Source organism: Anoplopoma fimbria, chromosome 11 (assembly GCF_027596085.1).
Source record: "Anoplopoma fimbria isolate UVic2021 breed Golden Eagle Sablefish chromosome 11, Afim_UVic_2022, whole genome shotgun sequence".
NCBI lineage: Eukaryota > Metazoa > Chordata > Actinopteri > Perciformes > Anoplopomatidae > Anoplopoma > Anoplopoma fimbria.
In genome coordinates, this window is record NC_072459.1 from 15,931,584 (window position 1) to 16,003,672 (window position 72,089).

Sequence of the window (72,089 nt, forward strand, 5' to 3'; positions counted from 1 at the left end):
TTTTTTCGCCCTTCTCGCGACTTAAGAATTTGATTGACAGATGGTTTCTTCAATTACCTGCTTAGTATTTTTTGAAAGTGGCTGCCCTTTTTTTCAAACAATTTCCAGTGAAGGCATCTCAGATGGTTCTATGTGACAAACCACCAGGCAGGTCAGGTTTCCACCTATTTTTCAGAGAATGCAAAAAAATCTTGGCCCCTTTTTGGTTTAACAAACGCCAGACTCGCCTCGTCAAGAGTTTAAAGCAACTTTTCCATAAGTTATACATCGCACACTGTTCCTCTCAGACGTAAAAAGACAAACAATTAGCTGGCAGCATAACTTGATTTACAGGCTGTCAATTAGGCGTCTCCGTGGCAGAAGCTTCTCCTCACCCAGTAGGACTGCGTACACGCAGTGAGTTTCCGCACTCGACATGATCACAGACCTCTTTGTGATATCACGGGGCACAATGGGTGACATCCTTAGTAATCAGCACCTGCTGCCTGTGACAACAGAGGTATATCACGCCCATGACATCCCTTGTGGTCACACACTGTGTCATGATGTGTGGGTTTGATAGGAGAGAGAATGAAGGTGTGAGTCTAGACACGATGAAGGAGGAGATCTCGGTGGGGGACGGAGAAGCAGGGGCTCACATGCGGAGCCGGTGGTTTTTGTAAATGGCTAATGACGAACAAAGTCATCCACAATTCTCATATGGGGTAGGAAGTCATGGGCGTTAGCTAGCACCCTTCCAGATGCACCGAAGCGTGAATGTCTCCTGTTGGCAAACTGTTACAGCACCTCCCACAGTTTGTGCGGATTTGGCTTTTCTATGTGTGTCGTGTGTGTGTGTGTAATATAGGAAGCTAAATAATGTTGCCCACTCAGAAGGGTTCGTCTTGCTATTTAGACAATAAAAGTCCACATAGACCAAGTGTATTAATTATAAAAAGATAATGTTCCACACTTTGATTTCAGCACTCCGCTCCACACAGCATTGTTTCCCATACTTCTTATCTATTTCCTCTCCCGTGCACGGGGTTCAATTAAATCCTTCATTAACATTTTCTGCTTACCTCCTAGTTGTCAGATGCAGATTGATCCTCTCTCTTTCTACACTTTTTAATCAACATCAGCCTGAAGAAAAAACAATGCCTCCCACAAGGTAACACTGTTTGTATTCGATACATAGAAATCAATCAGTCCTGCATTACTGCAGCATCCATTTAAGGTGGAGGAGCTGCAGTATCTGATCGCTTCGGAAGGCTTTGACCCTTTGTTATTGCATATCCCCAAGTGGGAATGAAGCTGTTGGCTCTGTTTGAGATCTAAAGGTATGCACACTATCGCATGCAGGCGCACACACACACACACACACACACATACACACTGTCCTTGAGCATTTAAAAGAGCGTCTAGTTGAGACGAGGAAATTTCGTATTCTTCTGCATTTGTTAAAAGTTGTCAACAGAGGCATAACGATTTTTTTCCTCCTGCTTATATATAATCTTTTTTTCTCAGTTTCTAAAAGGCTGTATACAGCCGGTAAAATAAACTCCTGACAGGTTTGTAATGTTATAGAGGAGCCTATATGTTAAAACCTTTATGTTGACCAATTGTTTGACTTGGTGTTATTCATTCATTGTCAATGTGTGTCATAAAGTATCCTTTTTTTTTACTGAGGATCCATGAATAACGGCAGTGTTTCTGAAACAGTTTTTTTCTGGGACCCACTTTTTAAAAGTTAGAAACCAACTTGACCCTATAAGTAGGCCTTATCTATAAATAGTGAGCAGAGTGAATTTGTGCGTAAATGAGCGTTCCTGGCCATTTTTACTGCCATTTCCCCATCACCTAACATGAAAAAAATTACAAATAAACACCAAATAAATGCATTTAAGATGACATAACAGGCTATCTCATTCTTTACATTTCTTCTCATCAGTAAAACAAACAGAATATACGCTAACCTTTTACATTTGATTCAGTGTTATAAGTAGAACATTACCAGAACAATAGAAATGTTCAGGCTCCATAATGTGGTTCAAAGGTGAACTGCAGATATTAATGTTGATAAAAGACTGGAAGAAATTCTGCAAATTTGTTCACTGACCCTAATAAAATCTCATGTGACCCAATTGAGGGTCCCGACCCAGTCTATGGTATTGACTGTACTGCCCCATATTTTATTTTTTTCTGTAAACTGCATTCTGCTTTACCTCTATCCCGATTAGACTGAGCAGTGTTTACTAGAGGCCCGTGTGCATGAATGTGCTTTGCTTTTTGGCTCACTGAGTTCTCTGACATTCATTATATGTTCATACAGTATGTGTGTAAAGTGTGCACTGACAGACAGAGCTAAGCATCACATGTCGTGTTAGCGTTTGCAAAGGCTGTAGCTGCGACCAGAGCTAGTTTCACCCGCTCAGGCTCGGGTTGGTGGCTTGGTCATCAGGCATCTTGGTCTGTGACATTTGAGAATTTAATAGTAGACTCCAGTGTTTGAAAGCCCAAGGCAAATACAGTGTTCTCTGAGTGATGTGGACTATTAGCTTTTATTAAACAGAGAAAGTGATCTCCTACATCACCAACCTACTGCAATTCTCTCGTTTTAACAAAAAAAGCCTGTTGGAATCACTGGACACACACAAACAATCATTTGACACGAGTAAGAATAAGGCATAATACAAATGTAGCAGGTGAAACATGCCAATTCCAGATGTAGTCAGAAGGAGTTAAGTGGACGCACATTGTCTAATTGTACAAGTTTAAATCCTCACAACAAAACTCAGATTAACTCTGCACTGGTCCTGAACCAGCTATGTGGGTCCCAATACACATGGTGGTAGACTTACTGTATACAAAGACTCAAAGAATGATGCATTAAAAACTCACTATACAATCACTAGTGAACCCCCCTCACCTCCAGTTCTTTACTGCATCTCTACGGCACAACAAGTCCTCATAATGAAATGACAAGCTACGTCAATGTCCTGGAGCGACACACGGAAGGCTTTTCTGATCTGACGGCCTTATCTGCAGAACAGTACTATTTGTCTGAGCCTTCCAAAACTGTTACAAATCACTGTTGAAAAATAAATCCACTTCATGATGTGACAAAGCTTCAGATAAGGTTTGGTTAGGTTTAGGTTCAAAAACAACTTGGTTAAGCAGGGCTCGACAGTGACAGTTGCTTGGTTGCTATTGGCAACCATTTTGAGAAATTGGCAATTAAATCGTGGCAACCACCTTTTAACATGAAGAAGAGGAGGACAACAAACAGCAACAATTGCACCCTGAAATAAATGCATTCTTAGTGTTTGTTGCATTAGTTAAATACAAACAAATAATGTGTGTGTTGGTGTATTTACTCACATGCACACAGGCATCTCTTTTAGAGACAATGGCGAAGCAAAAAAATTCAACAAACCTGTCAACATCACAAATGAATGTGCAAATTGATTAAACTTAAAAAGAACAAGATGAACCTGAACAAAAGAAAAAAAGGAAATCTATTAAGTCTCGGGAGGTTAAGTATCCGGATATCTTTGAGCTTAAAGAAAAATGTTTACAGTTTTACCAAACAAACTACAAAGAATTTAGTTTAGCTACAGTAATATAGCCTTTATTATTTTTATAAAACGGGCAGCTCAAATCAAGCAATCTGATTGGTTCATAGCCATGTTATAATACTCACATACCGCTGCTATGAGAATAAAAGATTGGTGTCGCAGTTAGATGGGGGATCACTTCTGCCAACACTGCTCAGGTTACAGATGTAAAGTAAAGAAATTAGCTGCTAAAACACGCTATAAAATTCAAACATTTGAGGTAAACTTCTATTAAGGAGTGGATTAAACATGCCAATATCCAGAAAACAGTCCACCTGCTATAAAATATGCAGAGCTACGTAAAGAGGAGGTACAAACTAATCCCAGCCTCCAGCACCACAATTCAGAAACTATCTCATGCGGGCCTTCACATGAGGTAGATTATGGCAGTAAGTGGGCACAAGTGTAAAACCTCTTTTCAGAGATATTGTCAACCACGGGAACAAAGTGTACCAAACATCCTCCTAACCACGCGAAGCAACACAACTCCACTTAACAAATAAAGGCAAGCCCAGTACAAGCAGTTAACAAAGTCATCCTACTGACGCTAGATAGTTTGTCAATTAATGGCAACATAAGAGTAATGTAAATAAAGAGCCAAATAATGAAATCAATGCAACGCTAGCCATTGATAAAAAACGGCCATTGTGCATTCCATAGCAGCTGCCATTGCATAGCAACCCACTGTGAATGTGCAGGCATCCAGCCTCATTATTAAACTGACGCTGCATAGTATCTGAATTACTCAAAATATAAGGTGACCACAAATGGCAACCAAATTTTTAGTTTCGACAACTAAACGCCAATGGCAACCACCTCTAAAAGTCAGTGTTTAGCCCCGGGTTAAGTTTAGGGTAAGGTTATAGTTCGAGTTAGAAACAGTACTTTGTTAGGGTTAGGGTAGTATCGTAGCAGACTTTGTACTTTCTTGCTTCCTCCTTTGCATCCCTTCATAGTAACCAGCACTGTATTTTTGTATTTCATAATACTGTACCAATATACATTTTTGCCATATTAATGGAGGATAGTACATTTTGGCGCACTAAAATTTTGCATATTTTTTACCAGTTCAATTTTAGGTCTAAGTCACAGTATATTGTGAAGTGCGTCTTATCATCTCCTGAGAGACAAAAAAACCAGTTCAGTGCATTTTCTACACTTGTTTGGTTTATAAAGATTTTACAGGTTAGTAAAATATTTAGTGCTTTGCTACACCACCGCAGTGTGTGACACGCGCCATTCAACAGCAGCGCTGCTAATTCAAGTGAATAATTCTGCCACGTCTGGCTGTGAGAATTATCTTCCGAGCATAAGCAATCATTCTTTATGTGAGATGTGGTCTCGGTTGTTTGACCATTATCGTGATGCACATGTAAGAGATGCAGCTGTCAAGGGGCCAAATGGAGAAGCTAAGTTCAGTACTAGGTCAACTCAGAAACAATTCACGGTAACGTGACAGTGCTGTCGTCAATAGCTGCATTTCAGAGGCACATTAGAGAGAATCATTAGGGAGTCATGGTGAATGTCATATTAGGAACCCTTGAATTAAAAAACATGGCAGCGTTGTTGTTGTTATTGTTCTTGTAGATCCACAGTGTCACCTTGGGTATCTGTGCTTGGAAGACAATAAAATACACTGACACTGCCAGTTAAATCATGCATTAGTTAAAATTTATGAAATAAGACACTGAGTAATTTTCCGTCTCTGGTGAATGATTTTTGTCTAAAAAGCTGTTCCTCCCTTATGAATCACAGACTGTGGAGCCCAGAAACTAAAGCAGCCACATATTGTAGAGTGTTAATGAATACCCAGCTGCCCCATGTGTTTGCAGTTTGAATTATGGGAAATCAGGCCAGCTCTCTTTTCAATGGAGCTGTTCTCTTTTGGTTGTGATCGTTGAATAGGCAAGCATAAATTGAAATTGTCCATGATGGTCATTGTTGAACTATTTGAACAGCAGCTATGAGACCGTTGAGGGTAATGAATGGCTCACAATGGATTCTGGGTTGTGTTTTTTTATTCTTTATGCACAGCAGCCTCTCTGGTGAAGAAATATGAAAGCGACATTTAACTAAGCACACAACAATACATGCTTATTATGCTCTTCAATTACATTATGTTGCATTGCTGTATTGATAGATTTATTCATTTGAACCACAAGCCAGTGAACACACCGACCTTTTTTCACACATTTTTGTTTTTTAACGCTCAACATATGTTGCCACTATCACAATGAAACAAAGGTTTTTTTTCGAAGATAACCAGAAAGCAATCAACATTTGGCAGCACTTGTCAACCCGGCGAATGATTTATGTCCGATCGTGGCTCTGGGTTTGCCTCTCCTCCTGCCAGTCAGCGCCTGGTGTGTTGTTGTGAAGCAGAGGTGCTGCTCGACGTTTTTTTTTGATTGGAGTGGCATGGAGCTGCGGCGGCACATGAAAAAAAAAGAAAGAAAAAAAGAGCCAGTGTCACCTTGTCACTCTCGGGCACGCTGCCAAACTGCCGGTGGGGTGTTGGAGCGGGCATGTTGCCGAGGAGGGGTGTGTGTGTGTTGAGCGCTGTGGTGATGAATCATTGTGCTGCTCCACTCCCTCCCTTGCCCCTCCCCAGTCTGTCCCACACCCCCACCCTCCACCTCACCCCATCACTAACACTGTAATTATCCGCCTGTGGAGGGTGGGACATCTGCAATAACACTAGAGTTTGATCATTTGTGTGTGTGTGTGTGCTTAAGATGAGGTTGGGTGATTCACTGAGGAGAGGAGAACAGTATTGGAGAGGGTAATTTAGGGGTTGGATTGGTAATCCTGTTGTTCTGTGTCAGCTAGCGGCTCCATCCTTTTTATTATTGAGTCATTTTCAGAAACAATTCAGAGGTTCTCAATCCTTGCTTGTCAGAAAGTTGTCAGCAGGCCGACTATTCTTGCTTTTTATCACAGCGTTTGGTCAGAGGACTTGTGCGGTTGATCTCAAGCTCTGACCGACCAACTCCAACTCTTCTACCCACGTCTGCACTTCCTCAGGATCCTGCAGCTGATCAGGCCAGGTTTTTTTTGTTGTTCAGCACATCTGATCAGAGCCCGAGGGTTGAGCGTGAAGTCACCCACAGATCAAGGTCCACGCTGAAATAGACACTCCCATGGCAGCGGGGCTGTCACAACAGCCGAAGCTCTGCGGTGGAGAGGAGAGCTGGATGGAGGTGACCCTGAGGGACTCGGGTGGTGTTGTTGGTTGACAAACATGCTCAGTTGCAGCGGCGATGGCTGCTGGTGATCAGGAGTGAAAGTGATGGTTCCTGATGGTCGATCATCCAGCAGCTCTGGACTTAAACAGGAGCGCTGCTTACTCTATAGTGTAAAACACCTGCCCAGATTCATTAGGTAGCTGATTGACTGTAGACAAGTTTTCCAGCCAGTTAAAAGTCAATAAAACGCTTGGCATATTTCACAGGTGGTCTTATGTAAATATACATGTTAAGTTTTGTATATTTTCTGCCAGATGATGAATGATGCATGTGGCATCACATTCTCACTCTACAGACAAACTCAAATACACAAAAAGGATTTTACTGGGGTTATATGATTTGTTCTCTTTAGTGCTGTAATTATATGTCGATAAGTCTGAACAGACAGAAAATATAACTATTTATATTAACTTGATATCTATAACTCTAGAAATTGGCATTTATTTAGAAAATAATAAACATTCACTGGTTCCAGCTCCCAAATTTCTGCTTTTCTTTATGTTATATCATTGTAGACTGAATATTTGGGGACTTTGGTTTGAACAAAATACATCACTTTAGGGATCTGGTAAACCTGAGAGACTGAATAGTTCATCTCATTATGAAAATAACTATAATTTGTAATAATAATAAAATAAAAACAGTAGCCCCAATAATCCTGTCCTTCTGAACCACGAAATCTTAATTAAGACCACATGTACAATCAGAGTCCAATAGTCCAGCTGGAAGTCTTGCAGAACTAGTCCCCCACTGCCGAGCATTCTGTTGTTGGGTTTTAACTTTTTATATGACATGAAATGCTGTTTCCCCTCTGAGGCTCAAACTCTCTGTTGTCTGCTATAATCAACAACAAACCATAAACTCTACTTGTCCCGTTACTCTATCTGTCTTTAGATTGTGTGTGAGAAACAATATGTTGGGTCAGAAACTTTCAGAGCTCTTTCTCCTCGTGGTCGAGCCTCAGCAAGGTCACTGAACTTCAACGCTAATTATCACCCGAGGGTGCTGGCTCTCCCTCGGAGAAACTGGTATAGCAACACGAGGCGAGTTGCGTGTGTGCGTTAGCATGTGGGCCGGGTTGCATGTATGTGTTTGCTTACATTACATTTGTTCATAGGGAATGCATGTTCTGAGTGCATGTGATGTGAATGATCCCTTGCAGATCATCATGGTGCTGGGGTCTAGTTAAGACAGCTGCACTATCCGTCTTGTCTCGGTGGACTCCCCCCTCCTCACTCCCCCCTTATTTCTATGAAATGAGACAATATGAGAGACCAGCCGACATCTAATTTAAAGACTAATTAGGTTATTGGGAGGGCGGGCGAGGGCGTGCATTGCATTAATGGTTTAATATGTGCTCTTTGAGATGATGAATATTGAGTCCCATTTATTCTGCACGGGTGAGTGAAAATACATAGTCTTATTATTATGTGTGTGTGTGTGTGTGTGTGTGTGTGTGTGTGTGTGTGTGTGTGTGTGTGTGTGTGTGTGTGTGCGTGCGTGCGTGCGTGCGTGCGTGCGTGCGTGTGTGTAGGGTATATGTCCCATTCAGGTCCTGGAGGAGGCAATCTGAATATCTCAGCTTTGAAAATGCTTACAATATAATTGGCGGGGACTGTATTTTACACTGTGACATGTATGCTGACACACAGTTGATTTCTCAAAGACCAAAAAAGTAAGAAAACGACTGTAATATCTGTTTAGACAGCAGAGGCAGAAACATCTGTGAAGTCCGGAGTGTGAAGATGAGATGAAAAAATATCTGGTTGTTTCTCCTCTCTAACGCTCTCATGTACACATGACAAGGTTAAGCGAAGGTTATAAATTGAAGGAAGCTGTGATGTGACGGCTGACTTTAATTGCTGGGTAAATGCGTGGGGGGAGTTCAGTGAGCAGCGACATGAGGGGAAATGACACTTCATGCAATACATGTTATCCCCGCTCAAGTTGTGTGTGGACATATAGAGAAAGATGGAGAGAGCATGGAACAAACAGAGATAAAGACGGGTGAGGGAGAAACTCCCAAAGGGGCAGAAGGGTAGCAGGAGGGAGGGCAGATCCTTCACATGACCTCAATGATCACCCAGTGGTGCCACCTGGAGCACAAACAATTGGCATGGCATCCAGAGGAGATGGAAATCCACTCATGTCAGCCATTATCATTTATGGCAGCTCATGGATTCGATATTTCTAGTTAGCCGAGGTGGTCTTCTCATCCGTGAGCACCCTGCGGAGAAGCAGAAACGCCTGAAATAAAGACAAAAGGGGGGTGGAAAAAAGAGGGTGGGAATAAAGAAATAAGAGAGGGAGTCGGACAGTGATAACTTCATTTTATAACCTTCTCCGTTAAGCCATCAGTCTTTCTGACCCTTGTAATTAGCACACAAAGCACAGGGATGGAAAGAGCCAGCTTCAATTGGTCCCTGTGAGACTCCGTTCTCAGCCTACAAATAAGATATTGCCGCATAGACAGTATTTTACCGAAAGCAGAGAATAGATTGGTCTCCTGGCAGACACGCAGCAAATATTTCATCCAGGGTACGTCTGCGGCTTCAGAGCCCTTGTTGGTATTAGTACGCCTAAAAGTTGTTGCAGAGCGTGCGGTCCTCATGGGAATACTTTCACAATATCAAGTACTTCAAACACACAAAGGCTGTCGCAGGGGATTTCCACGTACATTCGCCGCGTGCCATCACAAGACAAAGAAAAAAACAACACAGGAAACAAGTTGGCGGCAGTGAAGAGAAATGACACGACGACTGATTCTTGTTTTATTTTGTAATCGGCTAAATCCTGAGCCAAATCTGTTCTATTAATGCGGGGAAATGAGCGTGATACTGCAGGAGAAGGCCTCCCCCTCCCACCGCGGGGAGCAGGCGGCTCCACACAGGACAGCACACCCACCTTCTCTGGTACCCCCCACCCTGAGCCCCGGGGTGTTTAGGGGGAGCCACCCGGGTGGAGTAATTGAATAACTAACAGCAGATCAGATGTTTGGCTGACTCCGGCTCATTGAATAGACAAGAATGCTTAGACAGCGCTGCCTGATATGCTGGCAGACAGAGGACTGTATAGAAGCTCGCTGGAGAAAAACCACAGCCGAAAACTGGAGCTGGCGGTGGGGTTGAGCTCGTAGACTAAGCTACACCACAGATAGTATAAGAGCAGAGGATAAGGAAAGAGGCGGCGAAGTCTCGCAAGGGGCTGAATTACCACCATTTCTGAGTTTTTCTTATCATGTAGCTTAATGACTTTAATGACTTGTAGAAAAATTCTGAAAGCAGTTTAAAGGCTTCGAGAATCAAAGGGAAGCTTTTTCGAGGTCAGGGAGAATTTTTTTCTTAAAGTAGGGGGGGAGGGTAGCCAGAGCCTGCACAGTCTGGTTTTATGTGGAGTCCACACAGTGCATTCCCAGCTCTTTGTCTTTGTTCCTGTGAAAAAAAAAGGACAGGAAGTGTGTGGCAGTGTGGAGGAACTAGTTTACTTATTCATCAGGTTTTCAAGTTCTAGCGGTCGCAAGGTTTCTCAGGGATGATAAATGGCATCCGAAGGCCCAGGTGGACGGGGAAGGGGAGGAGGTAAATAATGGAACAGCCTGACAAACAAAGGAGGCTCCGTGATGCATTGTCTGAATGCGAAACAAAGCCACAGGTGTGTGTGTGTGTGTGTGTGTGTGTGTGTGTGTGTGTGTGTGTGTGTGTGTGTGTGGTGCGTGTGCATGTGCGTGTGCGTGAGCAGGACTGATGGTTGCTCAAACCTCGTCTCTCCATCGCCGCCAAGCCCCTGCAGGACGGTTTAGGTGGCTTTTGAAGTGAGCCTTGCAGCAGCACCTCTGTGAAGTGGAGCCCGTGCATTTGGGCAGGGATAGAAAATAGAATAAATAAATATATAAAAAAGGGAACGTCCCCCCAGAGTGGAAATGTAACTCTAATGCAGCAGGAGGAGGTGGACAGGAAAGCTATTAAGGCTAGGCGAGGGCCTGGGGTCCACTCAAGTTTTACACCCCTATTCATGGCTGCACTGTGTGTTTTCCTGATACACTCTCTCTCTAACACACACACATACACACACACACACACACACACACACACACACACACACATCCTCTCAACCTCCTGTTCCAGCTCCGTTCCGTCTGAACTCTTTCTCAGCGCTGAGCTGAGCAGACTCAAGGAAACGGTTCATTTAAATGTACATAATTTGCTCTCGGAGGCTCACTCTTGGTCTCACTGTTCCCCCGTGGCGCCACAGAGAAACAGCCCAAGAGAGACAGACAGAGAGAAAAGATTTTTATCCTGGAAGAATCCAGTGGCCTGGACAGAAACACAGGCTGGTAAAAGCCAGGCAGAGTGAGAGCTTCAGGTACACTGGGCATTTATCCCCTGGAGGCTTTGATGCCAATACATGTTTTCATCTTGTCTCGCCACCAGATTCCTCATACTGGAAAAAAAAGCCTGAACACAACCCTGAGCATTTACCGCAGAAAGGTGTTAAGAAATGAAACAATCTTAGCATCTATTACATGTCTCCATTTTTAAATATACTTTTTTAGGTAAGTGGGATCAATAGAGAAGCGCAGCAACAATTAATCCATGAAGCAATTAGTCAACAGAAAAATAGTGAGCAACTATTTTGATAATGAATTAATTATCTAGTAAATACAAAAAAACTGCACTTCCCTAAATAGCCACTCGAGGCTAGCCCCAAAAGCGAGTCATTCCCCATGGAGCCCAATTTTGAAATGCCCAACCTCACTGCAGCCTGGTAAAAAATAATCGGTTCAGTTTTGGGGGTGAATGTTTGTAAACCTCACCCGTTCACATTATATTAAAGCTTAAATGTAGAATTGGGGCCGTGTTATGGCTTTGAGTACCAGGTCGCTAGCTGGCTCCTCTCCTGTGTCACCTGGCCTGCATGAGCTCCGCCAACAATCCAACTCTTTGCCCATTTTTAGAGTTAGGATTTGTCATCACTGCAAAGATGGTAACAGCAAGAGCCACCTACATTGAGCTTAACAACGGCCCTTTAGTAACCTATGGGTGACGTCATGGAGACAAGTTCCACATTTAATATTGTCTATGGTATCCTTGTGAATTTAAATTCTTGTTTTGGGAATTTTAGCTGGACACAACAAGGCATTTGGGATGTGACTGTGGACTCTATGAACCTGGGATGTACATTTTTCACAGTTTTCTAATGTTTTGTAAACTGAATGATAAATTGATTAGGTGGAAAATAATCTGAAACTGATCGCCAATCGATAGTTGCAGCCTTACAGCACACCATTGTCATTTTGCATATTCACACACACTCATACAAATGCTAAAAATAAAGGGAAAAAACAATAAGTAATACAGGTAAAGAGGTGAAAGGGGTGAAAGGAGGAACACAGGAAAGAGTGGAAGTGAAAAAGCGTTAGACAAGATTTGGCCTTTGTCAAAGTCAACATTTGGCCTTTTGCGGATCAGAAGGCGATTATGTTGACTGTGTTCCACAAGCCAGTGTGTGAGAAGCCCGCTGTGTCAGACTTGCTGCCAGACGTCAGAATATCAGTCATCTGTTTGTTTGCTTGTTTCTGCGTGTGAAGGTTTTCATAACCTCTGGATTTATACAGGCTCAGTCTCAACACTTACACTGTCTGTATTAGCTAGATGAGTGGCGGAGCCTCAAGCGTTTGTCTGTTCTTCAAGAACAAAGTAAACAAAGCATACAAATCCTCATAATTGATTCTATTTGGGCTGAGTCAACTCATATCAAATCACGAGTAAACAACGAGAGGGATTTGAGGGATTAAAGACGTGCTTTTTTTGTACGTCTTGTCAGCATAACTTTCTGTCATTGTGATGGGAGATGAATCATCCAACAATACAAGCAAAATCGTGGCCAACTAAACTTGATGAAATTGACCACACTACAAGTATTTTTTTGACATGAGCCAAGATCTCTCAACACGACTTTCAGAGACTTCAGATCGCTGTACTGTTCACAATACACAGCTTGTTGTCTTATGATTGGGAGTCTTGGATAGTTGTGGTTTTCACACTACGTGACTTACCGGTGTCAGCGGGTCTCACGATACAAGCTCGTGCTTGCCGATGTTGTCAGCCACACTTGTTCACATAACAGCCTGCTCAAGTGCCAATGTGCAACACCGAGCCAACATGGATTTTCCTCTGATCTGGCAATTTTGGTCTGGGAGATCCAAAACAATTCTAGAAGCCGAAAATGTTATATTTAGTGTGAAAATGGGCATTAAGGGGAGACACTACAGGTGATTAGGGTATTCAGATATCAGATAACAGATATTTCCTTGTAATTTACGCTAGTTGATTACTTTCTTTAAAGGTATGTTTAAATATGCAAATGTGGCATTATCTTATCAAATATGCTAATTTGAATACATTTACAGAACATCAGTCTGATCATTAGTTGAAGTCAGGTTGAAAATACTTGTCTTATTTTGTTGACATATTAGAGTCAAAGGTTTTTACAGAGGGAATTACCCTCAGAGTATGCAGAAAAACTAATTTGAGAAAGCGACCTTTCAAATTATCAATTGTAAATATCACTTCATTTTGCCAAACACTTCCGCTGAACTTCCCCAGTTGATTCCTTATATTACAAGTTTTATGTTTAAAGATTGAGGCATTATATTATGCCAACTTTTAGTGAATCAAGTATAAATCTACAGACACACATAGACAAAGTAGCAAAAATAAACACCTAAATGTCTCTTTTGGATGTTTTCTTTCCACTAGTCTAAAAGAAGAGATTATGGCAATCAAAATGGCCCAAACTCTCAAAATTGACCACGGCATGAAAAAAAACAAAACGATGTTTATGTCTGCAGTGTCTCGCCTTAAGACCCATGGAAGGCTGGGGGGAAAATAAATTTGTTGGTAAGTGAAAAGGTTCAAGAGTTAATGTGCTGGTTCACTGCTCACAACTTTGCAAGATGCAGCTGAAATAAAACATAAAGCTGGAGAGGAAAAATACCCTCCCATGTGCTGTCAAACATTCAGACTTCTCTCCCCTGAGCGGAAAGAAAAAAATATATAGCCCACTCGCCCTGTTTGGACAAGTGAGAGGGCGGTATTTAAAAAGAAAAAACCCATGATCAGTTTTCTATCGCTTTGTAGCTTCTATTTATTCCACTTCTATTTTCAGACAGGAGCCTCTCTGCTCTGCTTTGTTAGCTATAGCTGCGAGACAGTGTTAATGCGCTGTCTGTGCAAACTTGTCACCTCCTGAGGCAGCTTGATGATAATTGAGTGAATGAGACTTTTCAAATGAAGCACAGAAAAGGTAAATGTCGACTGAAACAAAGAGCTTCAACCAACGACTAATTAATACATAAAAACCGGTCTGTTCAATGTTTATGATCTGTTTAAGATACGTCAATGGAAAAATGCAAAAAAGATACCTATAACATGCCATATCTTAATTTTACACAACAGGAAAATAGAAATTATGAGGCTATTTACATACTTTTTTGCTAATGTTTAAGATTGGCTAGTGAAAGCTGCAGAACAAGGTTTATCCTCTCTGTATCATCACTGAAACTTTATGAAAACAAAGAGGACAGTGCAAAAGCAATGACCTTTTTTACCTACGCAGATATGTTTCTGTCCAGGGAACTACAGTATAATACCGTGAAAGACGCTTGGCCAATTAATGAAGATTCATTACCTCTGTTTACAACTTTAGCTCGCCACATCGGAGAAACATGCGGCCGTTCTCGCTGTAAAGATGATACATGATGATAATAATCTGGAGCTGATCGTACCAAGCTCTCCTCACTTTAAAAGTTCACACGTCAGGGTTGTAGAGAATAACAGACACAGGGATAACACACACACACTCCAAAAAGAAACGTCCCACTACTTCCGATGGTACACTGTGCTGCAATAAAAAATGTAAATGTTTAAGAAGCAATAGTTAAGCAACCAGATGGTGTAGAAAAATCTGCTATAAGCAATTTGGAGTACGAAAGCAGCTCTCGCAATATATCATGAATTGTGGCAATTCAATAAATAGAGATGATATGAAATAACAACATGTTAAACCCTATTTTTATATACAAATTAAATACAAATGGAAAGCACTGATTTTATTAAGAACTTTGGTGCAAAATGAGCATAACAGATTCAAGTGAGATTATAGAGAAAGTTTACATGCATGCACACAGATCAATTAGATTGAGACAATAGTTTGATTTAACTACTGAGGTATTCCCATAAGCAGAATTCTTATCAATTCATATATTCTGAGACATTTGAGTTGTTTTGTCATTAGTTAGTAATACGATTCCATTATTTATTATATTGAATTATTGATAAATAACCAACTGTTATGCATAATTTGTACATCGACATTTGACTATTGGCTCATTGATTTTTCATTGCTGTTTGAAGACGGTGCTCACTACAATTACACGTTATGCGTTTGCGCCACCGAGGGTTGAGGAGTGGCGTTAATAGCTGGAAACCGTTGTGACCCGTTTTGTGCATACACTAAGCTGGTGGTAAATTATGTGTTTAACGTGTTAGTACATTGGGTTATTGTTGCAGATTGTTAGGTCATTCAACCACAGCATCACTGCATGCAAGGCACTAATCCTGTCCATTAACGAGTGTTGGCTAATAGTGAGATATTCTGATTATTGATTGGGCTCTGGCCCAAAACTACCCAGGCCGTGTTTGGACAGAAAATATGCAGGGTTCATGTTGTTGGGCCTGATTTTTTTGGGCCGATCATTGCACAAGTCCTGCCTGCAGTTCTGCTATTGACTTTTCTTTAGATTCACTACTACTAATGGTATACAGCCCCAAAACATCTTTATTATCATGTTTTGACAGTGAAATTACAAAGATGGATTGAGTACATTAACCCAAACCTAAACACAATTGGAAATATATTCCCAAAACGGATGTTCAGTCTTACAAAACTTGCCTTTATGCTCTCAAATAATGGAAGTGATATCACTTTTGAGTATGCTGAACTTGACTTAACATTTGTAACTGCTGGCAAGTGCAAAGTTTTTTTTTTGTATAGTAATTTATTACATTTCCATAATAATCAGTCAACTGTTAGCCTCATACCCGCCTGCAGGAGCACAGTCAGCAGCTGCCACTGTCTGGAAATTGTGACTACAAAGTCCAATTTATCGTTTGGAAAAAAGAGAAGAAAAGGAAAAATAATAATAATTGTTGTAATTTCCATTTTTATTTACAACAGAACCATTTTATTTTACACTCAACAAAGAAAAAGACAGATCTTTGTTCCTGCAGTTCAAATTTTGCATGATCGCTTGGAGCCGACATGTTAATGCATTGTGTGCATTTGGCTGCAATTGTATATTGCAATTATGAATTATTTGGCAACAAGTTTGAACACAGTATTCAATGAAAAAAAGATGAAATTTCCATTGCCTTCTTGTTTTGCAGAAAATGTTATATCTATCTATCTATCTATCTATCTATCTATCTATCTATCTATCTATCTATCTATCTATCTATCTATCTATCTATCTATCTATCTTTTTATAGGGAAACAAGTTTGGACAATGTACGAAGTAAAAAATGCTTCTACTTTTAAGTTATTTCAAAATTAATTCTTGATTGATTGACATCCGTGGGTGGAGACCATCTGAAATGGTCATAAACTCCAGAACAAGCAAGTAAGTGGACTCTTAGTACAGATGTTTATCAACTAATCAAATATTTCTTGGCTAAGTTTCCACCAAAAGTCGCTTAAATCTGTTTTGTTTTTGAGATATCCTGCTAACTAGAAACCCCGTTACATCGTACAGAGATACAATCCGATACAAGGGTCAAGCAATAAATACTACTCAGTAATACTTTGGAAACACCTGTCAAATCTAATGGGGTCCAATACAACGTCACCACAGAGTACAGCCTAAAAATGTACAATAGTGCTGAGTCTACAACTAAACAAACACAACTTTAATAATATTTTCTTGGCTATTGTATTGCATTACGTCATACAGGTGTGTCTGTATTTCTGGTGACTCAGCACATGAGGAATATGGATTGACACAATCTTCTTTAACCAAACTTCACCAAGTTTAAGAAGTTTCAACTTTGCTCTAACCGAGCTGCATCAAAAGGTTCTTCATGTCACTGTGGCCTTAGAGTGGGCTGTCTGATGACTGACAGCTGATGATTGACCACAGACACCCCAAATGTTCCCTTAAAAAAGTCTTCACATTCTTCCATCTGCCCACTTCCCAACTTTGTTCTTAGTCTGGTGTCTCTGACTCATATTTTCTGAATGATTACCGTCACTGTCAGAGTCTATTTTAGTCAAGTAGGACTGTCGTTTATTTACCACAACATGTATCCCTCCCCAGGGCGTTGTGAATGGGAGGGTTGTGTCAAAGAGGGCATCCTGTGTAAACCAAATATTTCATGTCAAATCAAATATTCAGACAATAAAATCTGATTTCCACACCAGACCAGTCGCAGATCGGCTAACCAACTAGACGGAAAAAAATGATCCGCTGTGGAGACCCCTAACAGGAACAGCTGAAAAGCAACAGGAAGGAGTTTTATTTACCGTTTGTTTTTTTATTACAATTTGGAAAAGAGCAGATTTTATAGCACACGCATGTATATATATTCATACTAGAAAATCACAGGCTCAAATTAGCTGTAGCAAATAAGCTGGCCTTTGGCTGAAGCACTCTAGTCCTTGCCAAACTTTGCTGGCTGTCATGGCAACGGGTGACACTCTGACATTTTCAGTCGGGTACGTTTATCACCTCACACCCTCCCTGCTATGTGTGCCTCTGACATTTTGGAAGGGACGTGGCTGGCGCTTGGTGCAGAAACGGCTCTGCTGCTGGCTCTGCTGGTGTCCTCGTGTTTTTTTTAATGAGCAGAATTTATCGTATATTTGGATGCTCATGTGCACTGTGCATACGCCCATCAATGTTGACGTGTGAGTTGTCCCCTATGGAGCTGATTTCTCACTTAAGCTGTTGCATCTCACTGCTGTGCATCTTTACGCCAAGTGTTGGGTTTTTAAAAAACGGATCCAAACAAACAAGTAGTTGTACCATGTAAGTTATCCATTATGGAAACATTATGAATAACTCAGACACCTTTGCATGATTCATCTTATCTCATATTGGATGCTTGTGTGAAAAAAAACATCTATTCTATTATTGTGTGTGTGTGTGTGTGTGTGTGTGTGTGTGTGTGTGTGTGTGTGTGTGTGTGTGTGTGTGTGTGTGTGTGTGTGTGTTTGTGTGTGTGTGTGTGTGTGTGTGTGTGTGTGTGTGTGTGTGTGTGTGTGTGTGTGTGTGTGTGTGTTCCAACTAGTGTGTATATAAACCTTGTGCTTAAGCCTCTAGCCCAGTAATTGAAAATTGAATAGAACAGTGAAGTTGTTGGCTCATGGCTCATGGCCTAATTTGGCAGATGGCTCACTGAATATCTCTCCGTGGAACCATTCCCTTAAGTGTGTGTGTGTGTGTATGTGTGTGTGTATGTGTATGTGTGTGTGTTTCTGCTTGTGTGACTCCTCAGAGACAAAGACTCCTCAAAGCGTCCTCTTAACGACTCAAGTTTACATCAGGATCAGCACTGGAAGTTGTGAGCCAGGTACAGGTGGGGGATGTTATTGTTGGTTTATTTTTTTCTGGCCTCGCCCTCCTGCAGTCTCCTTCATCTTGCAAAATTTCATAGCCTCTTCTGTTTTTTTAAATGTTGTCTTATTCCCAGCCAATCACCATGTTCACACATTCAGTTAAGGAGACATCATCTTGAACATTTGTTGTCGCCTCAAAAATTATACCCTTTTGTCTCTGTGAATCCAGCCCAGTGAAACAGCCATCTAGTTTGTTATTTTTGTTGATTATGATTGTATGATCTAAGACCTGGAACATCATGACAACATAGTCCTACAGACACATGGACCACCAGATTATCACACTGGAGGTAAAACAAGCCAACTCTTTGGCCAGATTATCCAAACAGCTGTGTTTGGAGGTCAAGAAAATATTGGTGATAGATCGATGTTAACAACAGACATTTGTGGCCAATACTTTCACCATTCACCTCCGTTTTGTGGGATTGTCTAAACGTTGTATGCTCATCTGACTCCTTGTTTTTCTTCTTGTTGACACCTTTCCAGAGAATAAGCTTGTTGAGAGGGAAAAACAGAGAGAGAGAGAGGGAGAGAGAGATAGAGCTCTGTGTGTCATCTAAACATATGGTATTAGAAAAGAATAATGGAATTGTCATGCCAAACCCCCCTAACCATCGTAAACTGGCACGTCTCCAGATCAGACACCTCAAACAATTCATCATGTATAGCACACAACAAAGGGGAGGTGTGAGACGCATGCATGCATGTGGCTCTGTGCGTGAGATAACAAGACGATGCTCGTGCACATGCACCTGTGCAGACAGCTGCATCCCTCTCACTTGAGCCTGAAATGTATTTTCTCACCCGATCTTTTAATTAATTTCCACTCGCGTTTCTATGGGAATGTGTTGCCGGGGCTCATCCCCACATTCCTCCCCTCCATTTTTATCCGTGTCTTTATTTAGGGAAACTTCTGCTGTCTGGGAGCAGGTTGTGTGTGAGCGTCTCCCAGCGCGCCTCGCAGCGAATGCTCCACACTGACACGTGTCTGTATGTGTTAATCACAGATGTCTATTTCTCCCCCCTCTCTGGCCTCCCCCAGACCTCCCATGGCTCCTCTCCCTTGTCTCCCTGCCCCGGAGCAAGCGAAAGCACAGGTGACACAAGGCGGCGTGACTAGCATGCCACACATCCATCAGACTGCGAGACACAGCAGTAGAGAGAGCAAGCCGAGCTAAATTTGGGTAGTTATTACTCAGTGCGAGCAGACTGCTCAAAGTTATGCAAGAATCTGTTGGCTTTTGTGTTTCAATCAGAAGTTTGGCATGATTACGTATTTCCTGGTTGCACTCAGATGTCCTGGAGAGGTGTGTTATTCACAATATCTTAATTTACCGGCTGAGGTGGCTACTTTTCCTTACTTATCAATATTTATTTTATGCATGCTAACTCACCATGTAAATGGCCTATATCTGGTTGAGTGGGAGTAATGTGGAGGGTAATATCACCTCTTTGACATATGGCCTCTGCGATTCTGCCCTCATCCACCTCGCTGCGACGCCGTGGGACCTGCAGCTCTGTCTGATGTCCGCTCACGCAAACGCTGCTGCACTCCGCGCACACACACGCGCGCACAAAATACAGATTCGCTGCAATTAGAGTCATGTGGTGTGAGCTTACTGCCTCCCACGATTCTAACCAATAAGGTCATTTTAGAGATGAAGAAAACAAATACTTCCATTTCTGCAAGTTGCACATATTGAATGCACTCGACAACCCTGTATTTTTCCTTGAACCAAACAGTAAATCTAATCCGTTTTACATTGTATTCGTTGTCCTCAACTCTTTCTGTCTACATCGCTGCTGTTTCTTCAGATTCCTAGACTTTTTTATTTGCCATTTGTATGAGAAGAGAAATGAAGTGAAGCAGGCAAAGTCATGGTTGTTGTTTCAAATGATGGAATAGATCTACACAGTTATCAAAATGATAGAAACAAGGACTGACTGAAGCACCTAATGCTGTATATAAAAAGTAAAACAGTATTTTTTACATATCCGTGGTCCTCATTCTGCACAATCGTTTACACATTTGGCTGCTGTTTGACTACAAAGATGTTTGTTTGTCTTGGCTACATAATTGAATACCATTAATGTAGCAAGCGCCGCCTCACAGCCAAGAAATGGTTTGATCTTTGTTTAAAGTGTGTCAGCTTTTTAGCCCTATTAGTAGTTTGTTCTTCTTTGGGGTGTGTGTGCGAAGCGCTAGGGAGGCAGCACTTTAAAAGGTCACTAATGCACTCAGCCTGCTGAAGAAGAAAAAAAAAAAAAGAGGCATGTTTCATGTTTGTTTGTGCTTTTTTATCTCTCTTTACAGTGAGTTCTCTGGAGATGCGGCACTACAACATGTGAGGATCCCATGGCGTTTTTTACTGTGAGGGAGGAGGAGACGGAGAATGTGAGAAACATTTACCGCATTGCATCCTGTCTGTTTCTGCCTGCAGCGTGTAAAGGGGCCAGCACAGGCTGCGATCAGACATTTACAAAGAATGAGAGTACGAGGGGGCTTTAGAGACGCGAGACAGCAGTTGTGGCGAGTTAAAGTCTGAAAAAAAGAATGGAGGTCAGAGGTGTCTGAAGTTCTGTGAGTTAACTTTCAATTCTGTTGTGGCCAGGACCGTGTTGTTGCAGTGTATAACAAGTATATACGAGGCAGTGGAGCTTTGGGGTCGGGGGTCACGCGGTCCGAGGTGTAGAAAGGAGTTTGGGAGCTCAGCTCGGCCAGCCTCCGCTGGCTCAGGGGAGTGACTGCAGAGTACACCTGGCCTGGCAGCTCCAGACCATCCGGGGACAACTGGGAAAAGGCTTCCTCCTCGGCCGCAACCCAAACTGACAAAGGGAATCATGTGCGATCGCAGGAGCAAACAGAGCAGGGTTGACAGTGTTAATGTGTGGCTGCACTATCATGCAGAGGTGTCTGAGTGTATTCGTTTTGGGCTTGTGTGTGTGTGTGTGTGTGTGTGCATATATAGTAGAGGCTCTGGGGCGGCGGGAGCAGGCCGGTCTGCTAACAGCTGTCCGCTTCTCTAACCTTTGTGTTTGTCATACCAGGTTAAAGGCAGGGCACAGTGAGGAGAGGAGAAAAAAGGTGAAATAAAGAAAGTGAGTGGGAAAAAGGTCAGACATAAACATAGAAAGAAACTGATGGTGCTGGAGTGCATTCATGTCCAAATTATAAAGTCATCACTGTAGATGGAAACCCTTTTGTAAATCTTAGCTGGCTGCCAACATTTTTCGCCAACGCGGGCTCCTTTAACAGAAGGTTGAAACCTTGCTGTTAAAGATGCTTCATCAAATGAAATATAACCATCAAGATCACATTAATCAACACCTTGATTTAATCAGCGTTACAAATGCGAGACCAGGATTTCGGTGATTTCATCTCACACGTAACTTGATTAAACTACACAAACATGACTTTAGAATAATTACACAGAAAAATTACGATTTTGCATTATCAATGACAGGTGTGGAGTGGAAACACCTGGGCCAAGTTTTTCTCCAATGTTATGCAGGTGATGAAAATAACGAGGCTGTGGCACACAAGGTAGAGCGCTCGTCCCGTAACCACAGGGTTGGTGGTTCGAACCCCTCTACAATCAACATGCCGAGGTGTCCTTGAGCGAGACACCTAACCCCCAGTTGCTCCCTGGGTGCTTCTTAGCAGCCCCACTGCTCCTCCGGGATGGGTTAAATGCAGAGAATTGTAATTTCCCCATTGTGGGACTAATAAAGGCTTAATTATTATTATTATTATTATTATTATTATTATTATTATTATTATAACAAGACGTCACTACAGTTGCACCTTTCTTGAGTTGCAAAAAGGGCCAACGTTCAACATCTGCAAGGTGCATTTGCAGGAAAAACACTGAAAACACTGCTGAAATGTTAAGGAGCTGTTGCCATTGACTGTTCATGCAGAGAGAATTTAGGCATGAGGGTAGAAATACCTTTTCCCACCAAAATGAGTGTATAATTATGTTTATATGCAGGTTTTTTAAACGTTCTATATCACAAATGCGCAGGAAAACAGGGTTAGTAAACAGTGGAAATGTTACGATGGTTACTTTTCAAACTCACAAACCAGAGTCATTGATTGTTGGAAGTGGAAAGTCTTACCAAGATGGTTTTGATTACTTTTTATTTTGTTTATGTTGAGTTTGAATGAATGAGTCTGGTAGCTCCAACGAATGTGTTTGATGAATAATGGGTTTATTTCAACTAAACCAGAGTTGATTAACGTGATTAACAGCGGAAAGACAACCAAGATTTCCCTTTTTTTGAGTGGCTTGAATGTAGTGTGTTTCGATGATCAGCGAGGTAAAAATCACTGTTTTCTCGTTGGAGTTTGGTGGAGGAGAATATATTAATTTAATATTTTTTACTTTAATAAATCATAATAGCTGCCCAAACTCCATTGATTTTTTTTATATTATACTTTCAATGCAAAAAAGGGTAAATATTAGTTTTTCCATCCAGGTGTCTTGTTCCCATCGCTGCCGATCGGAGCCGCAGTAGATAAAATACCCGTCACTGCTGCAGAGTCATTTGTCTCCTGAATGAATGCTGAATCTAACCTTTTCCAACTGTAGAAAAAAAACAGATGTTAGTGGGGGTTTTTTGTGCGATGGGAAAGGGTCTATAGACTGTCGAAGGTTATAGACAAGATCAGCCCATCTTAGTGAGAAAGTTCTGTCCTTCCTTAACAGGAACTTGTCTGCTGAATGCCTTTTAACTTTCCTTTTAGCGTCAGGAAATTTGTTTCTGGTCACATTTCAATGTCTACAGACCGCTGGATGTTTGGTAGGTCATCTGGATCATTATCAATTTTGGTTGCATGTTTTTGTCTTTTCCTCATTGCATCCATGTGAGTTTGTTTTGCCACAAAGTTTTGGCAGTGGGGGGTTTGTAGTGCATAAAAAAAGTAATGTCAACTCATGAACTTTGTGTAAGACTGGGCCAGCATTCAGGCCAATAGAGATCTCTCTTCCCACACTCGTTATGAGTTATGCTTTCTGGTTGTTATTCTTCATTCTAAGAGCCGAGCTGCGACAATGTGAGACCCACTTTTGTTGATGAGCCATGTTGCTCCCTTTTGCAGAGCAGATGCTTTTTTCTTGTAAGAAAGACAAAGATGAACAGGAAATCAATTCTCCCTTTTCCCCTTTACTTCTTTCACCATCTGCGTTTGCAAGGAGCTCTGACAGCTTCAAGTAATTTTCTCGTTGAAGAGCAGCCACTTCCTACGTTTGTGTGAAGCAGAACATTTCAAACACAATCTGACCTGATGTCAAACACTAAAACGCAGCCGATGGATGCTTCTCTTCAGCGATAGGTCCGTTTCTTTTTTTTTCGTAGTAATAACGTTGAGAATGACTGTGGAAACGTTTTAGTGCCATCAAACAAGACATTCTCATTCCCACCAGTGTGCATTAGCTTGTTATATGCTAGAGGGGAAACGGATGAAATGATACAGAGAGGGATGACTGGCTCCCTTAAGAGCAAAGTAGTGCAGACCGGCATAGCAGCCAGTGTCACATCCCATTCCTGCCAGATCTGAGGAATGTCCAGTCCTTGACACTTGTCCAATCCAGGCGAGTTCAAGCTTTCTCCTCCAGCTTCACACCGGCTAATCTCTCCTGACACCTCACACAGCCCCCGACAGGGAATCACTCTACCCTGAAAACAATCCAGGGCCCCCTCCCTCTCCAATCCCAATCGGCAAACCAGCACCCTCTCTCCTTCTGTCTGTCTTCCTTATTTTTTCTCTTTACCCTCTCCCTCGCTATCTATCTATCCATCCCTTCCCCATTACTTCTCTTACTGGCCCACTCTTCCTCTCGTGTCTCCATCTGTCTTTGTCAAACCATATTCCGCTTCTCTTCTATCTCGCTCAATCTTTTTCCTCCCCCCCACCTGTCTTTTTCTCCTCCGTCCACACTTCCTTGTTGGGTATATCATGCCTCTGTTGATGAGAATCTGGGAAAAAGACGCTGCGATTGCCAATTGAGGAATAGCTTGCATTTCCTTGAGGACTCATCAGCATTCAAAAAATGGGATTTTACTCCACCGTAGGATGTTGCTAAAGTTAGAGGGTGTTTATCTCAGAGCGCACCTTTATAGATGGAGAGATGCTCCACAGGAACACTTTAGGAGAATAAACACAGACATCTCTCCCTCGAGTCCCTTCTCCCTAAATATACTTTAGTTTTTGGAAAGAAAAGAGAGATGAGGGACTTTATTATTATATTCCTTTATTGATCCCCATGGGGGAAATTCGAGCTTTCTGATAAATGTATTTTTTTTTTTTATTGTTTGCACTGACAGGCCATTGTTAAAATTCTAAATTTAAACAGAACAAGAACCACATTTCCAGTCATGCTGTTTGCACTGTAGTTAGTTAGTCTCACAGAGCAAAATGAAATCCCTCACAGATCATTTTCCACTAATTAGCGTGTTTGGGATACAAGAATTCTCGCAAGACAAGTCACTCAAAAAATCCCATTTATTATTTAAATGTATTCAACAATTCCAAAAGATAAGATAGACAAACATGTCATAGATTTCATTTACAAGCTGTTTGTTCTTCTCGTCATATATATCTATAGCGGCTCCCCACCCTACAGAGCGCAATCTCATTGGCTGCTGAGGAAAATATCTGTCATTGGCTGTAGCACGGAATAACTCTGGAAAAAGGAACAATGGCACGGCACATGCTAGAATGCAGACGCTCACTGGTACACACTAACACACACGTACTCACACGCACACACACACACACACACACACACACACACACACACACAGAAACGTGCAGTCATGATTGACCGAGTCACACAGCCGATCAGTTTCATTCTCAAGCAAGCTGTCAGGCCGCCATGTTGAGTAAATATTACCATAATGCCTGTGCGCCCGTGAGTATGCAGCTAATGATCGGATGACATCCAGTGAAACAGAAAAATTGCCCACTCACTGTTACTGTGCTTGAACGCCCCCTCCACCTCCCCACCATCTCACTCACTTCTGAGTCTCTTTCTCTCTCTCCTTCTCGGTGACTTTCTCCCCCTCGGCCTTCAATTAAGGAGCCACTTTGTTTTTTTTTGTTTTTTTGTTCAGCACAAGAAGGCTCAGAGGTCAGCACAGCAAAGAAGAAGAAAGAAACTCTTCGACTAGGTAACCTCAGAATCCGACGATGTTGCTTCAGCACATGGCCGGTAGAGCACCTACATAAAACTAGAACATTGAGGAGACAATTTGAACTGAATTTTTAATCCAAACAGCAGTGGGACATCATTGTGTGTGTGTGTGTGTGTGTGTGTGTGTGTGTGTGTGTGTGTGTGTGTGTGTGTGTGTGTGTGTGTGTGTGTGTGTGTGTGTGTGTGTGTGTGTGTGTGTGTGTGTGGGAACAGTGTAGAGGTGGTTTTGGGGTAAGGATATGGTCTAAATGAGATGTTTCCTTTTTCCCCAATACATTGGAAGGTACCGTGCAGAATATGTTGTTATTCTCCACATTATATAGTTACCTTAGCTGTTGCCGGCGATGAAGAAAAAAAATCACCCACTGCCATGAAACACTCACAGCCTTAATGATTTCTCTTCCAGCTGTTAAGATGTCTGAGCTGCATCACAAATAACATCTGACAAATTCCGCTCTCTCGGTCAAACAGGATATCTTCACAAGGAACAAATATAATCTTTTCTCTTTTTTTTTTTTTAAATCTCTTTTTTGTAGATTATTATGCATCTCTACAAAATAAAAACACACTCTAAGGAAAAATTGCACGGAACAACACTACAAGTTTGAGTCAATCGAGTCCACGGGCAGCACGGCCGAGTGTTGCCACGGTGGAGATAAGAGGTGAGGTTATCCACTTTTGCGGGGATTTCATTGTTGTTGTTGTTGGTCATTTCTGTGCAATGGAGCAGGAGCAGATCTGAAGAGGAGAAGACACTGAAAGCGAGGAGCTCGTGATGCGTCGGCATTGTGGTAAGGAGCGTAGAAAAAAAAAATGACCAACCTCCATCCCACGTCCCACTCCTCCCGCCCGGCCCACCCCAACTCAGTGCGTCCTCGGGAGCTTTGCATCCAGGCTCGGGCTACAGAACCTGGATGTCTTAGCTGATGAATACGAAGCAGAGGTGTCCGTGATGATGGAGAGAATTAGGAAAACTAGAAAGCATTCCAGCTTTTAACACACACTCAACCCCCCCGAACCCCCCCAATCTCCTTTTTCGCTCAATCTCTTCCTGTCTGACTGTCTCTGTGCCTGTCTGTTCTCAGTCCGCATAGAGGATGAAGCCAGAGAAGGTGCTGTACTTGTTGTTGTTCCCTCCATGGGCTTTGCCTCCGTCCAGTTTGATGTAAACCTCGTCGCCTGCGTCCAGATGGAGGATGACGCTGTTGGAGGCATAATCGTAGTTCTGGTCGGCGTCTTGGGCGATGGCACTGGCACGGACCTGTAAGAACAGAGACAGAAGAACACGTAGGGGAAATGGGTGGGCTTGTTAGCTACAGCACATATCAGGACAATGACTTAAGTCATTTAGAAAAACACCCAAATAGGTTGTAGTCTCTCATTCACAGATAGACAGATATCATAGAAATCCCAGACTACATTATTGTAAATCAGAACTACCGATGCTGCACGATCCTCTAGAACAGTGGTTCTTAACCTTATTGGAGGTACTGAACCCTGCGAGCTTCATCAGTGCATTCACCGAACCCTTCGTAATTGGAAAAATAAAATATGATTTCTTCAAAACATAGGTATATATTTTATTAGTGCACAAAATGAACCATGCATCAGTTGCACACAAAATCACTGTGTGCAAAGAACAAAACCAACAAAACATGAATTTCACACAAAAACATAACTCAATGAATGATTTGCGATCAGGTACGCAACTTCGTACGATGCTGTGAGGATCGGTTTGTCGACAAACAAAACATGAATTTCACACAAAAACATAACTCAGTGAATATTTACTGCAAATCAATGTGACTTTTGCTGTTGCCTTTCAGATACAAGTTCAGAAATGCGCGGCTTCACCTTGGCAAGTGCCACTCTCATATCATTTTCGCAGCAAAGTCTGTTCCTTTTCTTAGTTTTCATGTCCACCATCCTCGAAAAGGATTGCTCACAAAGATACGTTGTAACAAGCGGTGTGAGTATCTCAAGGGCTTTCTTGGCAATACGAGAGTATGGTATGATTTGGTGACACCAAAACGTTGAGAGCATTGTTGTTCCGAAGAGTTGCTGTTGAAGCTGGCTCTGCTGAAGTTCAATGATTTCGTCGAGGCATTCATCGTTGACATCTGCTGTCATCTGCTGAACGCAGCATAAGTTTTAGCTTTCTCCGTGCTTTTTGGGCTACCCAAGCCACCGTACAGTTATGCTGCGTTCACACCGAACGGGGCGCTCGGTGTGAACGCACCTTAAGGAATACACGGTCATTCATTTTTAAAGCGGCGGCTCACTTGACCGCAGTGTGTGTCTGCCGAACCCCTGAGAGTGACTCATCGAACCCAGGTTAAGAACCACTGCTCTAGAAGGTCATCTGTATTTTTCTAAAAGCAAGATATTCAGAAAAATAGTTCCAGAGTTTTATTGCTTTTTTTTGTTCAAGAAAGTGTAGGAGTTTATGAGGAAACATGGAACAAGTTGAAAAATGCCCTATCATTGACAAAGAAAATCCTTACGTAAATTCTAAACTAACAGAAACTACTTTTTCAGTATATTCCTTGAAATACAAAGCATCACAATGTTTTTCATTTTGAATTTATACGAGTTACTGGACACAACAATGGCACAAATACTTTTTCATACAGATATTAAACCCACAGGTCCAACCAGTGGGTCAGTCAAACCTCAGGCCTTTCTGTCAAGGAGATTTATAGGTTCAATCAAGGCAGCAGTCTTCCACAGAAGACCTAACATTTAACCTTGGAACAAAAGGTCCACAGGAAGAAAAAAGTCTCAGAAACTCAAGCACAAGGCTGACTTTGTGAGTTTCTCATTGTGGTGGATATGACTGAGAAACAGAATAAAATAAACACGAAGGACGGCCACTTAATATAAGATTAAATATTTCTAAATGTATAGTGAGGAGTAACAAGAGTATTCAGAATTAGTTTGCATATTGAGAATTTGTTTAGTCTCTGTTTGCTTTAGTGTGTGTGTGTGTGTGTGTGTGTGTGTGTGTGTGTGTGTGTGTGTGTGTGTGTGTGTGTGTGTGTGTGTGTGTGTGTATTCTGCTTGTGTGGCTTATAGGACATTTTGGAGCGGTCTCTAAATAACCTGTCCTGGCTAATTACAGTTTTTTACAATACAATAAACACAATTTTGATTGTTTTGTTTTGTTTAGCAAAATCCAACACACGAATAGCACAATCACAAACCCAATTAGCAAAACACCTTAGCTCCTTTGCAAAATGTGTGTGTGACTTAATTCTGTTTGTGTGCTAATTCTGCAGTGAATTTTGCAAAACAATACACACTTGTGGCTTAGAAATACTAATGCTGTTGGACAACAAGCCAACAAAAAAACATTTCCCAGTTTTCATGAACATAACATGAACAAAAAAAGAACCCCCCTCTTCCTCTTCCTTCCATTTTGGTTAAGTTTGGTGAACTCACCTGCTGCATTTTTATTGTGCTTAAACCTGATTGGTGTGTCTACAATCTCTTGTGTTTAAATAACCTGTCATCTGGCTAATTAGACGTGTGTGTTAGTGTTTCAAATCACTGTGTGTATTGTTTTGCACAAAGTGTGAACGGACTCATTGTGCTTACAGTGGTGCAAATCTGGGGCCGAGTTTTGCTCCTTGAGTGTAAGGTTTTGATAATTGGGCAAAACTTTAGATTTTAGTGTTTATTGTATCGTAAAAACTGTAAGACCTCCACCACAAACATGTTCTCTCTCTCCGGAGAGGAAAGTGTAGCTGGGATGCTAAATGGGCGCTGAAACAATAGCTGTGTTTTCAAGCGTGACTGTGTGTGTGTGTGTGTGTGTGTGTGTGTGTGTGTGTGTGTGTGTGTGTGTGTGTGTGTGTGTGTGTGTGTGTGTGTGTGTGTGTGTGTGTGTGTGTGTGTGTGTGTGTGTTTTTGACAGAGACTAATTATACATATCATCAGGAACGAGTACTTCAAAATACTCTATCTCAAGATGAATTGTTTAGAAACTTTTTGTAGCCTACTTTTTGCAGATTACAATATGCATAACATTTAAGTAGTCTGAGTAGAAACTTAAGCACTAACATACAGTGAAGGTCATAGACTGGATGCAGCATTCTGTGTGTGCCATGTCTGTTGAGGCTTAGTTGAATATCATCCTCCACCAACACTTTTAAACATAAACCTTATTCTAGACAGAGACAAAGAATACTGAGAATGATCAATATCAGCAGAACCAAAGATATCATCGTTTTTGAATCCATGCATTCTTCTTGCTTGTAAAAACCTGGCACCTACATTACCCACAATGCAACTCAGAATCAGAAGCTGTTTATTGCCCTGTAGGTTACACATACCAGAATTTGGCAAGGTGATTGATTGGTGCGTAACACTAAACAGTTAACACAGTGCAATAATATAAGACATAATTTAAAAATAGAAATATGAAACTGTACAATAATAACTCAAACTCAAGAGCGAGCCACAGGTCTGGAAAACTCACTTCCTTCACTTAACTGACATCACTTGAGGCAATTTATCAGAGCCATAAAAAGGCTTTATATAACTTTTTTTTACATAGGTACTAGTACTCCCTGAGACCAGTAAATAGACTTTACACACACATACACACACTTTCAATCAGAAGATCGTCTGTTCGATCCCTGGCTCCTACGGTACATGTCGATGTTTCCTTGGGCAAGACACTTAACCCCAAATTGCTCCCAAAGGCTGTGCCATCGGTATGTGATTGGGTGTGAATGATTATTTAGTCCTGATGGGCAGGTGGCACCTTGCATGGTAGCTCCTGTCATCAGTGTATGAATAGATGCGAATGGGTGAATGAAATGTAGTGTAAAAGCACCTAAAGTGGTCGGAAGACTAGAAAGACGCTATACAAATACAAGTCCATCTACAATTACATATTGGACATGCTGCAGGATGATGAGCCTAAACAGTCAGACAACCAACAGGGTTTTTTGGACATTTTCTTTAACATCTTCATCTCAGTACAACTTGCAGTACTGTATCATCAAAGACCAGACTGAAAAAGCCCCCAAAACAAGCAAGAAGTACATCTGGCGGCAGTACAGGCCTGGCAGAGCTTCTCGAGGTCTGTGGCTTTATATGGATCTTAAACCGCTGATAGTAATGGACTGTAAGGGAGGGTTCAGAACTAAACATTGACTTCATTTACATTCATGTTAACCTGCCAGGTGACTTTGGTCACCTAAAACTGACTATAAAAAGGGTTGTAAATCCTAAACGGTCCACTCGTTACAGATGCTAAATTAAAAGTTTTAAAGTAAACCAAATAGGCATTGTTTCTGAGCGGAACAACCCAAAGTGTGCCACTCTCCAAACGCTTGCAGTCTGTGCAGTATCTCACTGCTATTAAACAATGACTAACGAGAAGAACTGCATCAGGCTTAACTTAAATGGAATCGGAGAAAAGAAGATCATTATTTTCTCTTGAGATGAAAAAAAGAAAGCACTGTACATCCTTTAAAGTATCCATTGGTTAAATAAGCCAATTAGTCACTTTGTCTGGTCACTGAGGTTGAATCAAAATCAATAGTTTACGTGAATGTGAAGAATTTTCTTGTGGCTCATTATCGGGTCTCGAAAGTCCATTCTGGACCTTTCCTTGGCTCCGTGTATGTCTACACAGCTTTAAATCACGGTTTACTGAGCGGGTGTCGACAAGCTGACCCAACAGGGCGACATGGAGGATGCCCAATAATTAGTTGGCCCATTTAAAGAGCACACACAACAGGCGTATTGTCAAATGTTATGAGGGGCCAGCTACTGACAGAGATCTACTGCACAGAAAGCATCGCTGTTGCCAACTTGCCAAACAGGGAGCCTGGAACAGGTTCTCCTGACATTAAGATATATTAAAAATTAATGCATGATATGGTATTTGCACAATTCCAATCAATAGTTTCAAGATTTATTTTTAAAAGTTTCTATAGGGGATTGTTTGTTGTTTTTTTTGTTATGTTGAGTTTTAACTCTACACTTCTTCAGCAAGTATTTTTCTATGGATTCTGTTTATTAAGCTAAATTTCATTAAGGGGAGACACTACAGGAGAAAACAGTTTTTCACTCACTGGTCAGTTTAAAGACTTTGAGTTTTTACTTCAAGACTATTGGAAAGAAAAGACCCAAAATACACATTTAAGTGTTTATTGTAGTAAACTGTACTAAATTGTCTGTTTGCGTCTGTATATTTCTCCTTAATTTACCAAAAGTTATCATTAAATAATGCCACATTTGCATATGTAAACATAACATTTCAGAAAATTTGTAATACAAAAAATAATTGTCTCAAAGTAAGATATCAACTGGAGAAGTTTCATGGTAATATCTATCTTTTTCCCTATTCGCCTGTAGTATCTCCTCTTAAGGATGTTCCTTCTATCATCTTTTCTGCCATAATAGCTATCGCTGATAATGCTTAATAACCCTCAGCTCATCCTCTATTGATATATAAAAACCTGCTGTTGGAAAGTCTGATAGACTAAATGATAGACAAACGATTCCTTACATTTACTTGCAGTAAAAGGCATAATATATAGCAGTCTGCTATAGAATCCAGACCATTTCTTAAGAGAAGCATGTAAGAGTCTTAAGTGCTGTTCTCCTGAGCAGCACAATGACAAACAGACACCAGAGGCTAGAGTGATCCTTTCCTGCAGCGCTACTGTAAAAAGCATTGAAGTGCTAAGGTACCGTATCTGTGACTCGTTACATTGAACATGGACAGACCAGACTGCGTGCTGCAGGATGTTGGTAACATTGTCTCACAGGACATCTCATCATCTTACTGCAGGTCTGCTAACATCCCTACATAAATCAACATCATGAGTTCTACCACAGTGTTGAGAAGAACAACTATTTATTAACACTGATTTTATATGGTCTAACATTAAAAGCAGGAGCATCTCAATCTTGCAGATAACTGCTCCTTCAAATCATTAAGTCTTTTAGACTTAGGACAATTTTTTTGCCAGATTTCTCGTGAAACCTATCAGACGTTCTCAGAATGATTTTCAAAGAGAGAACCGTTCTTTTGCCTTCAGCTCGTTGCTTTTAGCTCTCAAGCGGAGAGGAGCGAGGTCGACACTCCTTCAGCCATCTCAACTGAATTTTCTTGTTCAGTACTTCATGTCCTACTCCCTCTCCCTCTCCTCTCCCCCCTTACTTCCCCACCTACCCACATGGTTTCTACCCGTAGTCACCTCCGCTCCCTCTCCCCCGCTGATCTTTCCTCTTCCGTTACCTCTGCCCTCCCTGACCCTGAATCCTTCTCTCTCCTATCCCCCGATACTGCTACTGATCTTCTCCTCTCCACCCTTTCCTACTCTTTGGACAACCTCTGTCCCTTCACCTCCAGGCCTGCACGCCCAACTCCTCCTGAGCTACTGTTCCTCCCGGGGAAGGGTTGCCCGCACCGAGACCTGTCCATCACCATTGATGATGCCGTGGTAACGCCAACTCGGACTGTGAGGAATCTGGGTGTGACCCTGGACGACCAACTGTCGTTCTCAGCAAACATTGCATCGGTCACACGCTCCTGCAGATTCCTCCTCTACAACATCAGGAGGATTCGCCCCTTCCTCACTGAGGAGACGGCGCAGGTGCTCATCCAGGCTCTGGTCATCTCCCGCCTGGACTACTGCAACTCACTACTTGCCGGAGCCCCGGCGTCGGCCATCAGACCTCTGGAGCTTGTCCAGAAAGCTGCAGCACGTCTGGTGTTCAATCGCCCCAAGTTCTCTCACACAACTTCCCTTCTCCGTTCTCTACACTGGCTCCCTGTAAGAGCTCGCATCCAGTTTAAGACTCTGGTGCTAGCCTACAGGGCAGTGAAAGGAACAGCTCCTTCCTATCTCCAGGCCATGGTCAAGCCCTACACCCCCGCCCGACCACTTCGCTCTGCTGCCTCGGGGCGATTGGTTGCCCCGTCGCTCAGAGGAGCTTTTTTCTGTCCTGGCCCCACAGTGGTGGAATGAACTCCCCACTGACGTCAGGACAGCAGAGTCGCTGCCCATCTTTCGGCGCAGGCTGAAAACTCACCTCTTCAAGCAGTACTACCCTGAGCCTTCCTCGTAGCACTTATTGCATTCGTATTAATTTGTTGCACTTATCCTATTCGTAGTAGTTTGTAGCACTTATTATATTCGGATTAGTCTGTTGCAATTATTGTTTTCGTAGTAATTTGCTTCTGCACTATACTTTTGCTCTGGTTTATGCTTTAAGATGCTTGTTTAAGAAAGGAGATGCACTTATGACTTCTGGTGACTAGTAGTTCTCTTGAATACCTATGTTGAATACACTTCCTGTAAGTCGCTTTGGATAAAAGTGTCTGCTAAATGACTGTAATGTAATGTAATGTAAGTAATGTAGTGGGGTTTTTTTTGTTTTTTTTCACAAACTCAATGTTGTAATGGAAGGTGAAATGAACAAAGACAGGGCTGTACTAAACTTCTATAGTGAGTCTGAGTAGTTTAAAAGAGCATGTGTGCACGACACTTGAAGTAGTCTTTGTTCGAAGCGTCATTTATTTACAACATTTCAGTCCTAATGACCTTACTCGGAAATGTACTTCAAAATGACCCTCTTTATGTTTAAAAGAGGTTTGGAGGGTGCCTCAAACTTTGTAACAATATGCCACTGACACTGAAAGTCACGTTGGTATGAAACGTGCGAGTGCCATAAAGGCTAATCTGAATAATTAAATCCTGAGGAGAGGGTTTAAGATGAAGGTGTAATATATGGAATATTGTTCTTTTTTTATTGTTTATCCTCTTGATTAAATCTAGTGCAGCTCATATCGATGTGCAAACAAAAGCCTCCTGTTCTGATTCTGAGATGCCAGCGTCCAGAGCATATTAATATGATGTGATGCTCCCTGAGCGTGCAAAGTCAACACCATCCTATTAGAGTGTTAGCTCCTTGGGTTGGCGAAGGGGAAGTGGGTGATGATGTCTCAGGAGGAATTTGTCAGTTGTGATTTTTATTTAAACTTTTTCAAAATATTTGCTTTCCAGGTGTTCACACAGGACCTGGGAACCTCTGGCAATGTCACAGATGTGTAATACCTTTAAATTATTCTCTTCATTTGCTCTTTAAGGAATTTAAGACATCTGTCTTTGCATGATTTATGTTTTTTTTTTCTTTTTTGTGGGGAGGAGGAGGAGGGGGACAATATAAATATAACATTTTCCGTTAGCAGAGACAGAATGAGCAAAAGCCCTGATGAAAGCAAGCTTCCCTGAAATCCTTCCAGTTCTTCCACAATGATATTTCTGTCTTGTTTTGTTTCTTTGCTCTAATGGTTTTTTATCCCCTTCTGAGACTAACTGCCTCAGTCTAGGCCTCCTTCGTTTGCTTTCAATGATCAGCACGCATGAATAAAGCCTCACTATTTTTGAAATAATGATCAGGGAGCTCCTGTTGGAGCTATTTTTTCTTTTCCTTTTTTTTGTATTTCTTTTCTCCAGTGCACAATAGAAACTTAGGCATATGAGGTTCAGACGCAGGCTATGGCAGATGTATAGGGAGAGATGAGCAGGACGAACAGCCGACTGGCAGTGCGTGACCTTGACGCTGAATATGTAGAGGAACTCTGACAAGACAAACAAAGCATGAGGCTGCGAGCGCCGGCTCCAGCCATGGTAAATGAGGTGTCAGGCGATGTTGTCTTCCCTCTGGCTGCTCGCGCGTGTTTGCATCCGTCATATCGTCAACGTGATGGCTTTGATTGAATAATACTCTGAGTGGAGACGCAGAAAAAAATTCAAGGCTCTACTCGGGGCTTAATAGATAATGCGTGCCAGGAAGAGTGAAATGTGGATTCTCTTAACGCGTTCACTGTATACAGTAGCTGTGAATGTGAACATCACACCTGGCAGAAACACAGGTGTTTATGTGAGGGATCTGAGATGAATTTGCGCATTTTTAAGACACTGACTGCCATCGCTCTTCAATAAAGTGGTACGTTTTTTAAAACTGCCTCTGTTGAAAAGGGATTTTACATTATTTTCCTCCGGCAGCTGTAACGCGCTTCTATTCTAAACCCTTATTAGCATGCTGTTTATGAAAAGCAGCACGATTTGAAGTTTTATCTGTTCTGTCTGGTGCAGGAGGAGCCAGTATAACGTCCCACTGGGACATCTTACAAGAGGCTTTGTCACTGTGACAAGGACATGTCTCGCGGCCTCTCTCTGACAGGGATTTGTTGACTTGATGTTGAGCCCCCATTTTGGATCAACGAGTCTATTGGTCCTCCTTAAATCAAAGTGTACTGCCGTCTAATTGTGTTTGAACATTCCAGCCGTGAACCGCATGCCTAATAGCAGCTTAGATAGCTTGCCACCGCCACTGAGCCTGGTCCAACATTTCACTGCACTGCACATACAGACACAAAGAAACAAGGACTCACACACACATCCACGTGCATTTCTGTACACACCAGATGCGATTCTACATAACTAATGAGAACAGGAAACTACAATGGGTTGCGAGTGAGTTGTGTCGGAAAAAACGCCAGGTCTCCCATGTGTTACCGGTTTATTCGTCGGAGGAAACCTAAGTGAAAACATGATAAGAGGAATGAAATGGTAACAGGAGATTTGCCATCTGTCAGACGAGAGTCGGAAAAAGGCTTCCTGAATTAATTTCACCAGCTGTTCTTTTTGTACCTGCTCAGCCTCCTTTGAAACACAGCGACTTTGCTGCACAAACCTCTCGCTGTTTATGAAATTGCTGACACCAATGCTTAAGGGGGGGAATCTGGTGTCAGACGTTAGTCCATCACCGGTATTCCATCCAAACACTGTAGAAACCACCCAGAGGCCAGAATAACATTGTTGCAATTGTATCAGCGGGCGACAAAGAGGATGAAACCAAGACAGCTCCTCTTGAAAGAGCCAATGCAAGAGGTTTGTCAGAAGGAAACAGGGGAGGGGGAGAAAAAAGAGGTGTCCACTTTGACCTGCGATCCAACCACTCTTTTCTCTCTTGTGTCTGACTCATCACGCTCAGTTAATTACAGAGATACACAGCTCTGTGTGCCTCCAGCCCCCCAACACCCAAGACCACAATCACTGCTCCCGCCGCTGTCTGAAAAGAGACTTTTACAGCAAAATTTTCGCAACCTTTGTTCACACTAAGCCTGTTTTTTTTCCAGTGTGCTTCCTAGTAACCCTGAGGCGCTGAGATTTTCCCTTTTTCTTTTCTTAAACGAAAAAAGACTCCCTCTAAAATGAGGCGAAGAGAGCTTTTCTGTACAAGCGTTGGATGAGAGGCAGACTGTCAGCTCTGCTATGACATGCATTTTTCATACAGTAGCCGATTCATCCTCTCTTACTGTCTCCTTCCCGTTTTCATTTTAAGGGGAGGGTGAGAAGGTGTTAAACACATTGATTTATGTAGCAGACTGTGAGTCATTTGGAGCCATTGACTTGCTGCTTTCCTGCGAAGACGCGGAGATGATAATTGTGGGTATCACTGAAGACTGAATTCGGGGGTACGGCTAAATGTCAGGGGCGTGGGGAGAGACGGAGAGAGGGATGTTTGCATAAGAGGGCCAGGGGCACTTGTCTATCTCCCATATGGCCCTCATTATAATGAAGAACTCTTGTGAGTCAACAGCACAGCATCCTTGAGTCAGCCAGCCACAGGAGACAATCCATCGCCTATTTTAGACCGTATGTTTTCGCTCTCACGGATACACGAGACATTATAGCAGTATTTCATGAGCTGCTTAAACTGGATTGCCGTTGCGGTGAGCCTGTGCACTAATGGCTCCCTATCCGTGGAGTTCAGTGTAAAATGATTTTTAAAAGAACTGGAATTATTACAGGCAAGTGGTGGGCAGTTTCCCCGAGCAAGTTTTGAAACTTCACCAATAAATGATAGATTTTCTTGCCCGTTCCCGCAGATGACAGCCCGTGTCATCTTGACATTTCCAATCTGTGTGGTATTTCCTAACAACATGGGCCAATCTTCGTTTGATAGCCCCCCGCACCTAATTAGACCAGCTCTAATGTTCCACTCGGCAGAGTGTCAAATCCAGTGTCCAATTACACAGCAGATCAAGGCCAAAGGTCCGCCTCCACTACCTCTCGGGCTGATTATAGCAGATATGCCACGGTATACGTCGCGCAGAAAGAAATGGGTCTGTCAGAAGAGGGGGAAAGAGACACGCACGCACACGTACACATAAGGGGATCAATACCGCGGGCGAAGAGGGCCGAGGGGACTGAGGGGTGGCTCTCTCTCAAACCCTGTCTGTCCATTTCAGACAGAGTCTCTCTGTTACACCAGGCAGACACACAGAGGCCTCTCAGTTTCCGAAGTCACACCACGATGAAGAATAGCAGGTCTGAACATTACCAGAATTTTAAAATCAATCAAGTGGAAGTGTTGCTGTATGTGTGCGTAGATGCCTCGATTGCAATCACATATTAACTTTTTGAACTGAAATTGCGAAAACAGTTGTAAAAAAAAAAAAAAAACAATAAGGACCCCAGTCCATTTTGAGTGACAAGCTATTGAATGGAATATTCACACCTTTCATTAGAGTTTATAACCTTCATCAAACAGAGAAGACACCACATGCTAAACACAATGCACAACACACAGCAACAGGATAAACAGTGTTGTGTCTGTGTGAGCCAGAGCTGGAGACTCCTCCACCCCCTCCCACACCGCCCTCCTACACCCCCTCTGGAGGTGTGGATGATGGACTGAGGTGAATGGTGTGAGAAGGAAATGACACGCGACTGAACTTGTAGGTAAAAAAAATACAAAAAAAACAGCATCCCTTTTCCTTTGAAGCGCAAAAACAAAATTCTAAGAAAAGGATGGTACGCTTTAACTTATTCTGTTATTGTGCAATGCATCACTTGAGAGCAATGAAGAATATTGATGGCATTGTGTGTTGGCAAATCGATTCTGTGATAGCGCAATCTGGATTCTGTTGTGCTGCTTTTTTTTATATATATATCATTTTCTTTTCAAAGAAGTTTATTTTTTTAAGATGAAAACTTTTTGCTCCTTTACTCGGAAAAGTGAGTGTCTGCAGAGCCGAAATAGAGGAGAGATGGAGGGCAGTGCACAGTCGGGGTGGGTTGAGGCATTGGGTTAGGAAGGTGTGGTGAAGATGGAGGGGGGGGGCGGGGCATGCATGCGTGTGTGTGTGTGTGTGTGTGTGTGTGTGTGTGTGTGTGTGTGTGTGTGTGTGTGTGTGTGTGTGTGTGTGTGTGTGTGTGTGAGCATGTGTGTGAGGACAAGACTGCAGCGGTAATTGCTAAGGAAGAGCCATGTGCACGAAGGACGTTGAGGCTTATTAAAGGAGGAGACAGAGTGATTATTCACTATGGTCCTCTTGAGAGACTGACGCTGAAGTCATTGCTTTTAATTAACTCTGAAACGGTTTTGCGGATTAATAACAATATTAAGAAGGGAATGGAGGGGAGAAGCGCAAACACATCCTGGATCTGGTTCAAGCTTTTTAATTACAATTAAATAGACTCGATGGCACAATAGCACAATAACTGTTCCTTTTCTTTCCTCTCTTCTTTTTCCTCCCCGCTACTGCATCCATTGAACTTCATTGTCGCCGCTGTGTCTCTCTCAAGAGACGAGTTATGGTAAAGCATTGATCTACTGGAGAAGGTTTGGGATTGGTTGGAATATTTGGCACGCCCAGGCGACGAAGAAGCCAAAAAGAGTGTGTGGAGAGGAAGTTTGAAAAAAGCGTGTGTTGTAAAGTGTGCTGTGCTGAAAATAGATTTATTTGTGTTTGTTTACCAGGAAGCTCACTTTTTTGGTCTAACTTGAAAAGTGTCAAAGTTTTGCGGGGACAGTGCTGGGATTCTTGTGTTGCACTCTGGAAGTGGAAGTAGAGGAAAAAGAAATAAAGCAACCTATGGATGGTGGATGTTAGAACCCCTGGGCCTGGAAACCAGCCGCTTCACTAAAGCCAAAAGATGATAAAACACTAGTATTGTCTTCAATTCCCTGGTCTCCCCTGGTCCTTACCACGGTGTAGGTTATTTTTCTTTTTCAGCCTTAATGAGTTGAAGAAAGCACCGGTTTGACTGTATAGGAGCTTCACTTCGACTCTCTGCACTTCATCAATGATGCAGCATAAGTTGGCCCAACATTTATAACCATTCACAGTCACTTACGCGGAGTGAGGCTCTGGGGCCTTCTCCATCAGCCCAACACACAAGCTAATAAACACCACGGCAAGAGGACGGCGTGTTTGTGCATACGCTAGAGAAATAGACGCAGTTACCACTTTATAAACATTACATGGGTCTCTGGAGATGCACACCGCGTGCATCTAACTTAAGTACCTCCGCAACCTCCTCTTGGGAGCACAACGAAGCGGGAACAGAAGGCGTTTTATAGGAACATATGCTCTTCTTCCCCCTATTATATATCAATGCTTTCACGCCCACCCATAAACATCATTGTTGAGTGAGACATTATATATAGAAGGAGATTGCTGTAACTCTCTTTTTTTTCGTTCTGGATGTGAACTTGGCGAGGGTAAAGGAATTAACCTCTGGCCGTTTTAGTGAGACTGTAGCCTCACCCTACACAGCCCATGCCAGCTGTTTATTTATGTATTATTCATCTCCATGTGCACATATTAACTTGCACTGTAAGACCCCAACAAATTTCAGTTTAAATCTAACTCTCTGTTTATTAATTGACATGATTTTATGTATTGCACTTGGCATAAAGACCAAAAACTTGAGAAAATAACATTATTTCACAGCCAGCAGATGTGAAACAGGTATCAGAGGCTGCTGGGACATGATTTAAAATGACAGTTGGAGGATCAGCTTTTGACTTAACATTTATTACTTATCTCCTTTTACTGCAGGGCTCTTTGTCTCTGACTGTAGAACAAGATGACGATGGTGATTCAGAAACCCCAAAGCGTTCATGGAAAAAAGGCAACGAATGATGCGTTTCCTGTGCACTGTGGTAAGTGGGATCTGGCTTATTGTGTCACCATCAGCATATCTCATTGCAGTTCTGTGTGTCCATGTGTGCAATTCACTTTGAGTATACAGATTATGTTGGCAAGAAATAAAGTGCAGCTGAGCAGTAAAAATGAGAGCAGCATGGCAATGTGTGTGACATGCAATGCAGGCCACCCCTCAACTTCTACTTCCTCCTTATTTCTTATGACAGTATACACTATGACACAGAATTTACAAAGTATTTAAATGTTGATTTTTTTTTTTGTGCATGTCACTGAAATTGTTTATGATGGATCATATGTGAAAACTTTTTATAGCATACGCCTTTTTTTTTTTAAAGTGGCAGGTTGCTTCTTAGCTGTTTTTTCATTCATTCATACATTTTCCATTCTCACTCTTGTCACAATACCTGCAACAAACTATATGAAACATACGTGTTGCAGACTGAGCAAACAAAGCAAACACGATCTGCAATAACTGCAGTGTAACATCCGTCTTTTTTTTCTTTTTCTTTTTTTTCTTTCTTTTTTTTATACAGGCAACACGTATTTCGGAGCAACTTTGAAGATAAGAGATCTGACGGCTGATCGGTAGCCACACATTAACCAACCTGAGAAAACCCTCCGGGGCGCAAAATAAAAATTAGAGCCCCATTAAAACGATTCATCAAAGAAGACGAGAATAGATCATGTGGACGTCCTAATGCATTTAGCACGACTGCAAAGACGGATGGATGCAACCGTGGACGGTCGGCGCAATCCGGCGGGCTTGCACGGGCAGGTATGGTCCAAATATTATAAGAGAAATGTCCAAGATTTCACGCGCAGACAAGCCGCTTAAGCCCAGTTTAAAAGTTCTATGAGATAAATGTAGCAAAAATAAATGGGAAATAAAAAGGGTGCGCACATGGCTTTTATAGAAATAATTATAATCATAATAATAACAACAATAAAAGCTAGACTATAACATTACTCGAAGTACAATATAATCACTCATAAAAATACACGAAGCACTTTAAATTAATTCAGTCAATTACTCTGGATATAAATCCTAATTCAGAAAAAGCGGAATGGACCAAAAGTTCTCAATTCTTCTGCGTAAAGGCAAAAAAAAAAAAAAAAAAAAAAAAAAGGATTGGCGCACTCTCCCCGTTCAGCCAAACCTGTGCGCGTCCTTTGGATCGCGGGACGCGGCGATGTCAGGACGCATCATGCGAGGAGGACACGCGGGCTGCAGCCAGTCAACACATCTGTATCTCCAGGGCGCGCGGGGGTGCCACAGCTGTGCGCGCTGGGCTTTTTTTTGGAGGCGCACGGCAGATGCGTAAGGCTTGACTCGCAATGTCACTTTTTATTCCCTGATTTTTTTTTTTAAGAGAGATCGCCATAGAGGATGCAGAGAGTGACGGGAGGAGAGTGAGCGTCAGGGCAGACAGGTACGCTCACACTAAGGAAAGGAAACTCAGAAAAAAACAACTTTTAAAGCACTAACCTGGCCATTCTTGCAGAGGTCTGCCCACATGCTGGTTCCATCTCCTCCTCTCATCAGCACGTGGTAGATGAAGAAGTATGTGCCGGGGATGCTGCAGATGAACTTGCCCGAAATGCCATCATAGTTGTTGCCGAGGTTGGTAACCACGTCGTCAAACTTGAGAATCTCGTAGCCTTCGTGGGGGTTCTTAAGCCCTGCATAGAAGGCCACCCGAGGCACTGTGCTGTAGGTGGCCGTGCTGATAGCTCCGTTCCCCCCCAGACCCAAAATCCCAGTCCGTCCCTGATCCCCTCTGTCACCAGGTGGGCCTGCAGGTCCAGGTGGCCCCGGTTCTCCAGGTGGTCCGGGTGGTCCGGGCTTCCCCGGCCTGCCAGGCTTCCCCTGCGGGCCCTGCAGTAAGGTGGAGGGTGGAAGCACGTTGCTGTGGTCGCTCAACGCCTCCGCCTCGGCCTGGAGACCGGTGGAGCTGGTGCTGCTGGCCGGGGTGCCCTTGTTCAGGTAGGGGTCGCACACCATACGACAGGTGCCCAGCATCTCATAGTGGCTGGCGTCTGTGCCCACGGAGCTGACCAGCACGGGGATGAGGACCACCAGCACCAGGACCAGCATAACCCCTACGGCAGCCGCCACCAGGGTCTTCCTCCCGATGCTGAGTCGGGGAAGGGGCTGCGCTGCCAGCGTGGGTCTCCCGGGGGCGGAAATGGTGACTGCTTGGTGTGGGGAGCCTGTCGCCGTCGAAAGGGACCCGGGGATCCCGAGAAGAGTTGCAAGAGGACCGGCGAGTGTGTGAGGGTGAGACAGAGACCCACATACACTTACACTCCTCACTGTTCTGCTCGGTCACACTAAAGTAGGCATGCGGTGTCAGTCACACATGCAGAAAAAAAAAAAAAAAGACCTACAGAAACCCAAGCATACACGGGGAGACATTCAGCCTGTACTTACAAACACAGTCTGACTTGTGAGAAGAAGCAAGAAGGATGCAGATCCCAGAGGAATGGAGTGAGAGACAGAGAGAGCGAGAGAGCGAGAGAGAGAGAGAGAGAGAGAGAGAGAGAGAAAAGGATGAGAGTGGGTGAGTGTGAAAGATACAGAGCAGCCACTGGATCTCTGTGTGTGCGTGCGTGTGTGTGTGTGTGTGTGTGTGTGTGTGTGTGTGTGTGTGTGTGCATGTGTGGTGAGTTTGTGGTGCCGGATTCTCAGGCTTGGCTTTTTATACGGCAGGAGCAGTGGAGCCCCCCAACCCCTCCCCACTCCTCCCCTCTGCTCCCCCATCGAGTGAGAGGTTGGTGTGGTTACGTCCCCTTCTCTCTCTCTCTCTCTCTCTCTCTCTCTCTCTCTCTCTCTCCGGCTCACTCGGAAGAAGGACTCTCATCACACTGCATTTCTTTCTACCACTCTCCTGAACCACCGAGTCACCAACACCCCGCCTCCCTCCCCCAGCCTCCCCCCACTGACCATCTTGCTCCCCCTCTTTCATCCCTCTCTTCTCTTCTTCTCCCCTCTTGCTCTCCCTCCTTCTTCTCCCCACACTTGATGCCGTGTTTCTCACTCCCTGGCTTTCTCCTCTCTCTCATCAGCATCCAGACTCTAAAAATAAAGATGGAGCTGTGGAAAGACAATCTTTTTTTTATTTTATTTTTTTCCTGGAGGTGGGTTCTAGAGATTCGTGCATATATGTGCACAGACACAAGGCAATACTTGATCTGCGATGCCAGGAAGTGCTAACAGCTTCTCAAATGAATAAAAAAAAAGGTGCTAATTACAAAAGTTAATGCCAAGAAGGGATTTAGAAGCCAACTGCTTGACCTGTATAATAGAAATTAAACATTGCAATAACACATAGAAAAACTGTTTTAAAACTTTTTTTAGTTGTATAGTGTTAAATCACATAAAGGAAGAACTGTTTAAAAACTTTTATTAATGGTCTTTGTGGCACATCACATAAGGTCACTTTTTAAGGGTAAAAGCAGCCAATACATCCTTCCGCCACCGACATCGACGCTCTTCTTTTTCTTCTTCTTTGCCACCTGAATGCGCTGACACCGTTTCTTATTGGTGTCTTTCTTTAGGTATTGATTTCATGGTTTTTATCAAATCAAGGGTCCTGGTTGGGAGGGGGAAAAAAAATCTATATGCAGCAGTGATGTCATTTGTTTGACATTTTCATCCCTTAGAGTGATGAATGGTGAAGTAGGAAAGCAAATGGCAAAGACTGTAGATGTCAAACAAACATAGTCATCATGTGAAATATGTGTTTGCAGAGAGTTCGGTCGTCAGTGTTTTTGGTCTCAATTCAGAACACAAAATGGATAAATCACTCAAGATGGATGAGAAGAACATGGCATGTCCATGTCAGTATGAACCGCTGATTGGTTAATAGGTGTCAGCCTCACAGTGTCAATGGTAAAAACTGATATCTCTGCCTGGTACAGCTGGTAGCGCGACACCACACACAATCTAATGATGTGCAGCTAATGGTTCTCCAGCTTGTCCCCTTAAGAGAACCCCTTTTGGTTCCTGCTAGGACCTTTTATAAAGGTTCAATTTGGAACCCTTACAACCCAACATGAAGAGTTATACCTAGAACTGTGTGTATGCTAACATTAAATGTAAAGTTAGGCCACTTGCCCACTCATCTTTAAATAAGCAAGTATCAAGTGTTAATATATATACACTTGATCATAGAAAAAAACACCTGATATATTTGAATCCTGTTGATTCTTAATCTTTGAAGGCAACAACAACTTCTTCAAATCTAGTATGAAAAAACAGCATATTTATATGCATATATGCTGTTTGTTCATAGTATATTTGAAGGACTAGTTGTTCATCTTTCTATAGTTTTTTACATTATGACGTGAACACAGTGTTTTGGATTAACAGGCCGTTGTGCCTTCGAGGATTAAGAGTCAACAGGATTTAAATCCATCAGGTGTTTTTTCATCTATCAGTTCCACCTCTCTGTTTAAAGTTGTACTAATCAGTGGAATCAGATGGTGTAGTCATCGGTTGGAATACAAATCTTCAGACTATTGGCTTTCACATGGTTGCCCATTCTCGGTTTACATAGGACTGTTTGGGCCTGAACTGGATTGAGTTCTTGTGACGGATTGAGATGGATCAATGAGCAGGATGCCCGACTATTTGTCATCACTACACTTGACATATCACCAGTTATTTTCCTGCGTTTCTCTCTCTTCATCATCATTAAACTTCAGTTGCAAACTTATGGCATCACCAGTTGGTTGTCTAATTTATCACAGAGCAGAGTCTGTGGACATACCCAAATAACTAACACACCAGGTGTGCCTGCAATGCATATTTGCCTGTTTTGTTTTATTCCTCATAACAGACATGGAGTTTGCCTATATGAGGAAGCACACAAGCCCTAAATTAGTTTTGGGGTTTGTTTAGGGGGCCATTGTTTGTTCTTCACACCTGTCGGCTGTAACTGCCAGGGAGATCACTGTGCCCCAAATCTCTAAATCTCTGAACCACTGAGATCAATGCACACCAGAGAGGACAAACAGAGAGCGGCAGCGATGAAAGAGAGATGAGAAAGATGAGGAAGACAAGCAATAGAGAGGCAAAAGGGGAGCAAGAGGTGCAACATGGAGAGGGAGTTAACTGCCGTGACAGCTGAGCTTCATATCAGCAGAGCTGGTTTGTTTTGCTTGATTTGTTGGAGCATGTAGGGAGAGAATCCAGACTGTCGGTGGCACTTGTGATAGCACGTATTTTAATGGAAGTGACATGTTGTGAAACCCCGAATTGCTGCGTGTGGTAGAGACAGACTTTAATGATTTTGACTTTCATTTTTCAGGATGTCTTAGATGTCAGATTTTTAAAAACAATTAGGGGTTAAAGTTCGTATCCACTGCAGAGGTTGGCTCGTAGCCCCTCCGGCGTGATTTGTTCCAGCGAACACATGTGGCGTTGTTGGCAGGTGGGAAACCAGACACACGTTCTTAACCTTTTTGTTGCACCGGTTGGTTTTAGCACTGCTCAATGGGGAGTGGACCTGGGGCGATAGTGTGACACACCAATTGGTTCAGGTATTAGACATTACAAAATAGAACCAAAAAATAGAGGACATTTTTAAAGACATGAATAATTTGTCCTTAAATTGTGTTAACTTTGCAGGTGTGGTAATCTTTTTGGTAATCTTTATTAAATGCTTTTTTTTTTTTTTTGCCAGAAGCTGTGGACACAACATTGACATATCATCACCTTTGAACCTTTAATATGGAAAGCAAACTGTTATTTATTTACACACCCCGCAGTAACAGAGCAACAATAGCATTTATTTTAAATCATTCATCTGATTAATCCAATATTCACAGTCCTTGTAGCTCTGTTTTTGGTCTCCAACAAATCCTCAGCGTAATATCTGTCTCTTTAGCTGCTAAATGCTTCACTATTTTCACCAGCTAGTCACAAACCTTTGCCTGTCTACTGTGTGAAACTGAACAGGTAGCTGAATTTTAGTAAAACCAACAAAAAGGCACATGCCTTCTGCCTCGAAATAGACTACACCACTGATGTGGAAAAATAGTTCCTGCAAGGAAGTAGTTTCATTCTCCTTCTTCTTCTTATTGACAATCCCATTTTAACGTAGTATTTTCTCAAACAAGAACCTTATTTTAGGGCATATCAGGTTCTAAAATGTGTCTGTGCAAGACTTGGTTAGTGTATGGTGATTCATATTAATATTAAAATACAATATAATCGTATTCAAATATCTCCTTAAAATATAATTGTAACCAATAGAAATGATTGCCAATTCTACTAAAACAAGACTGCTGTAATTTATATTTGTATTAAAAGAGAGCTCAGACAGCAAAGCTGATCGGACCGTGATGAAAGAGAAGGCTTTAGAAACACAATAAGTGAGCGGATGTGAGGACAAGGCAAGTACAGGAAACCACAACCTCCCTGTGTCCAGGCATCAGCCACATCCAAACACACCTCAAACGATTTTAATCACTTTGTTGTTCTCCCTGGTTACAAAGAGATGGGGAGACAGAACAAATGTGTCTCCAAATGTTTTAGGAAGTGCCTAAGGGAAAACCACAAAACATGGAAAAAATAGACCTTCAAGGATTTTTTTTTTCAAGATAAAAGTTTAACAGGTCAAAGGAACAAAACAACATCACAAACACACAAGCAAGCACAGTAGATGCCTTATCTCTAGTTGAGTTTGTGTCTCTGATTGCTTCCCTTGTGTTGCTCCTGGCCGAGGCTTATCAAAGAGCTCCTTTCATAAGTGCCAGGATCAAGCCACTGCTGTGACTGCTTGGCACCCACTGAGGTGGTTTAGAGATGAGCGGGGGGGAGCTTCAAGACAAAGAATACAAGGAAGTCAAAAATTGAGGACGGTGAGTAAAGGGGAGATGGAGCATTTGTGCATTTAAAGGAAAATGGGAAAAGGAAAAACCCTGAGATCGGAGGGGAATTGCCCACGGCTTCTGCAAAGTATCTGTGGAATCGAGTGTGTGTGCTTGTTTATGTCGGAGAGAGAGAGAGAGAATGCAGAGGAGGGCAATGTGTGAGTCTGGGGAGGAGTTGTTTTATATATATATATGTGCGGAGAAAATGAATATGTATTTGCTTTAAGCCCTCCCCGCCTCGGTGATTTCTTGCTGACGCGCTCTATAATGCACAAAATATCCAGGTGAATGCAGAAACAGTGAAGGACATGACTCCAGAGGAAATGAACAACACACACACACACAAACACACAGAATACCCTGAGGCCATGTGTTCCTCCGCACTACAGCAGCCATGGTTCCATCAAGCCTGACGTCTGCCCTGTTTACTAAAGCGTGTGACAGCGTTGCATTTCGACAAGACATAATAACTCTGACTTTGCCGACCGGAGCTCATCCACTTTAAGGTGAGTCAGCCTGGTGTCCCTTCACGCCCGGGGGTCCTTGTTTGCACGGCGGATCCTGATACCAAAGCGATTGCGACATGTTGTAACCACTTTGCACAGAATGTCACATGTGCAGTCAAATCAGCCCTAATTGCATGCACTTTTCAGTGCAATGAGCTGATTACGGTTGCATGCTCTGTATGCAAGGAAATATTTATTAGCTGATTACACAGACATGCTATCAGCATCAGCCAAGAGTAGAAATGCCCTTACACACAATTTAGTGAAGATGTTCAGTTGCGTTTTGTCATCCTCTTTAGTCTCTGTTTACACATTGTCTTTTTTTTATTTCACTGAGCAGGAGAGCTCCAGGGAAATTGTTGTTTAACTCTTTGTCCTCCGATTCTGCAGAGCGAAGAGACGTGAGGAATGGCAGACCTGCTCTTTGACTGACCTGCTGCAGGGCTGGCTAATATATCCAGGTACCAGGGTGAACGTGCTGATGTGGTGTGTTATATGTGCACGTGTGTGATTCATGTGTGCGTTTCCCTTTAGCCTGCCTTGCCTGCGGCGAGCCGGTCGCGGCTTCACTCAGTCTTGACTCCTCTCCCTCCAGGCTCCCAAATGATGGGGTGACCTTTCCACCTCGGCCCAGGACTGCAGCGTCACTCACAGCGTGAATGAGGAAACTCATCTCCTCGCTAAACACTTCAGATGGCTTTCCACTCTGCCTTCCTCCTCCTTTTGCATCTGATTTGAACCCTGCTTTACAAGAAAGGTCAGAATATATAGTCTGGGGATACATCATATTTGCAATATTTATAGCACCACACGCCCAACCATTACCGTTTGTCATTTAGCGGTGGAAGATATTCAGGAATTTCATTCTTCTCTCAAAGTACTTCACTTTTGATAAAAAGGATCATCCTCATCCTTTAAAGTTAGAACAAGGAGTTTTTAACTGGTTATGAAACAATCTCAATTTAATACTGATGCCTTTACATACTACTACATTCTACATAAACAAACGAGACCATCAGCGAGAAGATCGGATATTGGGTCATTGCTTCTGATTCCCCACGAAATCAAACGAAACGTTTTATGGCTGCTTCAACATAATATAATTTAATTACATTTATTTTGTATAGCCCAAAATCACAAATTTGCCTCAGAGGGCTTTACAATCTGTACACATACGACATCCTCTGTCCCAGTCCACTCGCATCGGCACAGGAAAAAAAGGAAGGCCTTAGGGAGAGCAACAGAGGAGGGATCCCTTTCCCAGGATGGACAGAAGTGAAATAGATGTCATGTGTATAATAACTCCGAAGATTTTTCAGTACATTTTGTTGCTCTGTAGAGAGTGAAACACAGAGTAGCTTAAAACAAGTAGTAATAAATGCACCTTCCCTTGCTTCTCTATATTGCTTCAAGGTCATGAAACTCAAACCTAGCGGATATGTTTGTGTCTGCTGTCTGTGGATGAGTGATGACTGTGGGCCGTAAGTCAACCTAGGTGGTCCAATATCTGTCAAGTGATACTAGCGCTTTTATTTCAGTGGTGAATGTAAATTAAATGAATAAGCATGTGTGTAAAAATGTAATACTTACAAAAAACATTATTGAATTGCTATTTTAAACCTGAGAGTATGAAAGCTATCTCTATGCAAGACTCATTAGAGTAAATTAAACATTTTATGATCTCTCTGATAAGCTATGAATAAACAACTCGCTTAATTGCTGAAACTGAACAGACAACTCACTGTAGTGATGAAAATATTTATTCTTTTGAGCAGAGACAAGTGAGGATTTTATTTGTAACTCTCTCTTTGTGTGATTGTCCTCCTTCTTGTCCCACCCAGGGGGAAGTCCCAGGGTGCTTCCCTTCATCCAGGCATCGAAGACATGAGCCTGTCAAAACCTCAGCTGGAGTCCAGCGAAGGCTCTCTGTGGCCTGCTCTCGCTCCCAGCATGGCAGGGCTGCGGCAGAGAAACCACAGAGGAATATTCTGCTCCTGGGGAATGGGATCAAGCTTTTATGGAATAGACAACTTCCCCAGAGTTGAGATGGTGGGAGGAGGTGAGGAGTGTTAAGAGTGAGTTGTTAAATCTCTGTTTATTCAATTATCACATAAAAAAACAAGCTCATTTCTTGTGTTTAAGAAAGTGGTTTATCAGACGTAATACTATGGTAATTGAAATATAATCTCAACATGATATAGTAAACTTAAAGGAATAGTTGGACGCTTTGGTGACAGTTACATGGAAATAATAATACCTGTTTTCTTGTTTGTTTAATCCGCAAAAAAAATACGTGTCAAAATGACAATTCTCCATTTCATGGCCAGGACCAGTGGCCTTGCAACAACTGGTGAATTTTCATTTTTACCACTGACTCGTTTGTTTTTGTAAGAATTAAAACAAGATAACACATGTTTATTTTGGAGCTTCGGCAATACAGAAGATTCAGACGTCGTTACCTTTGGACAGAGCCGGGGAAGCTGTTTTACCTCGTTTTCAGTCTTAGTTAGCTTACGGTAGCTTCACACTAAGTGTATAGTCATGTGAGTGGTCTCTGTTCTTATCAATATTCTGAACTCGATGCATTGATTCATACATTTTCCCATCATCTTATGTGACCAACTTACCACTTGGTATGAAGTTGTGAACAATAGGCATTTTTTTATTGACTCCTTTGATCATAAAATGTATTTACTTATATAACTTGAGCTTTCCCACAAGTCCAAGTTAATTTGTTCTGTTATGTTTTGTTTTGACTTGCTGTGTTGTCCCCTCATTAAATACCCTCCTTATGTAAAACATAGTGAACATTTACAGTAGATAGAGATAAAGTAAACTTTATCATCACCTTGGGGTATTTATTCTTGGGCACAATGCAGACCGTTGCTTTACATTCAATTATTTTTTTATAATTCATTACTGTAACTCGGGCAGAATGATGAATATATTGCCTTGTAGTGATATTAATATTAAAATCACTAAGTTATAAGGTAATAATTGCATTCCTCTTTTAGCGCTGCAGCAACAAAACTGCACAAATACACAAAAGGTCAAGGCTCCATATACGGGAAACAGATGCATAATAAGATATCACCACATATTTCACTGTGAGCCCAATGAGCCTGCAGGAGGAAAATCAGGAGGTGTGTGTGTTGGTGCAGGATGATGTGTGTGTGTGTGTGTGTGTGTGTGTGTGTGTGTGTGTGTGTGTGTGTGTGTGTGTGTGTGTGTGTGTGTGTGTGTGTGTGTGTGTGTGTGTGTGTGTGTTTGGGGGTAGAAGCAGTAAAGCTGCTGGTAAAGCATCTTCTCATCGGCAAAGACGGATTAATACAGCAGAGTAAATGTTGACTCTATCTACATATTTATCTAGAAAATCAACTAGAAATAAAATGGTCTCATGAAACTTTCTATGGGCTTTACAGTGCAATGTCATGAGGAGTCATCCTCACTCCTCACCCACCCATCACCCTCCCCACCATTGACCTCCTCGCTGTGAGGCATCTGTAGGCCCTCTGACCTCCAACCTCCGACCCCTGCCAGCTACCCGCCCCCCCAACCCTGCAGGTGCCATCTCAGGGCAGAGAACCATCCACACAGCATTAAGTAATATGCGATATGATGTACGTAGTTATGTGTGGGGTGAATCTTGACGAATCACGCGGAGGGAATTTCTGATGATTTCTGATGAAGTTCCTGTCCCTTAATCTCCCGTGTCACACCGTAGGCCTGACTCCCAGCTCAGTTATATATCATATAGCCATCAGGGAGGAGAGAGAACAGTACAAAACATCATTAATATAAGAAAATCATTAATATGGATCTGGGAGCAGAGAGAGCACTTCCTGAAATAATGAGAAAGCCATGATTAGTAATGCTGTATCTTCACATTGGGCACACATTTATTATTAATCATTCAAAAATAAGTGTGGGAAACCGTGTGTATATGTTAACCAAATTCACATTAAAATATGTATATATTTGGGCTTTTACTACACTCTCTGGACAGCTGTATGAGGAGTATAATGCTCGTCCATAACACACAGCCCCTTCCGCAGAGTTTACTGCTGACCTTGACCTTGTATGCGTCTTTTTATGATTCATATTTCTGCTTAATTTTTTTCCTTGTGGAAAAAAAAATAAAAGGTTTTCATTTGGCCCCGGCTGAGCATATTTTCTGGTGAAATCTTCCGAGATCCATGAGTGAGCTGACCACCTGACAACACACCTGGATCCGAAAACGTTCCAAATTTCACCTGAGAGATTCAGAGAGAGAGAGAGAGAGACAGGGAGTGAGAGAGAGAGAGAGAGAGAGAGAGAGAAGGCAAGACAGAATGGTAGAGAGAGGCAGAGTGAATGTGAGGTGAAGAGCAAAGGGGAGCAACCCAAAAAGCAGTGGTGCCCTCCCTCCTCCTTCCTCCATACAGCATGGCAGTTAATTTAAATTCTGCAAGGAGACAACCCATAAATCACCTCCATTCTGACTAATGGCTTCTGCACTGAGGGAAAACTCTCGCCTCTCTACCTGGAGACATTCTGCACTGCAAAAAAATATAGGCTACACTTGGTTTTTCTGTGAGTATATATATATATATATATATATATATATATATATATATATATATATATATACGGTATATATATGAGTGCTTCACTCAGACAGACAGTTTCTGAAGGAGTCAGCAGCTCCACAACCTCTCTATGTGAACAGCATTCACTTGCGGCAGAAATCCCCCTGTGTTGGCCCATAATTAGCCCCCAAAAACTGCAACCCTCTGACGTCAGGAGTCCGTGACACCAAACTAACCTTGGACTGGATTCCAAAAAACCACCCTGGGTTAGCGCAGAAGCACAGCTCACCCAGATTTGTGAGTCATGTGAGTCATGAAAGCTTCTCTATATTTGTTTTCTTATACTCAAAGTGGTCGTACCTCAGGGACGCTAGGAAGTTTTTTTTGAGGATTAGTTCACAGCAAATGTTTTCTTTATGTGTTTTTTCAGTAATATTCTACAGTTTTTTTTTCAAACTAAGTAAAACTGTGGAATTATTTAAAGTCGAGCAGTAACTGTAAATGTATTATTTATTTGGATTTGACAATGAGAAAACATTATAGCTAGAATTTGAAGACAGTCTTAAGTCTTATTTTCATCTATTTTACTTCCATCATTACTCATTCTGTTGGAGTCACATTTGTATTTGTCAATAAACAAACTATGAAAAACAGTATGAACAAAACTTTAAATGGAAGAGTATATTTGGGTTGTTGATAATCTTGTTATGAGTCATGGGTTCCTACATATAGAAACACAAGTTTCTAATAACTTTTTGATATTTGATACTCTTTGATTTTTGTTTATTTAGCCATAATATATAATTATATTAGAGAATTAATCTGAAGCGTTTTCAGGGGTTTTAAGTGCAGGTTGGCTATTTAACAAGTGGGGAATAGATAATATTGGCATTACCAACCAGCCCACCCATTTTAAAAACACATTCATACTTTAGCTTATAAGTGTAGTTTACAAAGTATAGACCAGAGTTTTCAAAGTCCCCTTAATAGCCTCTTTTTTGACGATGTTTGTTTACATTTTTGGCAAATTGGCAATTACCAGCAGGGTCTTTTTTGTGGATTTATGGATATTTATTTACGATGGATAGAAATTATGATAACCTTGTTTGGATTCAACTGAGTAATGGCTGAGTTGACTGAGCATTTGTTTGTGTGTTTGCGCTCAGTGATGTTGGGGGTATCCTGATGGAGCTGCAGCAGACAGGGTGGATTGGGGACAGCATGTGACTGCGAGCACCCGGTCGCTTGTTTGCTTTTTTAGTTGGTTCACAGTTTCCTGTCAGCAGCGCCCCTTTGCTCTGGGATGAGACATGTTACCTCAGGGCCCTGTCTGCTCCTTCATTGCCCCCATCGTGACCTGTCACTACTCATTTGAGTACAGTGCTGGGACTGAAACGAGACATCCACCGAAGTCTCGCCAAATTAATTTGTCCCATGATCTGTCTACATATCTCATGTACACAAATAGAAAACAATCTTGCCTTGTGGAGATACAATACTTCCTCTCATTTATTGTTCAGTGAGGAGTGATACCTTTCTGGTGGTAACTACAAACAGCTGTTGTGATTGTGAAAGACCATATACAGTCAGACACACACGTGCCATTTCGTCCATTGAGAGACCAGAGAAAAGATTAAAGAGTGTGCTTTCCGCTCTGTAATCCGGCACACATTTAGTCTATACACTCCAGATGAAATGGGGCTATCGCTTGTGCGGTGACCTGGAGTAACCGGCTTCAGCCAGCTTCGCCTCGTATTTCCCTCCCTGTAACACGGATGACCTCCAGCTGTGATTGGGGCCTGTGATCCCCTCCCCTGTGGGTCATACATGTGTTTTAAAACTCAACCACACGCTTTCCTTCCTCCACCTTCCCCTCCGGTCCTTCCACTCTCCTCTGACTCCCCCCTTCCCAACCCACCTCCACTCCAGCTTTAGAGGAGGTTAGAAGCCGTGGGGTGTGACACAGATCGCCCCGGCTGAGGGAGAGTTCCAGTCCTCTGAACCACAAGAGTCACGGCTTCCACGTCCAGCTGTGGAGGACAGATATGAGCCTCTGACTGTGAGGCCCCGGCCACTGTCACTGTCACCGACACCCAAACCCCCCTCGATGCCCCAGCACCACCAGCCTCCTCAAGCCTTAAACAGCTGGGCTATGTGGGACACCCAAATGACTGTAGCGTCTGCAGTGGATCGCTGCAATGATCCCTTGCACTGCTCACCTCTCCCACTGACTAATAATGACCATGATCAATCATATGCGGGACTCCACTGTGAGAATATCTCACCAGATACGCGCTGAGGTATGAACCCCCACCAGCCAAGCAGGTGTTGGGTTTTTCAAAGAAGAGAAAGGTCACTCGGACAGTACGCCAGCCGAGGTCATTCTCCGCATGCACCAAAATGTTTCTCATCTTAAAACCCCTTTTCTTTTTTCCTATCTTTTATCCCATTGGACATGAACTTCCTCTTGTGAGTTTCCCCTCTCCTCTCTGAAGCCCCGGTCCTGTAATCCAATCTCATTAGCCCCTATGAATGGAAGGCTCTCTGTGTGAATCCATTAAGAAGGCTTCTCCGTGGCTCCCCCCCCTCTCTGTAATCTCTCAAACCCGGTGGGATTAATCACCCACAGAGAACAGAAATCGATCCATTTAATCACTAAAAGATGTGACAAAAACGCTGTAACTGGGGGATATGGCGGAAAATTATCAGCCAATTGAAATTCATTGGAGAGAGAGGGGAAGAAAAGAAAGAGAGGGGGGGAGTAACAGAACTCTGTAGCCACTTAATGAGGCAATCATTCCACTTATTTGTACTATGTATTTGCGCAAAGAAAGGAGGCTTTTTATTTGCTCAGGAAACTAGAGGTGTAGAGATTAATACACATAACAAATCAATGATTAACAATGAAAAAGCCCATACAATGAGTTTGACCGAGACAATCCTGTCATGTATTACAAACAAACAAGGCTTTCCTGCACGAGTACATCATGTTTAGTGCGTCCGCATGTACAGTAGAGGCGTGTTGTTGAGAAATGAGGCCAGGGTCCGCTGAGAAGTGTCGTAACGTTTAAGGTTTGACGATGCCACCGCGAGCCCGTAATGAGAAGAAATGAGGGTCGCCGGGCGATGTTAACCCACTAATAAAATCTGCCTCCCTTTAAAGGGTGTTAGAAAACCACAATTACCCCCTTGACATTTTTTTACTGCATGATTTATGAACTGAATATTGCATCTCCCTCCCTAGCCCTTATTCCGTCTGTGGAGTAATAAAGGGAAGTTAACGGCAGTATTGATCCGCTAAAAAGTAGTCTTTGATTTGCCACACAGACCTGCGGATGAATGGAGAGAAGAGGAGAGGAGAGGAGACTAGAGCAGACTAGAGGAGAGCAGAGGAGAGGAGAGCAGAGGAGAGGAGACTAGAAAAGAGGAAAGGGGAGAGGAAATGACAGGAGAGCAGATTAGAAGTGGGGAAAGAAGAGGAGAGGAGAGGAAAGGAGACCTAAGGAGAGCAGACTAGTGGAGAGGTGAAGAGAGGAGAGGAAAGGAGATGATAGGAGAGCAGACTAGCGGTGAGGAGAAGAGAGGAGAGGAGAGCTCAGCTATTGATGAGTTTCCTCTCCCACGGCCCTCCACCATGCAGCCCCTGGCCGTCTGGACACCCGTCACGTGTGAACAAGCTTTCAGCTCACATCAACTTCTCCACTTCCACCTATAATTGGCCATATGTGTCACCAGCACCCTGCTGCTGCTGCTGCTGCTGGAGGGAAGGAAGGGGAGATCACAGCTTTGACAAGGTGATTGTTGGATGGCTTTGCTTTGACATGTCAGGTATGCCTTATCTTGGCAAACACTTCTTGAGCCCTTCCACCACTTAAATTAGTAGTAACCTGTTGTGTGCTGGCAGTCTGCCTGATTCTAACTGCAGTTGTTGTTAGAATGCAAAGAAAAAAACAACAACAACACCCTAAACTTGCTGCACTTGTCCTTCAGGTGTAGTCCAGACATAATGAGATTATTATTGTCTCGGGAGGATATCTCTAGTAGCTCTGCCGTTGACAGAAAATGTACTATAGATCATCTGTAGGCCAACCACTGAATAAGTTGAATACATAATGGCCCAAAGCGCCCGATGGCATGTGGCATTCAATGAGCATTCATTAACCTTTACCGCTGCTGCAGCAGTTACCTGCATTAAGGAAGGCAGTTGTTGGACAGGTTATCAGGTAAATATCATTGGATAGAGAAACTAAGCTCAAACAAACCCCATAAACACAAGCGAATTACATACAATATATGCAACAGAATTTTATTCTTATTCTCTGAAATTCATTGTCAGTGAATGCGTCAGTGACACCAGAGAGGGAGAGAAGGGGAAAAGGTCAGAGATTGGTGAAGGGTTCGTCCCTCTTTCCCTTGTCTGAATGGCAAATGCCACACCAGCCAGCAGAGGAGCGCAGAGAGTGCAAGAGAAGGGTGAGCGAAAGGGTTGGGTGAGGTGAGCAGGGAGAACGGAGAGGGGAGGAGAAAGGTGGAAGTGGTGAAATCTCTGCTGGGACTCTACTGGGCAGATGCTAAGTTAGATAGTGATCTTGCCAAGCAGAATAGCGGAGCAGCAGAGGCAGCTGGGAGCTTTGCCACGGGGGAGTTGGGAGGCAAAATACAAGCAATGACATGCTCATACAGCAGGCTCAATGCTCTGGTGTCATGAATACAAACAGTTTAGAGTTATTTTAAAAAAAATGGCCTGTGTGAAATTATATTTTTTTTCCATAATTGTCTTTGATAATGAAGTAAGCTAAAGTGATCATCATCAGAGGTATGGGTTGTGCAGATACAAACTTATTTTGTTTTTTATCAATAGATTTTGTGATATGATTGAAAAGAGTCAGAGTAGATTCATTAAAAAATGATGTTCTTCTTTTCCTTCTTCCTTCTCACACATATTATATCACAAATATGGAATTGTGTCTGTGCTTAACCATTTAGCATAAGCCACCCATTTAAAACACTTGTTTTCAAAAGTGGTGAGAAAATAACAGTGCTTCCACAAATGTCTGGCTGCAATCTGAGATTCAGATCACTTTACTTTTCTGAAGATTAGCAGAACAAAAGTAAAAACCATGGGGACGAGATTACAGGTTCTCCATGAAAAACTAAAACACTCAGCCAAGTGGGGTGATTGGATGGCGTGACACCGTTTATTTGTGCCATCAATGGCCCTGAAATCACAGAGTGCACGGAAAGTCCTGTCAGGATGATGAGGTGCTTTCTGCTCCATGGCAACACGCGTCTCTTCATTCAGAACATCGGGGAAGGCCTGTGTTGTGATGCTGTGTTTGTTCTGTCCCTCGTTGCTTCTAATCTACTGATTATCTAACAGGCTGCCGTCACGCCGTCGTGACTACCACATAAGTTAACAATGTTAATGAGACATTTTGCTGAAGGATATTAAGATTGGATCTTCACCTTCTGACACAGGATGTCAATGGGACATTGTGTGATGAGCTGGTGTGTACAGTGTATAATGTGGATGCCCGCATCCTGATGGCTCAACTATTTGAGCTCTACTATATGAAGAACACGCAACGCTCTCATGTGACTGTATTGCATTTGAATTCCGGTTTCTTGTATTTTTCTCGCTGTCCGCTTCTGTCTAGTTTCTTTACACTCAAATGATACAATACTTCTGTTTATTCTGTTTAAGTGGCATTAATTCAGCACCTATTGCTGTCTGTCCTGAATTACAGCAACAATTTGAAAAATCATAAACTACACTTTCTGATCACAAAAAAATGAAATGTGTCTTTGACTCCAGCATCTTTAGATATAATGCTTACTGTTTGTTGACTGGAAGGTTATTGTTTCAGTTGGTCACCTCTTGTGAGTGGAGAATAAACCGTACATCACCAGAACGTCTTCTTTTTAAGCTCAAATCTCTGAGCTCTCTGTTGGTGATAATGCACCTTCTGGATCTAAAAAATAAATTATTCACACATTAATTTATTTGTTTATTTATTCACATACAGAATAGTCTACCTGTCCAATAGTAATCAATAGAAAGGAAGTCAAATCTGAACAGATCAGCATTAATGTTTCTGTCCTGCATTTGTTGGTAGTGTGTTTCTTCTATATTGCATCAATGATGTCTGTGTGGCCAGATTCACTGTGCAACCCTTGAACATGATGAATTAAAGCAATTATGTTTGTTTTTGATATGAAGATGGACGATTTCGGGGCATTAAAGCTTTTTTCTTTGTTTTGTTTGTTTTTAAAAAGTTGCATATTTGCTTCCTTTCACCCCCTCTCAGTTCCTCTGCTAAAGCAAACAGCACCTGAGAGTGTCCAGCAGCGTCAGGAGTGGAACCAGGCCGAGGCATCGGGGAGGCCAAAATGACGCGGCTCCGTCTGATTCTAAAGGAATGGCAGAGGAGGGCACTGGCACCGTGTCTGGCATCATGACTTAGTGAGACACATGGGACCTCTGGAGACAGGCCACCATCTGGTGTCCGTCATTGAACTAGCTTGACACCATGACAAGAAACTTTACAATGTATGTCTGCCTCTCTGTCTGTCCTTTTGCGTCACTGACTTGGACTCTCAAAGACTGGCAACCGCTGCCACCAACCCTCCTTCCTCCCCTGTTCTCACTCCGCATCTCTCTCTATATATCTCAGTCTGGTCTGAAGATAGGCGAGAATCTGCTGTGGGATTATGTACTGTAAGCTGCTAATAATGTTGAAGAGCCTCCTGGGCTCCCAGTCTCGAAGCAACGGTGCAATAAAGCCAGGAGCTGGGAAATACATGGCTATTTAATGGAAAGCGAAGCTTCTGAGCTGCCGTGCTATATTTACAGGTAGCCTCTCTCCCTCAGCTTTTTGCATCCTGTGCTTGTCTGCCTCGCCCGCCCGTCAACCGCCTTGGAGGAGATCTGGCATCTGCTGTTCCCTGTGACTCCCCTACAGCCTCCCACGCCACTGCCACACATGCTTGCAGAGGCAATAAAGCAAGAACTAGTGCGGGGCGCAGTCATTCTGATTGCTGTTAAAAGTGACACATGGTTGTGCGGCACAAAACAGGTGACAAAGAAAGAAAAAGTCATGGTGTTGGAGAAAATGGGAAGTATGGAATTCTCTCTTCATCACAGTTTGTTGTTTTGTTGTGCTCAGTGCTGCTGCCCAGTTTCCCAACTATTCAAATCTTGCCATTTAGTTTCTACCATCTGTCTAACACCGGAGTCAGAATGGATATGACACAACAGGGCCACTGTTTTGTTGTCTTGTTCTATTTATTCCTCGATAATGAGAAATCAGCAGAGGGACTGGCATGGTGCTCGCTGCCACCCATGGAACTCTCCTAGGCCATATGGCTTGTCCACAGGGGGCTACTTGACTCTTCTGACTCTGTGGAACCAGAAGCACGGATCTTGATCTCTCCCCCTTCAGAGGGTTGTCATGAATCCACTCCACCATGCATCCGACGTTGAAACAGAATAACTTTTTTTTTTGCAGTGTCTCTACTGGATATTCTGTCATCTCCGTGCAAAGTGTTTTTTTAACAGTAATTGACAGGCGGCTTGATTGTAGAAAAGCAGCAGCAGCAGCAACAAATTTGGTGAGGAAAACATCTCAGACAAGCGATGGCGGCCCTGGGGGACATGCTGTGGGATTTAAGTTGTCATAATTGTCCTTCCTCTTTTTGGGACACTCTGCCCATATGCGTTAATCCCGATTTTGGCCCTTCGTGCGTTTCGGTGTGACGCGTCTCCAGAAGAGAAGACAGCACTGCATGACTAATTACGCACTCTTGGATTGTTTGAAGGGCCACAGATTGAGGATGGCATGCATGCGATGTTTAATTCAGCGTCCCGGCATGAAGACTTCTTAAATCTAGCGTTGGGCCGGCTCTGCAGCAGCAGGCTCTGGCACAGACAAGATTTACTGGTAATCCCCAGTGTCCAAAACAATAATGCACGCCCTCTCCCAAAGTGCAGTACAGTACTTTGAAAGTGTTGAACGTGAAGCGATGCACACTCCAATATGCTGTAGTAAATACACATTTCATTTAATTAGACATTCAGCAAACAAATGTCGATAACACAGTTAGCGGCACAGCAGCAGTGAAATCTGCACAGTTCAGCGGTGCATCTGTCTGATTGATCCCACCCACTTGAGTCTTTTTGTTCAGGGGGAAAAACTCCTACATGACACCCAAGGGTGACAAGGGTTAGTAATTGAGGAGGACATCATTACACAAACCTTTTGTCATGCTCGCTGCATCCATTCCCTGCGTTCTCTTCCTCTGGTCTCCATCACTCAGTGTATTGTTTCAAACAGAGCTGTCATTTCAATAGATCAGTCAACTCATTTTGCAATTTCTCTGTCTTCATCACAGCCATGAGACATTTAACAATCCCAACAGGAATCAATTATCTAACAGGTTAATTAATTAAATCATAACTGTAATAATGGTAAAAGTTTGCGATGAAAAATGCAGTGGGTCAGTCAGGGGGTGGATACTTTTTTATTGTGTTCTTCACATTTTTATATTTCTATAAGTTAAGGATGTTTTTTTTTTACCTCTGGAAATAGTGATTGATGCGATTGATAAAAAAATAAATACATATATGTTCCAAAAGGAGTTGGCAGAGGTAAACACAGTAACCTTTCTATAACTTTAATAACTTAAATAATGAAAATGTATTGTTTATTGCATTTACACCTAAATAATAATCCTGATATATAAAACAAAAATACATATAAAAACAATTTAAAACAACTTTTACAATGCCTATCATCATAATCTCATCCCTTAACCTCTCATAAACATTAACTTGTATTTTCACTTAATTTAAACCATTCCATAAAGAAATACACTGCTTCAATTCAGAGGAAATCATCAGGCAAAAGCCATACTGCCAGATTTAGACATTACCATTTTTTTACCCACAAAGCTTAATACCTAGGTTAGCTGATAGTCCCTGCCACTGGAATATTTTTTATTTATCTCTAAATGTTTCATCCTGTATTGACCACTGGATTGTTAGTATACAGGAAGTATGTTTTGTGTGTCTGATCCAGTCCCATTCTACTCCTTGATTTTAAAATATAGTTATGAGCCCAAACTATCCGTTCCATATGCAATAATCATCATAGCTAGAACGCAATTTAAATTCAAGAGCACCACACAATGCAGCTACTGTAGACATGCAAAAGAACAAAACATTGCCGATAGATAATCTCATCTCTCAGTGCTCAACCATCGGTGGAATGTAAAAAGAAAAGGCAATTTGTTTTTAGCTTAACGAACATTCATTTCACTCCCTCACATCTGGAAGAGGCCAAACCCCAGTGGGGAGCCACCTCAGGCCTGCACAGACACACTCAGCAGCAAGCCCCAGCAAGACCAATACCATCACAAACAAACACTGAGGCCCCGTGGAGCACATAAGTGGAGAGAAGGTCACGAACCATGCTGAACCGGCCGAAACACACACAGCATCAAGCCACGTCTTGTAGAGCTGACCCTGGTGCAGATTCCGGTCACTCTGTGGCTGTCTGGGTACATTACTGTCATCCTAGCACAGTCCGTCCTTACGCTCATGCTAATGAAAATGCATGGAGACATTTAAGTCACATGTAATCTATTTGGCTCGAGAGCATGCATCCATATTTTTTAGATACTCCTCAGCAGTGTTTTTGCTGAATTTGACATGTTAATTTTGATGTACTTCAGGGAAACTGCTGGGATTACGGCTTTACTCAGACACATCACAGGGCTAAATGACTTCAAATAAGGTCAAACAAACACAGGACTTTAAACCAGGAGATCACTGTTTGTGTCCCATGTGAAACTAAAAGTAAATGTTTACATTTTGTCTCCTAAATCACGTGTTTCTTTGTTTGTTTGTTTAGCATATTTTATTGTTCATTTTAATATTTTCTATTTTTGTATTATGTGTTATACTATTGCACTGTGTATACTGTTACGCACCTATAACATAACCAAATTCCTTGTATGTGTAACATACTTGGCATTAAACTTTTGAAGTCAACGATGCTCTTTTCCTGAACCTAACCTAACTCCCTGTGAAGTGAGAGTGTTGCAGCATCAGATTTTTTATTTATTTTGTGCAGATCATTCAGCTGATCATTCAGCCCTTGCAAGCCTTGGTGGTTTATCTCACAGCACCCATGCAGAAATCTGAATCTGAAATCAGAAATCGGAAAATGAATGGTCCAGAAAACCATAGAACCCCAAAATAACTAATTTGCAAAGCTATCACATACATTTCAGTTCTGTGCCTCTTTCATTAGATATTCATTCCTCATACTGTATGAGCAATTGCCAGCATGTGAGCAAACACAGTGTGTGTTTGCAGCACTGAGCACATCTAAGCAAGTGCTAAGGAAACATCAAGACGTTGTGGGCACGCTCAACCCACATGCTCTCCTTAAGTTCTCAACAGCTCGTCTTGCATGGCAAAGCACTTAAACAGTTGCCGGTTTATTTTTTATCAAGAGAGCTTTAACTTTGAGGTCAATTGTAATCTTATTTTGTTATATGCAAATGCTAAAAAAAGAAAAAGCCCATCTCATTCCAAAGTGCTGGTGTCAGGGCCCTGCAGTTTGACAGCAAAGAAATGAATATCCCACTCAAACATAAACCATGTTGATGTGTGAGTGCTATACACCCAATCAACCGTCCCTCCTCTTTTCTTCTGCCGTGCGAGACAGGTGCTGCTATGCGCGGTGTAGTGGGACTGAGTGGCATTTTAAACTGAACTCACCATTCTTACCTGCATCTGCATTGTGTCTCCAGAGCAACTGCTTTCCCATTTAGCGGCTGACAATATCCAAGCTTTCTATTCATTTCCCGTCTTTCAGGCAGGAGGAAATGAATCACGGGGCTGTCAAGGAGAGGCACAGGAGCAATAACAGGAGTGTAAGGGAAAAGAAACTTTGATATGTGAGGTTTACTCACTCTTTATTTCTTACCGACCCCTTGGGGTATGTTGTGGGACATCACACTGCCAGACTCTGGCTGCTAAAGCTAACAGACCTGCAGGTGTAATTTCATCTGCCCATCTTTTTCTTCCCTGCCTCCGCCTGCCTCCAGCTTTTTTCTCTCACTTTCTGCATTTGGCATCCTCCATCTCTCTTTTGCTTTCACACAGTCTGCCTGGCTGTCTGTCCTATGTCACTTTCATTTCAATTGCAGATTTCATGCTGTTTACTCTCAGAAGAGGTTTTTCTTTTAAATACTAACAAACTGAAATTACCTCAATAATCAAAGCAGCATTACCTCTGCAGACATACATCACATATACAGCTTAAACACAAAATTACAATAATAGTTTGTTGATATATCCACACCTTGCATATATAATGCAATGGAAATATCTTCTTTTATCCATATTATTATGTTTTGGAAAAAATGCCAAAATGATGTGTGAGATATGAGGTACCCTGTCCTGAAATCAATATGTGTAAATGTTGACCTGTTAGAGGTAGTAGATGAGAAATCAGGGGATCACCCAAATATAATATAATTCTTCCTCAGAGAACCATGAATTTGTGAACCAAATGTCATGGCAATCCATTAAATAGTTATCACGATATGTAAAGTGTTGAAACAACATGGCGACTGACAGAGCGACTGACAGAGCGACTGACAGAGCGCTGACGGCGTCCCCAGAGCTACCTCACTTCTTTGGTTAAACAGACAACACATGGACAAAGGGGTGGAAGGTGGAAGAACAGCACCGCACAATTGTGATTAATTAGCTGCCCATCACAGGGGTGAAGATAGTGTGGACAGACATATTGCCTATTAGACCTGAATAGGAAAGATGGAGTGGGAGCCAAGTAAGGTGTCTGCTGCGGATGGCAGAGGACAATTCACAGCAATGTATCTCTGATGTCAAACACAGGCCAGAGTCTGCAGCAACGCCTCCTCCTACAACACGACCACAAAGCGGAGGAAAGAGCTGAGACTCCAAGCTTCTAATGCTTCACATGAAAATATTTGGTTAATGTGACGAAGACCTTGTTTACTGTGCATGAACATAATGATCTGATTAATACATTATTTGAGTCTTTCATACAAGTTAGTGCCGTTCACATTGCAGATGTGAACGGCACTAAGATGATTGACTTAGTAGTTAAGGTGGGTGATATAGGGCTGATCTATATTCTAGCCAATATTCACACTATAGTTAAATAGATATAACATCCTCTATATATTTCTGTTAAAGCTTCAAAGTTTCCCTTAAAGCTGATCTGATGTTTCTCTCTTAATATAAATATTGCAACAGAACTGCTTTGAATGTTTCTTTCTATGGTATCTTGAAAATAATAAAGCATCTACATACATTAGATGCATGTACGATAGAAGAAATAAAAGATACACAGTGAAATGTCTGACAGTACTGGCTGAAAATCTTAAGTTTGTATTGGGAAGTATTGCCGTGACTATAAAATATGTGGACATCAATAATGAACTTACAGTAAATATTTAGGATTTGATTATTTCTATTTTTCAACAATCTATAAGTCATTTCTGTTCATATTCAGTCGCCACAATCAAAGATCTCATTCAATGTCAGAGCCTAGGGCACCACATTGCACATTGTTCTCACTCTGCTTTGACAATGTGTTGGTGAGAAATTTATTATGGAGCTTGGTGCTTCACTTTCTCGAGCTCTCACCTCTGTGACGATGTTGATATTTTAAGGTCTGCCATCTGCACAGGAGCCAAAACAGCCTGGGAGTTCTACTGGATGTCTATGGATCAATCTGAGATTATTCCCCAGGTCCCTCTGGCTGAAAAGATGGTCCGTCCACTCACACACACACACACACACACACACACACACACACACACACACACACACACACACACACACACACACACACACACACACACACACAATGATTTTTCTGAAGTGAACAAAACAATTAAGTAAAGCCCGCAGCATCAAAGTCCTTCAGTTAAAGCTCAGAAGCCTGTAGGGAGGTGTATTGGAGACTGAAGACAATCAAAAAAAATCAAACGGCCAGTAAGTAAAAAAGGCACTGTGCGTTTATTCTCTAGCCTCAGGCATTTTGTGTAGAGGTTACCTCTGAGGGATCTCTTCATGTTCTTTGTTGAACACCTTTGTTCTCCAGCTCAAGCTGTGAATAGAGGCTAAAGACCTGTAAAACTTCTCCGTCTCAATCATCAGTGAAAATGATGTTGCACACAGTTTATCCATCCCAAAAACACTTAGGTTTCTGGATCTTTAGTTTCTTTTCTGAAAGGAGTTCATAGTTCAGTAGTCGATTTTTTAATCCCTTTCAAGGTTTCCTGGAAGAGGACTGTGTAAATATGTACTAGTTGCTGTAAAAATGTATAATGCTGCATTTGATAAATGGAAGGAATTAAGAGTTGCTGGACTGGTCCTCACTCAAATAGCTTCCCTCACCATGTCTGTCTCAGCTTTATCCAGCAGGTCTCGGGGAGAAACTCACACAAACAAAAAATGAGATAAGAGTCATCACAGTCACATCATCAAGTTCAAACCACACACCCACCAACTAATATGTATGAATATTGCACGACCGTGATTTTTCTGGCCCAGCCATCTGTCTACTTGTTAAGTTGACTCTGAAATCGAACCTGGCAAGCAAAGTCATTTGTTAATGACTAAGTAGGTGATTACATTCTCAAGGAGACACAGGATTCAGGAATGATCCTTCAGTTTTAGTACACAAGGTTTTGGTTTTAGTATTGTTGGTGCAATAACAAGGAAGTTCCTATCTAATATTATGACATGCAGAAAGGAAAGAGAATCTCATCCTCCACATTCTGCGGAGGTGTGAACATATGTTTAATTTTTTAATTGACAGAAACGGACCAAAGTCATTACAATTGATGTCAGCATGGGAAATAAAAGTTTAGGTACAGTATATTGTTTATACTTGAGATGAATCCCATGGCCAACACTGGCCCAAAGCTAGCCTGAGTGCTACAAATAGTCCAAAGTCAGCACCACCTAATCCTACCAGCAATATTGCCTGGTTGAAATATTAATAGAACTAAAAGGCTGTTGCTTTCCCATACTTGTCTATTTGAGTTCAAATAAATATTATAGTTTCATTATGAAGAAAGAAAAAAGACTTGCTGGTATACCTCTGGTGCAAAAGTAGGGGAATAAAACAACCTAGTTCCTAATAAAGTTGAATGAATATAACACATTGAGGCAATTCAACTGAAAGTAATTTAGTTTAATAAAGAAAGAGAAAATAGTTAACTGTGAGATTATGACAGATTGTGCATAAATGCTCAAATTACAACACAGAGGGTAAATATACCTCTACTATGTCATTGCATAGCAAAACATGTTTTGATGCTATACCAATCCTCTGAATATAAAATTCAGCCCCCACAAAAGAAACGGTTCTAATCAATAATAAAAGTAATCCAGTTAGGTTACTAAATAAATAAACACAGATTGTGACTTTACTTTTTATTTGATTGGTTACAGTTGGGATCCGTCAGAGAAAGCTGTTTGATATTGGTCGATGCTCAGGGAGAGGGCGGGAGAAAGAAAAAAACATGGGAGAGATGGGAAAAATGGCGGGCAGGCAGGCAGGCAGAGGAAAGCAAAAACAGAGCGAGTTTGAGGAAATTGAAGAAAAAACAGTAGCAGTAGTTCAAGACACATGGACTTTCTCTGTTTAATTTCAATTAGACTGACCGTTAGTGTTTGCGTGTGTGAATTCTGAGAGTAGCTTTAACTGACATTGCATAGCCGTTAGCAGCTAAGCTAGCGGGCGTAACAATGCTAATGCGATTAAGTTAGGTTAGCTAAATGTAGGCTACTGGTAGCATCAGCTTGCAACAGTTTCTATATTTGAGCTTGTGTGACTAACAGATAGGGAAAAGTTGAGTTTGAGCTTGGACCCAGCGCTGGATCAAGGTCAGAGGGACCCCATGGTGACCCGGGGAAGCTGTGTGGGTCCTCTGATGAAGACACCTGTTGAGCTGCTCAGATGGTTCAAGGTCGGATAACATCAGCTGGACTGTTGCTGTGTGTCTTGATCATGATTTCACCTCCACTGCCGCTTGGTTTCATCTTTCGGACCACAAAATGTTATGAAAAATGCAGATTCAGATCACATCCCAAGTGTTACTATGCTATCTTATTTGGTTTTATAAAAAATAATTTATTCGCATTTTTGTATCATAATCTAATAATCGTCTATTATGTAAATCTAAATATGATGAACCAATTATATGATGACATCCATTCACCAATCGATCTGTAACTTTTAGCGACAAAAGAGGCAAACGATAAAGCAAAAAGAGGAAACTGGTGCTGTTTATAGTGCAACATGCTCATGAATGCGCATATTGTAAGTACCTCATCATTTTATTTTAAAGTTAAGAACAACAACTTGGGCATTATATTGAGTGTTGAGGTGCTACATCAAATAAACTACAAAAAAGAAAAAAACAATGAGACAAAACGTAGACAAATGGACTGTTTTCCACCCACCAAATGACATTAATATATCACACTTGTCATAGCAGAAAAACAATATCATCCAAGACAGCACAATAAACAGCAATAAAGGAAGGTTACAGGTGGCTCACACCAATAATAATGAAATATCCAATCCAGCTCAGATTTGGAGAATCTGTTTATTACATTTATTTTGGCTTCTGCTCTTATTTGAGATAATCCTTTTTGGAAAACTTTCAAGTTTAGCTAAATTCTAGGCATTTACAAAACACATGTTTGATAAACCTCTCACATTAATTGATAATTTGTTGTTCTAATTATGCCACAACAGCAGTGCACATTTGTTTTATGAGTCATGTTTGCATTTTGCCAGCACTTCTTGGACTGATCCAATATGTATTTGAGCATTGCCAATGTTAAAATATATATTTGTGCCCTGTCCATATGGAAAACAATTTGTTATCCCCAGAAAGTGGGACAATTTGTTTGGATCTGAAGCTAAATATGCTCTGAGCTTGAGAGCCACCTGATTATTGCTGACTGGGCACACTGGTAGATGGTCATGTTATGCAATGTGTCTGATGGATGGCTTTCTTTTTGTGATTTGTCCATTGATACGGTTGTCAGAAACTATTCTTGCATACCGCTTTGTCATGTGTATACCAAGAGAGATGTGTTCAATCTCTGATTAAATGTGAATCAAAAAGCTTCTTCTTGTCCATTGTGTGTCAGGTCAGGGGTCAAACTGGAAACAACAACTCTCGATGTGTGCACAGCATGAACCTTGAAGCACAGGTCAACCCATTTTAGAGCAGAATGAGACCCGCTGATCCCTGTGTATGATGTGTGTTTGGTGTATTTGTGACATTTCGAGAAGCGGGAAGCCAACGTAGTACTAGTACACTGTTGATGATAAAGGTATACTCGAAGCATGAATGTACACTGTGCATGCTTGCTCAGTGTCACTCTTTAAATACCTGTCCAGCTGATTGTATTCTAGTCCAGCAGATGTAGAGAGAGGTGTGTAGATATATGTGGGGAACTGAGCTTCTCTCATGTTCCTTGTCTCCTCTTAGCTGCCTGAGTGTCATTGTAATGATGTTTTCAAGCAGCACAATGTAGCCTACATTCTGCACACAACTGTTTCACAAGGTTGCTACATTTGAGGTCTAATTGGTTTTGGATAAAATAATCCAGAGGTGGGCAGTTTTCATGTGGCCGCTCTGGTTAGGAACCTGTGTTGGAATAGTTCAAGGTGTCAGTATTGATACCACCTTTTAATTGTACAGTTTGTTTTATGGGTCATTAGCAAGAAAGTGCCTTTGACCTTAAGGCTCTGTTGGTTCTGTGGAGTGTTACAGTCAATACTGTGGGTGTGTCCATGCATGTGCAAACATCTGAGTATAGATCAGTGTTGCTGGCTTGCACTTTTTCCACCCTTTTTTCCTATACAGTCTAACATAGACTCATTATAGGAAATAAATGTAGCCACCATGACATCACCCTTTGGTTTATGGTCTGCCATTTTGAAACCTCAAGTTGCATTTTGGCCTTTGCCATCTTGATTTTTGTCTGTCGCCATATTGGTTTATTGTCTATTTTACTCTAAATCATTTACAAAATTAACATCATATTGTATTGAATAAGACTTGAAATTAGTAATTGACAACATAAACTCATGTTTACAACGTTTACCAAGGTAATAAATCAAGTGGGATTAAGGGATATTTCTCAACTCTATACAATCAGACTTCTTTTGGCAACCAGAGCAGATGCCCCCTGCTGGCTCTTAGAAAGAATAATTATCTTGATAAAAAATTGTATGTTTACCGTTCCATTGTTACACCATTACTGTACCTATTACCACTACTATACTTACTCATACACAGTATGCCTGTTTCTTTTTTAAATCCATGGTTATCAATATTAACAGTGTTTTTCTGATGATTCTTAAGTGAGAAAAAAACCAAGAATTTAATTTGTGCATTTGTGAATTTGCAGTCTAATAATGCAAACAAAAGTTTTTGGACTATGCATGAATTAAAAGTTAATGCACAGTAGATATGCAAATAATTGTTAGCACTGGGAATTTCTATTTATTAAGTTGTGAAACACTTGGATGTCAGCTTTATTCTACAGCTTTTTATGATCATTCCAGAAGTTTTCAGTTTTTTCAGAATGCAAGTAACACTTTGAAGCGTCCTTTAAAGCCAGAGAAGCTATAGATCAATAGCCTGACCACAAAAAGCCATTACTGCATCGGCGGCCTCCACCTGTGGCTATAGATGATCCAAGTGATCCCAAGATCTAGATCACTTTAGATGGAAGAGGTAGGCTAAATCCTGTATTGGAGTGCGGACAGACTGAAATGACCTTCCGTCATTCCAAAAATGTAAACACAAAAAAATAATCCTAATTTGCACAACTCCTACAGTAGTCAGCCAAAAATGTTTCATCTAGCTAGAGAGTCTGTGCCTCAGTCTCTCAGTGACAAATGAACTTGACCCGCAGAAGCAGCGTAAGTACAGATACTCACTTAATCAAAGGCACAAAAGAGAAAGGGTTAAGAGAAAGAAAATAACCATGGAAACGCAGAGAAATCCACTGCTTTGTGCCCTTTTAAACTGTCAACTAATGATTTAGGATAAGGTGGGGAGTGGGGCACACTCGCTCTCAGCCAGGCCCCATCACCTCAGGTAGAGGCAAAATAACACAGCAGGGAAGGCAGGAGGAGGGCGCAGAGGAAAGGGTTGTGGGGAGAGTGTGGGAACATATGGGGGGGAGAAATAAAAATCCATATCCATGCCTGGATGCATCTATCCAGCCTGTCACTCTGCATTCATCGTCAGTCAAAAGCAAAATGTCACACCTTTCAGCCACTTTTAATTGCATGGGCATGAACATAGTTTGATCGAAGCGAGGCTGCGTCAGGGAGGAGAGCGAGGTTTACCGGGAACAGGAGGGCCAGGTGAGGGGCGACGGCAGCCAGCAACAAGACAAGAAAGCAACAAAACTGATAAATGATGCCAAGACACACAGATACTAAGACCCCACCACCACCACCACCACCACCACCACATGCTCCCCTCACAAACACACCTCTCCAGAACCAGCTGCAGCTGGAACAAACCCCCACCACCCACCCTCAAACACCCACCGTCCCTCCATCTCCTCTCGAGAGGCCTGGGCAGCTCTTATTGAGCACTCGTCTGTTTACAGATCAAGGCTTCCCATCGGATTTTGGATCAATGGGATTATATTTCTTATAAAGCAGGACGGAGCAGAGGAAGGTGAGGGCGGCGGGGGAAGGGCGGCACGGGGTTGCGGGTGCGTGAGTGAGAGGCAGAGGATCAAGAGCCATCAGAGAGGCTGCACGAGGTCCGTTGGAGTGGATGTGATGACAGAGCGACTATTTGGGGAGAGAGAAGGGGGTTGGGTAAGGGGAGAGTGGTGGTGGGGGGGGAGCCAATGCTTGCGATGGGATAGAGGGCGGGGAGCTTATTGATCTTCTGTCCGTCTGCTCTTCAGAAGATCAGCGGCAAACAGAGGCCCTGGTGTTTTTCATTTAGTCAATGCGAGGATGAGGACGCTCCGTCTGGGGATATGGAAATGACAAACTCTGCATGTTTACTTCATGTTTACTACAGCATGATGCAGATATTGGGCCAAAATGTCTTTGAAAGAAAATGTGGCCGTGTGCAAAAGGTCAAAAGTCAAGATGTTTTTTTCAGAAAACACAGCAAGCTGTTAAAGGACAGGAAAAAAATGCAATATTCACTTTTGTTAATTAGCAGAATTGTGGCAGGATGAGCCCACAATGAGGACGACAGATTTGTTTTCATTTCAGTCTTTTGACATGCTGTTGAGAAAATAAAAACACACACTGGGTTTCTCCCAGTGGAATTTCAGTGTGTTTGAAATCAGAA

The 72,089-nt window shown here is 42.2% G+C and overlaps 1 protein-coding gene across 1 annotated transcript; it reads right to left on the reverse strand.

Annotated features, from left to right (window-relative positions):
• Positions 1-26,791: 26,791 nt before the first annotated feature.
• LOC129098752 (C1q-related factor) lies at positions 26,792-42,818 on the reverse strand. The gene is made up of 2 exons (XM_054607850.1): positions 42,192-42,818; positions 26,792-26,971 (listed from the first exon to the last, which is right to left on the reverse strand). The coding sequence occupies exons 1-2, from the start codon at positions 42,798-42,800 to the stop codon at positions 26,792-26,794; spliced, it is 789 nt and encodes a 262-aa protein (XP_054463825.1). The 5' UTR covers positions 42,801-42,818.
• Between the last annotated feature and the right edge of the window lie 29,271 nt (positions 42,819-72,089).

Excerpts from the sequence above, each read along its gene's own strand:
- LOC129098752 (XM_054607850.1), bottom strand. The coding sequence starts at position 42,800 with ATGCTGGTCCTGGTGCTGGTGGTCCTCATCCCCGTGCTGGTCAGCTCC. Across the intron at positions 26,972-42,191 it reads ACCTCTGCAAGAATGGCCAG|GTCCGTGCCAGTGCCATCGC; the intron begins GTTAGTGCTTTA and ends CTGTTCTTACAG.